Source organism: Musa acuminata, chromosome BXJ1-9, assembly GCF_036884655.1.
Source record: "Musa acuminata AAA Group cultivar baxijiao chromosome BXJ1-9, Cavendish_Baxijiao_AAA, whole genome shotgun sequence".
Classification (NCBI taxonomy): domain Eukaryota; kingdom Viridiplantae; phylum Streptophyta; class Magnoliopsida; order Zingiberales; family Musaceae; genus Musa; species Musa acuminata.
This window is the reverse complement of record NC_088335.1, coordinates 46,707,766-46,768,713: the sequence shown is the minus strand read 5'-3', so window position 1 is coordinate 46,768,713 and position 60,948 is coordinate 46,707,766. Positions and strand designations below refer to the sequence as shown.

Below are 60,948 nucleotides of genomic sequence, written 5' to 3'. Positions count from 1 at the left end.
ACATGGCTCACTAATTTCAATTGAGACAAGTTGTTTGTTCTTTTCGCTAGTAAATGCAATGGACTAATTAAAAGGTCGGCTACACATCCATGTCACCGACGGACCACATTAACATTGATCATATTTTATGCAAACTAAGTGTAGTCGAGTTTGAATTATATTTAAAATTTACTCGGTCTCAAATCGAGTTTGAGCCCCAATCGAATTTGGGATTAATTATAGATTAGCTCATGTAATTTGTTATCTTTAAATCTTTATATTTTTAAAATTTATATTTAGAAAAATAAAATATTTAATTATGTTTCTTCTTACGTTATGGATTCTGTTGGCGAAAATATCACACGTAAAATAATTTTATAGTACTATTCTCACCATCCAAAAGATAAAAATTAAGAAAAAATTATTTTATTGAAAAAAAAGTGAGATAGTGCTATTCAATTATCTGAAGCACGAGATAGAAAGTATCTTCCTCTTGTGGTCCTATCTCCTCATAGGTCGATTGATACAGAATTATTGGTTTCTCGTTTGTTACTTTCATAAAAATTATAAAAGGAAAAATTAATTTTGATGAGAATGATACTATAAAATTATTTTTTAACCTTATTTTAGTATTATTTTTCGTTTATGAGTATTTTTATTAGTAGAAAAAAAATTAAAATATTTTATTTTTATAAGCATAAGAATTTTAATGTAATTTTAAAATATAAAATAACTATGAATACTTATTGAAAATAAAAAAAAAAATCCTATTTCGAGGGCAATCATATTTATTATTTAATTATATTAATAAAGACTTATTCCTCTGTTTTTATTATTTTGTCGGGAATACGTCGTCGCATGTATTAAGCGGTGGTTTGGTCGTTTCCCCTATGCCCTTTGAGCGTGTCGATTGATCGACGCACAGTCACCATATCTAACCACCTGTAGGAGAGGAAGGGGAAAGAGAGGTAGCTGTAGGAGAGTGATGGCCGGAGCGGTGAAGGCGGGGAGCCGGCCGCCGTGGGTGGGGCTGGCGGCGGCGGTGTGGGTTCAGGTGGCCGCGGGCACCGCTTACACCTTCCCGCTTTACTCCCACTCCCTCAAGTCGGCGCTGGGCTACAACCAGCAGCAACTCACCATGCTCGGCGTCGCCAACGACACCGGCGAGAACTTCGGCCTCGTCGCCGGCGTGCTCTGCAACCGCCTCCCTCCCTGGTTCGTTCTCCTCGTCGGCGCCGCCTGCTGCTTCCTTGGCTTCGGCACCCTCTGGCTCGCAGTCAGCCTCACCGTTCCCGGCCTCCCCTACTGGCTGGTAATCTCCCCTTTTCCTCTCCTCTCCTTCTCTGCCGAAGCTTTGATCGCATCTCCGTCAATTGGATCTGGAATTTGCTGGATTTGGAGTTATTGGACCGAGGCAGATGATCGTCTTGGATGGGTAGTCGCCTGCATCTGCCGATTCAAGACGGCGACAAAAACAAGATAAAGAAAACAAAACAAGAAAGAAAGCTGCTCATGATTCTAATTCGTTGCCATAGAAAACCAGTTCTCTGATGCCGTTAGCCCCAGTCTTGCTTAAGCCTCTTCCAATCGGATTGTGCCTTTCCCTTTTCGATAGAGATCCAATTTCTGGCTCCATATAGATTAAGTTCCCACCTATTTCATGTAAATAGGAGACTGTCGAGGATTGACGTTGGTCACCACCGAGTGTATACATGTTAGGCTTCATGTCGATAGGAATAATTGAAACAATTTGTCTAAGTAGCATTTAATTTTTATTTTCTCTACATTCTTGAAAATAGAACAGGAAATTTGAGTATATTTCCTTTGTCAAATGTTCAGATCTTTAAAACAATGAGGAAAGAATGGGGTACTTTGTAGGAAATTAACTACTACTGGGAGGACGGCCAAAATAAGGTCCCCAGGTACATGATGTTGTGTAGCTTGCAGTGGGCTACACCCTTTCATACTGGTAGTTTTGTCTGTCCGAGGATCTGGAATTGGGCTATGAACAAGTTGGGGTTCATAATATAACTCATGTTTAGTTCATGGAACAATCAATGTTCTTACACAACAATGATGAATAATTTCAATTTCAGCAAGACTATATAACTAGTGGAACGATAGTCTATCTGGTAGTGTGTCATGACAAGGAAAAAGTGGTTACATGTATATATGTGCAAGCTTGCTCTTCTAAAGCTATTAAGAATTTTCCATTTCAATTCAGACTACATTTAGATCCGACAAGAGGAGGCAGTGCGCACCCAAATTACTGGAAGGCTAGAACTTCTTAATAATCTTCCTGAACCTGCAGCATGGCAGGTAATGTAAGTGACTACTAAATGGTCATTTAAATATATGGGAAGGGCATTGTATACTAGCTAGTGACCATGTATGAGCAGATTTCTGTTTGATATTCTTTCTATTAGGATGGTTATGAAACTTCTGTTTGATCTGGTTTGACATATGCTTTGATGCGACATTCTTGGTGGCCTTCGATATTCTGTCTGCAATTTTGTGTACTTGAACTTCAAGTGATGAGGGGAGATCCATATTTCTAGTGGAGAACCTGTCATCTTTTTGAATCTCATCTTTTATTTCTTATAAAGCTTTGTTATTTTGCTATTTTCTTTTGATGCAACAGTAGATTGTTGTAGGAAAATCAAGAGGTGCCATATAGCATCTAGGACACATCTGAGTTAGATCCACTGTTCTGCGTGCAATATACTGTTTTGTTATAGTGCACAACAGTAAATGGTTGCAGTATTTGATTTTTCAGCGGGTGCAAAGGCTGATATCAGAGTGTTATATATTTATAGAGACTGAAAGAAGCTACTGCTGTCTTGTTTTCAGAAGAAAGAAATAGTGGAATTTAAAGAAGAGAAGAAGGAAAGAAATAAGAAAAGAGTCATAGATGGAAAGCTAGGTGTTAAAGGAGAGGCCAGGGCACCTACAGAAAAGTTACTGTACCTTTCTTTATTGTTCCAAGATACTTAATCAGTGGAATGGCTGGCCTAGAGAAAATGAAGTTTATGCAAATTTTTACTTCATTAAAGATACTTGATCAGAAGTAGGGCTGATAACACCTGTTAAGGATTTAAAAATAAAGAAAACTAAATACCAGAATGATATCCTAATGCCCATTGTGTAGAAAGAAATTGGTCTAGCTGATCTTCCTCTCTCTCTCTCTCTCTGTCTCTCTCTCTCTTGAATTGCTCTCTGCCAACATTCATCGTCCAAGTTTCCTTTTGGTGGATGATGTTTGTTTGGAAGGATGCCGAGGCATAAGATGTGCAGTTGAGTGTGTGGAAGTGTGGTTCATCTAGATTTGATAGATTATGTCTGTAATCTAAATTTTTAAACAATTCCATCAGAAAACTTTTTATTTGCAGTTATATATGTATAATCGAGGAAAAAAGTTTGCAGTATTTCATAAACTATAACATTGGAATCTTAAATTTGACAGCTTAACTGAATGATAAATGTATATTTATGTGTTTAATCCATAAGGTAACACTGGGAACAATACATTTGAATCTTTAAAATGAGTGTTTCCACGATTTAAATAATCTGTGATGGCAAACTTGGAGCTCTATTCTTCTCAGGCAACATGTGATAAGATTGCCAATTTGCTATTATTAACTTAGCTAGTTGACTCTATTAACTTAGTTGTGGCCATTGTGTTTCATCTCATTTATTTTGAACAACTGTCTCTACAAATTTGTTTCTCACTTCCTCTAAATCTTATCACGTTATTCTTTCAGTTATGGATAGCACTATGCATTGCTACTAATAGCAGCGCCTGGTTCGGGACGGGTGTGCTAGTCACCAACATGAGAAATTTCCCTCTTAGTAGAGGTACTGTTGCTGGCATTCTCAAGGGTTATGTTGGGCTTAGTGCTGCAGTATACACTGGATTATATACGGGTGTACTCCATAGCTCATCGACAAAGTTATTGCTGTTTCTCACTCTTGGGTTGCCTGTCATAAGCCTTGCAATGATGTACTTTGTTAGGCCTTGCACACCATCTTTGGAAGAAGATTCATTGGAACATGGCCACTTTATGTTCACCCAAATTTCCAGTGTATTTCTGGGTCTCTATCTTCTTGCTTCTACGATCTTGGATGATGTTCTCTCACTAAGTGATGCTATTATCTATTTGTTGTTCAGCATGATGATTCTCTTTCTCCTGGCTCCCCTTGCCATCCCACTTAAGATGACACTCTTTCCAGCTACTCATAAGAAAAATGTTGCCAGCAACACATGTAGTACTTCACGACTACCTGCGGAGGATTTAGACCATAAAGAACCATTATTAGCTACATCATCAACAAATACTTTGGAGAACCCCCAGGAGATTGATGATGCTTCTGATGTGGATATGCTTTTAGCTGAGGGTGAAGGTGCAGTAAAAAAGAAGAGAAGACCCAAGAGGGGAGATGATTTCGAATTTCGGGAAGCATTGATCAAAGCTGACTTTTGGCTTCTATTTATGGCATACTTTCTTGGTGTTGGATCAGGTGTCACAGTGCTTAATAATCTAGCCCAAATTGGTGTTGCATTAGGACTCGATGATACAACTATCTTGCTATGCCTCTTCAGCTTTTGCAATTTTGTTGGCCGTATTGGTGGAGGTTCAGTATCTGAGTACTTTGTCAGGTTGTGTCAGTTTCCTTATTTTTATGTTATTGGATTATCATTCTGAAAAAGTATTTAGGACAGGAAAATACCAAGAACTGACCGTAATTGCATTTTTTTCACAGATCGAGAATGCTTCCTCGACCAATATGGATGGCATGCACGCAAGTAGTCATGATTGTGGCATACCTTCTCTATGCTTCAGCTCTCAATGGTACCCTTTATGCATCAACTGCTTTGCTTGGTATCTGTTATGGGGTTCAATTTTCTGTCATGGTGCCAACTGTTTCTGAGCTCTTTGGGTTAAAGCACTTTGGAATTTTCTACAACTTTATGTTGTTAGGAAATCCTCTTGGGGCATTCTTCTTCTCAGGTCTTCTTGCTGGATATGTTTATGACAAAGAAGCTGCAAATCAACACCCTGTTTCTAGCACTTGCTTGGGGCCTAGCTGCTTTAGGCTGACATTCTTGGTTCTTGCTGGGATGTGTAGTTTGGGAACAGTGTTGAGCATAATTTTGTCGGTGAGAATCAGACCAGTATACCAGATGCTTTATGCCGGTGGATCCTTTAGAATGCCTCGAAGTTCACTGCATTGATAATGGATCAACATGGTCAGCATCAGCGTGTACTCTGTTTTAGAAAATATATTGTTATGTCTTAGTTATGTCTTAGTGATGTTGTTCGTACACTCTATGCTGTATGCAGCTATGAAGAGCTTATCTGCAACTTGTCTTTCTTGGGTCTTGGCTGCTTGTTTAATAAATTATATGCCAATAGTAGGCTAAAATGCTATTATACTTTTTAGAAATATTACTTGTACTGATTTGAGGATCTTGAATTTTAGATGTAAAGGATTATAGAAAGATTAGAGAAAAAAGATTTTGCGACATCCATGAGCGCCTATAATTTTAGTATTTTCACCATGTAGAGAAACGCATTAATGAGTTTAAGCTCTTGGCTTAGCAGTCCTATGCCAGCTCAATTCTCTGCGACAACTCAATTGAAGTGCTGCTGCCGTGAGCAGTGTCGTTGAAGATAATTTGTACTTCATTTGGTAAATCATGGTGTGCAGAACTAGCAATTCTGATGTGTAAGGTCCTTTGCAGAGTTTGATCATGTTTTAGAATTTGCTTTTTCCCTCTTTTCCAGAGTTGTTTGTTGACAATGTTCTGTCTGTGACTAGTCTTCCAAGTGGTAGCCAGATATGTATCATCCATGCCCGGTTGGTGCAAGTGACTCCAGGGAAGTGACAGATTTTTAATTACAAAATAGATTAATTATATGATTTTGAAGAGCACCAAAGTTAATTTTTCACATTTCTACGAGACTGTAACTGTGTGATCATTTCTTGTGGTTGATCTCTGCTTATTAGTCTTGACATGCATGGCTTTTGAAGTTCCAGGTGAAGTCTTCTGTGGAGATGGCATTGGTGGCTTCTACATGTATGATTTTGCTTGGTTTTCTCATTTGACAGATCCACAAACTTGTGTTCTTTTCCAAGTCTTCTAACGAAAAGATGGTGTACTTTGAATTCATTGATTCTTGTTGGTTTCATATGATGTTATTCGTCGATGGCTTTTCGATCAACATCATGATCCTTCATGATTTCACTCAGCACCTCAACTGCACAAGAAAGATGAAACGACAGAATCATCAGCCACCAAATTTCTCAGTGTGGGCAGTAGCCTGAAGACCAAGTCAGTGTACAGCAAAGGCAAGGATCATCTGTAGATCGGCATGGTGAGAGTGCCGCTACCCCTTGTGATGGGTTAGTCTTAATGGCAATTATTGAATGCAAGTCATAATATATCAGATTAAATGCAATGGTTGAGAGTGCTGCTACCCCTTTTGATGGGTTTGTCTTAATGGCAATTATTAAATGCAAGTCATAATTTATCAGATTATATGCAATGGGTACCAAATGCATGCCTTTTCATGTGGGCAGGCAGGCAGGCACATGGAACCTTTTAACTCAGAGGTAAAAACGACAGCCCAGTGTGGGGTTCTGATCATCGACAGGCCAACAACATCACAGTACAGTCCTCCTGTGTAGCTTCTTGGAATGTTGAATGGCCAGAAGACTGGGAAATTTGCCAGGCTGAAATTAGTGGCCTGCTGTTCCATCAAATGCAGAATCTGTTCACAAGGTGTAGATTTTTTCTTTACTATTTTCATTCCATGTATTTTTTTATGTTTGATGGTTTATAATCTAGGAGAACCTTCGGTCTTAAATTTTGAGATGTTGACAGTATCAAGCCAACTCAATGCATTAATTATTGAATGCAGCCATGAAAGCTTTTCTTCCCAAAAAAACAATTGCATCTTGAGGTAGGTGATTTCAGCAAGCTTGGAAGAGCTTATATTTATGAAAATAGATTAAAATTTTCATATATACATGCATTGCATAGCTAGCCTCCAATCATTTCCTTCTCTCCAAGAGGAAGTAAAAAATGAAAAATCTCTACTAGTTTTCATTTCAGCTTTAGCCTTTTCCTTTCCTATTTACACCATAATTCCAACAGCAGCCACGGAGAAGAAGAACAGACTGTTGAACCACTACCACCTCCCCACATGAATAGCTAATGACACATGAAAGCCTTCTGCAACATGGGAATCAAGTGGGCTTCAGGTCCTGAAACATGGAGTCCCACCTGATCTCCTCAGCGCCCTCCTTGTACCTGTCGATCATTGGACTCGCGCTACGTGATACCCTCACCGGAGAAGACACCTTTACGCCACCGTCAGTTAGCAGCAGTTCTCTTTGCTTGCTTTTTACCAGCTTCTTGTTCCTCTTCAACATGTTCCCCCTGGGCGCCGCTCCGCCGTTGTACGAAGGCCTGGGGACGACGACGATCGCGGAACTGTTCCGCCGAACGAGGGAGCGGACGTACTTGGCTATGTAGCTCCTGGTCATGCTGATGGCAGCGAGGAGCCTCGCCACCGAGCGCGGCGACCTGTACATGCCCTTCTTGGCTAGCTTGAGTATCTCAAGCCGGTGCTTGCCGATGGAGACGCCCATGCTCAGCAAAAACTCGTGATTGAAGTGGGCGATGTCATCCTCAACGAGCTCGTTGTTGGAGAAGAGAAGAGCGTACTCGGAGACGAGTCCCGGATCGAGGCTAGATTCGGACAGCCAGGAGTACCAGTCCATGGCTTCAGCCTTGGATGAGATCTGTGATGGTTGGTGTCGTATATGAACGGAGGCGAGAGGTGCTTGGAAGAGGAAAGGTGGTTCATCGAAGTTGGTGGCTTCAATATAGCTTCTTTGGTTTGTGGTCTTTGCGGCAATGAAGGACGCAGTTGTTGAGGGGAGGCAAGATGAGGTGGGTGGTGCCCATACGGATTGCTGCACTCAACGCTCTCTCTGCTTCTTCTTCATCACGAACTTTCGTAGAGATGTTTGTGGTCATATATGGGGTAGATTTGGATGCTCACTTGCAAAGCAATCATTGCCCTTTTGATCTTTTACACAGACCTACTACACCTCTGTTTTGAAGAGTAAACCATACATCTTCACTGTGAATGACTGCATCATGGTTTAGAAAGCAGAGACATCAATAGAAATTATTATCACACTTCCACTACTGAAGTTGATAACCCACTTACCATTGAGCTTTTTTATCTTGAAGCAATGGGCAGCACCAAGACAACAGTAGCATCCAGTATGTGTTACCAGAGGAAGGACAAAGTAAGAGGTGCAGTTTAACATCAAGGCACTATGACAAGTAAAGCCTGTCCTGTCACTGGGAAGAATGGAATCCTCCTTCCTCCTCCCATGGAGATGGATGACTGAGACTGTGACTGGGTCTTTCTTACAACAGAATTTAGAGGACAATATGTTCAGAATTGTCTTAGCTGTAGGAAAAGGCAGATTCAGGATTGCTGCTGTCAATAGTTGATGGAGAAGAAGATCCATTAGTCTTTGGTTAGATCTTCCAAGTGAAAAGACCCATTAGCCTCCTTATATTTCAGCTTTAAGAATATATTCATCTTACTATAAACTTACTGAAAACAAAATTTGTAAGAAATTATCATGATCATAAATATTGTAGATACAGAAACATTTCATTAATTACATAAGTGATGATGACTGCACATGTCAGAAAAATTCATGGTGGATTTACTCCACAAAATGAAAGGTCAAAAATTCTTTTGAGTGCAGATTAAGTCTGTCAAGATGGTGGATGTCACTCATAGGTAAATAACATCTAACACTACAGTTAATTGGGTTAGTATAGGTTATCATTACAAATTAAATATGAACTAAGTCAGATGGTGAGACCATAACATATATTTGCATATTATCTCACTTGTTTCTGAGGCTAAAAGCAGCAAGGAAACAGCATGAAATGTCATCTAATACAATGTTCTTGTAAGTTTCTTAATTGCAGTTCTAAATAAATATACATAAGACTGTCTAATAACTTGATATATCACATACCGGACTTTTTGAAGAATCAGATCGATCACTGATCATAAAATTCTAAAGAAAAATGTATAACACCTTTAGAATAAAAAATAAAATAAGATAGATTAGAAAAGGCAGGAGAGGATAACAATCTTCCATTGGGTGATTCTTACAGGCAATGGGGAGGAACAGTGCATCTTCATTTGTTGATATTATGAGTAAAATCTGCTATTTACATAGACTACATTAATCCTACAAGTCTTTAAGGACTATTCGATCGACCTAAAGAGCTTATCCAAATGGCTCATTTGTTGCATCTGAATGAGGCATTATTATTTGTTTTAGTAGGTTCTTTGATATGCTTTTTAATGCAGCTATTGAGGCACCTAATATTTGTCTCTTTGGTTGAGTCATGCTCATGCTCATGTCATCCACCACCAACTCCTACCAAATGTAGCCATCTTAACTTAATTTTGTACAGAAAATAATTAATTAGAAATAAACAACAGTAATCATCATAATGTCAGATCGATTGAGGTCCAAAAAATTGGTCAGCTGCCGAGGGAAGGAAGGATCTGATTCAGGTACTACTAAGCATTTCTTTTGCACCCAAAAATTCTTGGTTGTTGTGTTTAGTGATCCTTGACAATGATAGAACCCATACTTCAAACAATTGATCCATCATGTTGAATATTAGTTCGAAAGTCGGAAACCTCTGCTTACTAATATATGTTTAGGTTGCAACTGCTGTTGGAAGACCTTTGATGAACCTACTTTGAGAATTATAAGGTTCATTGGAAATATGACCTCCAATCTCACATAGGACAAACTTAATCATCATATATGTGCAACATATATGCATTTACAGCACAATGTTAACAACTTTTATATATGTTTTCAGATGCAGATAATGAAACTCCCATTCAATAACTATCTGTTAAATTATGTGGCTATATTTAATTTAATAAAATATATTATGTATATAATTAGGTTCTTATTATATTTATCGATTAATAAAAAGAAAGTTCAATTATGATAAATTTTTTTAAGAGATGATCTTAATGGAAAGGATCATTCTAATTACTATTATAGACCCTTAAGGGATGAAATAATCCGTCATTGAGATATTATAGCTCCTCTCATCTCCATTTTATCTTTCATCCGTCGCTCATAGTAATCCTGTAAATGATAAAAAGAGATAAGAACGTGAGTTTAGTTTTTCTTATACATCACTATTGCTGTAGCTTTTGGATTTGACAATAAAATAATTATAGATCGAATAAAGACTTTCTAAGTAATATCGAAAGACATATATTGTATATTCGATCTATTGTCATTTGATTTTAGATTTTGGTATTAAAGTTTTTCATAAAATAGTAGTATAATCATAATTTTTATGCTTATAATTTGATTCAAAATAATATTTTAAAATTAAGTACTTTAGATCATAAAAATATTTCAGATCTATTTTGAATTTAGATATGTTTGTTAATATCGTTCGCTTGCGAAAAGGTCTTATTATATTTAGATTTTATATTTATGATGCTTTAGATCTGCTTTATTATCTCATCCATCCTATTGCCTTGTGAGTGATACAAGGTTTCTCGTGTTTGATCGATGGACTATTATCGATAGCTTATTATCCGCGATAGTATTATTTAGGATGATGACATTCGATATTGCTAACCCAACTGCGGGTAACGACTGTGTACACAATGAAAGCATCGTAGGGTGCGAGATAGTTATATGCATGGCTACTTGTGTGCAATAGTCTTATAGTGGTCGGATTGCCTTGGTTGCAAGCGACAACATTAGCACTATTGCCTATGGTGACCACAGTAACACTGCTACCTACAACAGCTACGACATCTACATCAATATCGTTGTAACGCTACGACATCTACATCAATATCGTTGTAACGTTTACTGGCTGTGATCAATATCAACTGGATGTCGAAGGTCGTGGTCCCTAGCAGTTGCATAGTGGACATGTGGGTACAATCGTGCAATCGTGGCAATCGTGGGATTGTCGATCGACACATGTGCACGACTGCACAATGGGACGATCCGTCGGTGATGCTAAGTCAATGGCACATCATGGAGGTGTTCCACTAGTGAGGAACATGATAATATGATACACAGGTCAGCCATGTGAGAAGAGGCATGCCATCGTGGGTGGTGCACAAGCGACGAACGATCGTCGCATCGTTGACTCGCGTGCATCATCACCGTGAAATATAGTGACAACTATGAGGGTAGCTATGAGTGTTTGAGTTTCGTTTATGTAAATTATAGTTTTATCTTTAATTTCAATTTATGTGCTTTTGATAGTTCTACCCATTACAATATATATTTTTTTGTTATATATCTCCAACAATATTATATTTTGTCATTCAAAAATTAAAATCTTTTGACTTGTATATACCAATTCTGGATAGGACCTCTTAGGGATGAAATAATCTATCATTAAGAGATTATATATCTTCTCTCATCTTCACTTTATTCCTAATCCATCACTCATAATAGTTTTCTAAAAAAAAAGAAAAGAGGATAAAATGATCAAATAAAGGTCTTTTAAGTAGCATCAAAATGTATGTATCTTATATTTAATTAATGATATTCAAATTTTCTACCTAACAATAATGATTTTTATATTTTTATGCTATCCTACTACTATTTTCTTCACCATTGTTACTAATAATATCCTCATCATTAACCATTATTTTTCATCACAATCACTACAATATCACCATAATTATTATCATATTTGCTATTATTATTACTTCTATATCATGATAGTTATCATTATTACCATTGCCTCCAATATCACCAAAAATACATTCATCATGTTATCATTGACCATACCTTTTTTATCCCCATCATCATCACTTCTATTATTAGCTATCATATATCATCTCCATCTATGATATCTCCTTAAATATTAAAAAGTAAAACTACATACATTGATCAAGAGCCTTATCCACTAGATATACTCTTTTTCACAAAGATTATCCCTTTTAATGTTTAAAGGTAAGGTTGTATACATTAATCCTTCTCAAACTTAATATTGGTGGAAGGCTTATGTACTAGATAAGTCTTTTTAGAGGATGAGCTTTTTGGATGATGATAAGATTGCTCCCTTACCATATGAAAAATCAAGATTCGAATCATATAAATAACCTCTCTAAATATTTAAATATAACACTATACATATTGATCCCCCCTAAATATTTAAATAACCTTATGCACTGGATATATATTTTTTTAATATCATCGTATCGACTCTCTTCTTACCTCCACCATTATTATTATTATAAATGGTTAGGAAAGATATGATAAATAATAAATAAACGAAGGCAACATGGACTCCCCTCTTTAAAATAGTTTTGGGAGCATACCAATATTCAATCATAAGAACAGTCCAAAATCTATTTTCATGATGTTATTTAAAACAGTTGAATGAAAACACAGCCCAACAAGATTTCTCTAGTATTGATATTTATGTGCTCTTATTAATAGTACTGCTCTTATCAATAGTATTGATCTCCAAAGGACTACAACAAGTTTTATCAAGAACTAAATTACCAAGAAATTAAATTTAAATGTTCATATTTCGATAACCGATCAAATACTCTAATTTCATCCCATGTAGACTTATATCGTTATATAAAAGGTTGATGAATGTACTAATATTAATTTAAATTTAAATTTTTTGAGTTAATATTTTATATTTCACTAAATTAGTAAGTCAAATGTTTCGCGTATCATGATAATTGGTATCAAAGCTTAGCTTAATTTTATTTATAAACATCATATGACATATAGATTTAATGGATATTTGAAAATGTTTTCATCGTTTTTCCAACCAGAAAAAATAAAGATTTTCATGATCATCTTGTAATTTGATTTAATATAATTCAAAAAATTTCAAGGATAATTGAACAATTGTTTACTTTCTCCCATAATAAAAGATAAGAACATCAAATTGCCTTCCTTTCTCCCACAACAAAAGATAAGAGACCAAAACATTGTCACCAAGTAGAATAAAGCTTGTCTATATGGAAAGAGACAGTTTGGCATTCCCCGACCGAGTCCTCTCTCTAAGAATAGTTGTTGGCCTTCGGAAAGCCAGCTTAGCCGTCCCTTCTCGCTCGTCTCCTCTCTCTTCGACTTCCCATTCGCAACCGTTGATCCAAACGTATGCCGTTCTATAAATAGCACCCTCCCTTTGGTGTTTTCCCGCCTCCGTCCACGTATCCGGCAACCCAAGCTCGCGGTGGCGGTGGCGGCGGAGCTCTCCGATCGTTGTCCTACCCTTCTTCCGCACCACCACCACCCGACATAGGCGGCGGTGCGGGAAGCCATGGCGGCGCCGGTGGTGTCGCCGAGAAAGTCGATACGGGAGGTGGTGATGCAGACCGTGCTGGCCCATCACAGTCAGCAGCTGCTGACGCGGAAGAGGAAGAGACTCTCGTCCGGCGCCTCGGCGCAGGGCGTCGGGGACGACGACGACATCGGGTTCTGGGAGGAGGAGGAAGGCACCATGGAGATGACCCAGATCGGGGCTGAGCGGACCAAGAACGTGCTCATCCTGATGAGCGACACCGGCGGCGGGCATCGGGCCTCCGCTGAGGCGATTCGTGATGCCTTCCGCATTGAATTCGGCGACGAGTATAAGGTGGGTCTATCGCTCGTTCTCGTGCCCCCTTTCCTCTGTTTGGTGCAGGTTTTCGCCCAAGATCTCGCTTTTAGCCTATTAAGAATCTGTGGCAAAGTATGGCTTCTTGGATGATTAATTGTGTCATTTTCTGCAATCGAAAGGTCTAATTTTTTCGACATTTCTTGCTAATCATCCCTCATCGATTGCTTTTTCCTCTTTATTTTGTTTCATTTCTTATCTTTAATGCTTTTTTGGATCGAAACATATAGGAAAGGATCAAGAATTCACAAAATAGACTATCCCGATTCATGTATTCTGCATGTTTCTTCTCTTCACGTACAGGTGTTTGTGAAGGATTTGTTCATGGAACACGCGGGTTGGCCGCTGAACGACATGGAGAGGTCCTACAAATTCATGGTGAAGCATGTGCAGCTGTGGAGAGTCGCATTTCATGGCACCTCTCCTCGCTGGATCCACAACGTCTATCTTGCCGCCATTGCAGCCTTCTATGCCAAGTACGGATCGTTTCTGTATCCTCCCCCATTTCCCTTCTTGAATGAAGCAACCACGGACACTCGAGAACATGTCTACCTTCGGTTCATCGATTAGGGGTGTCAGTTTCAGGAACAGGATTTCCGTGTTCTTTTGTACTAATCCTTCTAAATCATGCATTATTGATGACTGAAGGAAGGTGGAGGCTGGTCTGAAGAAGTATAAGCCAGATATCATCATCAGTGTTCATCCCCTCATGCAGCACATTCCTCTGTGGGTGCTGAAATGGCAGAACCTTCAGAAGAGGGTTGTTTTCGTCACTGTCATCACGGACCTCAACACCTGCCACCCTACATGGTGCATGCGACTCCTCTTGCCATCTTCTTTCTGTGCCGCCATGACTTTGAATTGACGGAACCACTCCCATCTGCTTCAGGTTCCACACTGATGTCAGCAGATGCTACTGCCCCTCTGAGGAAGTAGCACAGAGGGCTTCGTTGGATGGACTCGAGCCTTCGCAGATCCGTGTGTTTGGTTTGCCCATCAGGCCTTCCTTCTGTCGTGCAGTTCTCGTCAAGGTTTTAATGCATGGAAATTTAGATGGTAATTTCTTCTGTACATGGAAATTTAGATGCATTTGTTACCACCCAACAGGCTGAGCTGAGAAAAGAGCTTGAGATGGATCCTGAGCTCCCTGCGGTGCTACTCATGGGAGGAGGTGAGGGGATGGGTCCAGTGAAGAAGACTGCCAAGGCCCTTGGTGAGTCACTGTTTGACAAGGAGCTCGGCAAACCCATCGGCCAACTTGTGGTCATCTGTGGCCGTAATCGAACCCTAAGCTCTGCGCTACAGGATGTTCAGTGGAAGATCCCTGTGAAGGTACTGAAACTTGAAACCTCTGCTCTGTAATCTTTGTTTCCTGGGACGTCTGCTTAGAACCAACCGATCGGTGATGACAGATAAGGGGGTTCGAAACTCAAATGGAGAAATGGATGGGAGCTTGTGATTGCATCATAACAAAGGTGTAATGTTCTTCTTAGGCTGTCTTACTCGATTTCTTCTGGTAATCATGCTTTATGTGGTGCTGATTCTTTCTCTCATCAGGCTGGACCTGGTACGATTGCCGAGGCTCTGATAAGGGGGCTTCCCATCATCCTAAATGACTTCATTCCTGGACAGGTTTGTTCGCACATCCCACTGATGGCACGCACAAACACCATCTCATTTTTCGACTGATGCAATCGCAAGAACAAGCACTCATGCATTCAATCTTTGTCCTCATGATCGGTAGAGGAGGGAGAGACGTAGTTTTGGGATTTAAGAGACCATATCTTCCTTGTTTCAACTGTCAAAGGGTGCACTAGAAGTGCTCTTACGTGTGTTGCAGGAGGTGGGCAATGTGCCATACGTTGTCGACAACGGAGCCGGAGTGTTCTCCAAGAGCTCAAAGCAGACGGCCAGCCTTGTTGCTCGCTGGTTCGGCCCTGAACCAGAAGTGCTGAAGAAGATGTCCCAGAATGCGCTGAAACTGGCACAGCCAGATGCAGTTTTCGACATCGTCAAGGACATACATCAGCTGACGGAACAACAAGGGCCTCTATCGCAAATCTCCGATTCCCTGACTTCCTCCTTCTCCCTGACCTCCTTCTCACGACCGGTATAACAGCCGATCCATGAACAGCTACCGCTGAAGAAAAGCGGTTCCAGTTGCCCAGTGCAAACCCTGTTTAAAGAGAATGGTGGCAAAGTGCGATGGGGGTTTTTGTTCCCAGTCTCCTCAGTGTGATTCGTTTCTTCTTCTCACATTTCCCAACTCTTCTCCTTTTCATGCAAAAATTGTACTCCTTTTGTGTCTCTGTCTGTGTTTGTCCGACTACTCAAGTTTAAGTCTTTAACCTCAAGTTATCAGGTAGACAGACGACAAGTGAGCTGGGTTTGTTTCCAGGGCTGTGTGAAGGAATTTGTTGGTCCTGTATCATTCATTGTACCATAGGGTTGTTCTCTCTTTTCCTGGTGGAACTGGTCCAGATTCTGAGTTATGCTCAATTGTAAGCATTGTCTGTAAGTTTAGTATTCTGGAAAAATAGCCATAGTTTTCCATCATCACCTCACACACAAGCAGAACATCTAAGCAAGTTTTCGGAGGACACTGACAAAGGCTGATGAGCATGAGAGGTAATCAAAAAATTTCTCAACTAGGATTTTCTTTCCTTGATAACAGATCGGATTTATTCGGGTACTCAGGCATACCTGTCTTTGAGCTGTATCGAATTTCTAATTGCTCTTTCACAAAATTTGCTCAAAAATGAGATTCAAGAAAAACTGAATAATGATGAAAAAGGAGAATCAGGTCATGTTTCAATTACAAGAAACTGGTGTCATCAATCTCTGTTGTTGCACACAGCAGATGTTGTCATGTTATCCCAGCAGAGAATGGATCAGTATTTTAAAGTAGCTCCTCATCTTGGACATCCTTACTGCTTTCCTTGATTAAAATCAGAATAGCAACAAGAACAGGCAGTGATATCATCAAAAGAGCTTGCACTATGTTAGGCCGTGTTATATCCGGGAAAAGAACGCTTCCATACTTGACGGCAGAAGCACCACCAATGGAGCCAGCAGCCAATTTCCATAGGTAATTGAAATCATCCTGTTGTTGCAATTAGGAGCGGAACCATAAGTAATCAAGAGAACAAGACCATGACAGATGAGAAGAAATGAGACTGTAAATAAAACAGAGATAGTATATTCCTGGAAAAATATTTCTTCTATGGTAAATTTATTTCTCCATATTGCACACTGATGTACCCACTATATGTCACTTTCAGTCAATAATGTAGTCAAACTTCACATATCTCCATCAAGAAAAATAGAGAAAGCATTCATTCTGAGAATAGAAAGATGTGATCAATGATATCCAGAATTTTTTGCAGCATATTTTGGTCACAAGAGCCCCAACATTTTCTAAACTGCAATACACATTTTCTGGACAGCAATATGCATCGTCTAAAGCAACTATATTCTATAAGAAAGTAACTGTCAAAGAATAACCTACATGCCGTTGATTGTTTAGTCAGCTATACAGCAGTCAAGAATATTCAGCCACTACAACCGGTGCTAGTGGCGATCGCAACCAATGTCGATGGAAGTAGAAAACGTTACCTTTATGACTACCGCCAACTTCAGTGGGGGAATGCCACAGCAGCTGTACTTGTCATTGTGCCTCATGAGTCAAGTGGAAGCAACAACAACTATTAGTATTATTGAAAGATAAAAGAAAGAAAAAGTGTTAGAAGTGGAACCTATCAAATCTAGGGGGGGAAAAAACACCTTTGACTTACAAGTGACTACGGTGCATCACACTTATTTGATTATTTCTATCAATTTATCCTTACTGAGAGAAATCTTCTAAAGCCTTTTTAATTTCCCCCAAGGAAAGAGCTCCAAATCACAAAATACAACTAGGTCACACACAAATATTGTATAGAATAGATTACTAGTCCTTGAACTTTGGGGTGAATCTCAGTTATAACCCTAATTTCAGTTTATGTAAACTGACTCAACCTTTGTTAACATTTCAGTCAAGTCCTACCATTAGCTACCCCTAAAGTTTGATAAAGATAGACTTGCTTCCACCATAGGAGTAACTTACGAACCTAGAAAAGTTGTGCATCAGCTCATACTATTTAGTGTCATTTAAAGTTTCTCACACTATTTTATGCCATGTTGGCAAACTGAGTCCTTGTAATAATCATGTCAGCTTTCTGTTATGGATTACAGAGGAAAGCTAGAGAAACATTATAAAAATTTTAGGAGGTCTTTTTTTTTTTTTTTTCTGTTTTAAGGTTATGGACCCAATTGAAATTTACACCAAGGTTCCAAAACTTATTGATGCAAAAATTAGATTAGTACTGAACTTCTTTCACAAAGTGTAGAAACCAAACTCCTTATCACCAATTGATCTATCCAATATTTGAGATAAGCACTTGATGGCTATGATCAATAGACATGGTAAGGGGAATCTTGTATTAGTTCTTTCCGCCCTCTAAAATATGTTATCATTCTATCACTAAGCAAATTGTGAAGTCAGAATTTCTTATACATTTCATAGTCCATCACTTGATTTGCTAAGGAAATCCAAGAACATCAGGCATCTCAATAGACTCCCATAAAAGTAAATCATAATCCTTATTACACGTGCAAGGCTTATAGACTTTTTGTGATAGCTCCTATCCAACTCACGGGCTATGAAGAGGATTAGAACACAGGCTACCATCATAGATTTTCCATTTTGTGATAACAGCCTTCACTTTTCCTACGCTTCCAAGTTGCTAGCCTGCCATTGAATTATCAAACTTATCAATCATTTCTTCTCTTCTAATTCTCATATCAAACACTTCACTCCCTCCTCTGTTGTAGCAGTTAGAAAACCCCCTTCTAGCTATTCTGCACCACTACTACAACTTCTTTTTCGCTAAAAGGCCCTAGTAGCATCGATAACTTCAATATGCATATTAATGTCAATAAACTTCCTCTGTTCAGAATCCTGTCTACCCTCACCTGCACATTATTTTAAGTAGAGTTCTGCCGACTTCCAACTTCCCATTCATTCTTTAGCTTCATCTGACATTCATAATAAGAATGACCAATTTCTCTTACATCCATGGGATCTTATAAGAAGTAACATGTACAAGATTTCTGCTCATACATTTAAGCTATTTCCACACACACAGCTCAAGCATATCAGAGTCAGAACCTCTCCATGCATACAATGCAACTGTTAGAAAAAGATAGGAGCACCCACTTTGCTGGGACCTTTGAAGTTTTTTTATTCATCCTGATTTACCATATATCATATTTAGGAGTCTAATTGATCACCAAAGGTCTTCTTTAAATATTTGATGCAAGCACAATTCTGATACCAAACTGATGAAAATACTTAATTGACATGATGCGAACAATAAAGTGGTTCGTCTGATACCATTTCAGACGAACCACTATTAATCAGAAGGCACAAAATAAGCATCTCGACCATATTCACATTTTTCGATAGAGCATGTGGCACATAAAGAATTCTGCATTATCTAGAACAATAAATCAAACATTTAACTAAACTAGAGAATCGCCAGGTTATTGACCATCCATAACCACGGTCATGGATCGATTGGCTTACTTGGGTCTTCGTCACATAGAATCTGTCACCAACACTGCAATCGAAACAGTAGTGATGGATTCCCCAAATAGCCCTAAAAAAAATCAAGTGGACCGAAAGAAAGCAGCTTGAGAAAAGAAGAGAAGAGAAGAGAAGCATGGGAGGACCGACCGACAAGAGTCGCGACGTATCAATAGAACTCATGCTTCCTTCTTCTTCTTCTTCCTCCTTCCCTCCTCTTCCTCCTCCTCCAGGTCGTGGAGAGACGCGGACAACGGTGGTAGTGTCGGCGGCGGCGGTTCTGGTGGAGATCCAGAAGGGAAGATGGCGTCGGGTTGGGCTTGGTTGGAGATGAGGAGGCAGCGGCCGCAGAATCGCCTGGCCCCAAGCCGCCGCCGTCAATGCCATTTCCCGTTTCCTGCGCAGGATACTTCAAGCTTGCACTGTTCATCGACCGCCCTCGATTTATCACCCGAAAGAAATTATACGGCAACGCTTAGGCAGAGGGAAGCCAAAAGAAAACCGTGTACGTGTACGTGTACGTGTACGTGTACGTACATACGCACGCACGCACGCACGCGTGGCTTCGTTACGGTATCCCAATAAACTATGTGAAATTGATATCAAACACTGCAAACCGACATCAGAATGTTACCACAGATTGCCTTTAGAGGAATGAGATACAGATAAATGAGACAAAGATATATCGATCGAAAAGTAAATTAAATAGAAGGAACTTATCCACTAAGTGAAGGTAATATGATAACTAAGTATCAAGCAGATGAGGATGAGATAATGATAATCAATTAATAATAAATTATAATATTCTATACTTAGTTAATTATTATGAAGTTTGACTTTTAAATTCATATATATATTCAATGCGTCTATTTAATAGCAAATGTTATTTAGTTTTGTTTCTTTGACAAATTTGACTTTTAAAATTGACTTACTCACAAAGTAGCAAAGTATCAAATCAAGATTGACTAGAAAAGTGATGACATGTACACATACTTATATGCTTTCGATGTTCCGAAATATTTTATTCGTCGTTACAATTTTTTCAATTCATAGACTAATTATTTTTATTTATGTTTTTCTTCTCTCTTCTTTACTTCATTAAGTTTTCACATCTCTTTCTTCTCCCCTCTCATTGGAAGTCACTTTGGCCTTGAAAATACACAGATACTTTAGATAGAACATCAAAAAGTGAAAGAAATATGAAGATGACTTGGAGGTAACAAGATATTAAAAGAGGGTGACACATACAATGAAGTCACACAATTATATATATATATGTGAAATTTTGGAATGATATGTAATACTGAATATTTATTGCTCAATTTGAAGATGAGAGAATTTATGTTTCATAAAATATATGAAACAAGTAGGAGTTTTGGAAGAAAAAAAAAAGCAACCTAAAATATCAATTTGAAGAGAAAAAGTAATAAATTGTATCAAATTCACCATAATATATAAAAAAAAAACAAGTTCCAACAAATTGGGAATGTATATGTAAATGTATGGATGAGCACATATATCCAAGGCAATAGTTGGCAACATTGCCATTTACAGTGTTCGTGATCTGCTAAGTTTACCAGCAATCATAGATAAGACTACACATAAGAATTGTGTCGTAATGTAATCTCAATCTTCAAAATCCTCTTTATATAAACACGCAATGATTTCTCGGCATTGAAATCGGTAGATATCAACCTCAATTCCAAAACCTCAAGAGAGGTTCTCAATGTCATGAACTATATTAGTTCATCACTCTGTCCATAATGCCATGGATCTACACACTCTCATCACAGACAAATGATCGAGACAATGAAATCAACTCGAATCAGGAAGAACATCGTTTACCATTGTTTGGAGATACATCTCTTGCGACACTCACTCAGTTTTTCCAGCCTCTGCATGTATTCCCACAGATTTCCTGAACCGTCTTCTGCTCGCCCTCAGCAGTACCCAACAGTTCAAGAAAGCTGTGGAAAGAAATGAAGAGGCTCGTTGGTTTCTCCAATTCGAGTAGTGGAGAGAGAGAGAAAGAGAGCGATCAGGTTCGAGTTTTCCCTTCTTGTCATCTGCTTTTATAGTCATCGAAGAGTTAACCCTCGATGAAGGTTAACTTCATACATAATTCTGCTCCGATCTCTTCTTCCTCGCTGTAAGCATTTTGTTGAATGGTGTCGTCGGCATCATCGACCTTTTCCCGCACCAAACAGAAAGGACTACTAATTCCAAGAATTAATGCTGCTGCTTTTGGCTACAATGCCATAGCAAAATGTGGTTTCACCTCATGCTCATCATTTACGTACGACGAACACGTTATATGAGTTGGTCATATTACCAGAGACATTAATTCTCGCATCTACTTGGAGTTGAATGCAAAGGAGAGAAGCTGATTTGTTTCGTAACCTGCTATGATCTAGAAATGGCGATAATAATGGAGGCAAAGAGCAGTGCCATCCACCATACGGCAGGCATATGTGCAGGCGAAGAAGAGCAGTCTCGTGTGTACAGCACCCGTGAATACAACCCGGATATCTTCCGGTAATCACTGGAGTCTTCCCCTTCCTTCTTTTACTCGGATCAAAGTGGAGGAAGAAACAGTGATGGAGCTACATGACAGGCTGGTTGTGGTGGTACCACCGGCGAGTGAGGCCGGCCCGGAGACATCTCTGCGCTGGCCGGCTCCACCCCGTCACATGGTGGCTAGCCGATCCATCGTCGTAGCCTTTTGCATGCTTCCATATCATGTGTCTCCATATGACCTCTTGCCTTTATTGCTCTCCTTTCGGCTGGCGTTCGGAAGGCGTAGTGGTGGCGGTGGGATGACTGTCGCTTCTGCGTCGTCGCCATGCGAAGCGGCGTCATCGTTGCGCAGAGATCACCGGGCGTGACGCGCGTGATTCGCACGCGTCCAGCTGAGCTGGGTGCCCATCAAAAGCAATGGTTTCTGCGGAGATGATGGAAGAGATAAGATATTTTGGCATTCGATCGCAATATTTATTATCTATGAGTTTTTGTATTTTTAACAATAATATATTATTATATTATATTATATTATATTTAATCCATCGATTCAACTAAGATTAAAATGAGTTACGCAACCAAAGCATATGATGCAGGAGCTATATAATTTATTTTATTAATAAAATAAATTTCATAAATTTAATGATATTTTGCATAATTTTCAGATATAAATATCTATTGAAAAGTACGATTATCTCTATTTTAAAATTTTTAAATATTATCTCTATTTTTAAATATTTTTTATTTATATTATTATTATTATTATTATTATTATTATTATTATTATTATTATTATTATTATTATTATTATTATTATTATTATAACCTGTGAAAAAAAGGTTAGAACATCACAGGTTGGGAGATTAAATTTGCACAAGTGTGAGGTTTCATTCCGAGGGTATTCTCGATAAAAAGAGGAAAAAAAAAGCTAATGAAATGTCAAAGATGAGAGGCGATGAATGACATCTAATCAGGATAATTAAATACTTTTATTAAAAGCAAATGGAATGACGATTACAGACAAAAGGGTATTTTAGGTGTTATTGATCAAAGGTTATCTAATTAAAGAACTAGACGGGCCAAATTAAAGTCCAATTCCTACTTTTCCCGATCCGATGGATCGGTTCAGTCCACGTGTAATAATCGGTTTAGTAAGTCTATCCTACGTTAATAAACTTTTTGGCTAGGTGCCAGTAATTTGCATCTTCGTATTGATATCTGCGAGCCTCTAGTGTGACTTACCTAATAAGAAATTTTACCAAAGTATTGTTATAGTTATAGTCATCGTTCACGGGGCTTCGATCGCTGGCTCTCCGTCATCATGTGGTTGTTAAATTATGTAGTTCTATAAAATATGTTATAGAATTAATTGGATTTTGATTATGATTATTGACTATAATAAAAAAAAATCAATTATGATAGATTCCTTATGAGGATGAGATGGGCTCTCATAATTATTTATCTTAAACTCTCTACTTTCGTCTATAAATAGATAGGACCTTTGGAAACTCTATACAAGATGAGACGTATATAATATGACATGATACTATTGAGATATTACGTATATTCTCTCATCTCCCCTTAGTCTCACATTACGTTAGTGATATTATTAATATTATAGATCTATTTTCAATCTCCCTTAGTTCATAATCCATCACTCATAATAGTTTTATAAAAACTAGAAAAAGAAGAGAATATAAGTCTAGTTGCTACAACTTTTTGATTGGCAATGGTGCACCTACAAATCAGGCTTTCTAAATGACATAGAAAAATATGCATTATAAATTTGATCTATTATTATTTAATTTCAACTTTTAGCATTAAAGGTTTTTGCAGTAGCATAATTATGATTTTTATAGTATCAAAACCATATTTTGAAATTAAATAATTTATATCTATTTATTAGCATCATTTGCTTGTGAATATGTTATTTGAGTTTGATTTATGATGTTTAAATAATTTGTCTATGTTATTGATATACTTTTCTATCTAGTCCATTGCCTACTTATGAGCAATGCAAGATTCCTCATGTGTGATCGATGGACTATGATCGACAACTTATTGTCGGTGATAGTATTGTTGAGGGCAATGGCCTCTAATGGTCGTCAGTCCAATTATGGGTAGTGATTGCCTATACACAACGGAAGCATTGTAGGGTACAATAGCTAATGATGATCGCAATAGCCTTATGGTGGTTGACATGCCTTGATCGTAAGCGATTGTAATAGCGTCACTACATACAACAACTATGGTGCTTACAACAACATATTTATTTTCAATCTCTCTTAGTCCTTAATCCATCACTTATAACGGTCTTACGAAGGATTGAAAGAGAGAAAAAGTTAAGTCTAGCTTTTCTTGTGGATCAACATCGCTATAGTATTCAAATTCGATGATGGTATACTTATAGATCAGATAAAGACTTTTTAAATGACATCGAAAGATACATATCATTAATTTGATTTTAGTTTCTTACACTAAAATTTTTCGCATAATAATATCATAATTACGATCTTTATGCTTACACATGTCACTAACTTCTTCGACCTTTCGACACAAGACAAACGCCAGCACCCATACATGGTCTTACAACTTTGTGAAAACTTGTGTTTTTTGGTAAACAGTTGCTTAGTCCCGATCACTAGGATCCCCTTTGTGATGAGACACCCTTTCTCTAGAAGTTACAAGGCTATTTTGTTAAGATCCCTAGAGAGAGTTGTCTTACACCAAAGGTATTCTCTATCTATCCACCTATGTCGATTTTGGATACATATACCCTTTTGTTAAATGTTGTTTGAGCTTTTATTGGGAGTATGACATGGGTTACTTCCATGTCGTGGTGCTTGGTACTTGCGCAATGGCTTGAGACATTTTCTTTATCCCTTCTTACCTTGATAAAGCAAGGTTACATTGCATCCTTGAACTTATAAAGCAAGGTTACATTATATCTTTCGACTAATCTAGCCTCCTCCATCTCTCGTAGGACCGACAAGAGATAGGTAGTATAAGAATATTCGTAGACAAACCTCGAATGATCTATACTAGATATGACCAACTATCCATCCTATCTCTTCTAGGCTCTAGTTCTCTTACCAATTACTAAGAAAAAGTGAGTCAGCTAATTGTTTATTCACGTCTTTAATTACATATATCTAATATAAATGGTTTCTTTTTTTTGGCATCAACAATCCACTTACAAGTATTTTTCTTCATCTTTGCAAATTATGTTTTTTTGTGTTGAGATTATAAATCTCGTAAAATCATGTTATTTTGTATTCGGATTTTAGATCTTGTAAACTTATGAAAAGGTCTGTCATGCCGAACGACACGATGCTATTACAATGTACCAACATATAGGTAACCCAAGTTCTCGATTGGCATGGCTTGGAAGTGTGTATCCATGTCATATAATTCCTACTTAATATATTGCATTTGTCAAAATTGGAAGTGTATCGATTGCTATTGATGAGAAAGTCGATGTGCTCCTCTCGTTGGGCCTTTCAATTGTCACGTCGTTTGAAATGCCTCTTATAGATGAACTTAAAGATCAGCTTTGATTTGTGACTCAACAAGGTTGTGGATTTGAACAAACTATGCGAGGTTTAATGGATCGTTATATTGATAGACAAAAAGCTGAAAGATAAGTCGATTGAAAGATAGCATTTTGGTCGGTACTCGGAAATACTTTGGGAATATGAACATGACATGCATGTGGAATATTGCATTTGATCATATAAATTATCGATCGGGATAGGTTAACTTATATGGAAGAGAATTAATATTCAATAATCAATACGTAATTTACTAAAAATTTATATTACCAAATTTACTATAATCTTAAAATGATATGTTACATCTTATTGAATATAGTAGAAATCTAATTATTCACGATGAGTGCTTCTTCATGTCTGATTTTTAATTGACGGGCTGAGTTTAACCTTTGAATTGTTATTAGAGTGTCAATATAATTGCTAGAAATGATTTTTAATAATGTCTCCTATTATTTGGAAGAATAAGATCTTAATTATTATTAGCATACTATCTTATATTCGCCACAATCGTATGAAATTTCTTTTGGAATCAAAAGACCTTCAGAATTAGGCACACAATATAATTATTCTTTTCCTATTTTAAGCCTTTAAGAATTCTTTCTTTTGCCTGCCATTATTGATAAAAATATAAACGAAGATATTATGACGTGTCATGTAGTCGACAACGTTAGGGCATATGAATTCCTCGTGGTGACACGTGATCGATACTTGACTAACAATTGAGTCGTTACAACAAAATCGATCGAGTTAGTGAGATATTACCATATTTTGGATTCAATATGATTCGATCGTGATTGAGCTTCGGAGAAATACGCAATCATTCTTCGTAATCAACATCGATTATGAGAGTAACAAAATCGAGAGCTCTCTATAAGAAGAAGGATCTTCTTATGTACAATCTCAAATACTTATTTAATATTAACTTAAGCATCAAATAGATACTATCAAAAATGCTCTCGACCTAATTTTATCAAGTTAAGCATCTTCAAAGTCGAACGACAAAAAAAACCTCGATTAGTTTAGTTTCGAGAGAATCAATTTCTAACATAACACCACTAAAACCACCATAAACATCAGTTCATGATGTAAAATGGAAAACAACCCAAAATTGAATCAAATCATAGTAACCATTGACCATTTTGATGAAAAATGGTGCTCATATAGTCTCGAAAATATTCTCAACATTAACATTTGGTTGTTCCGTTGGATTAAAAAATTGAACTCCACGAAGAACCCCACATGAAGCATTTGGTTCATATTTCGGCCACTTAAGCCACATTTGGGACAAGATTTGACCATCCATCACATCATTAGAGGAGCATTTCCTCAATAACATAAGATACATTCATGGTTAACGGTCACCATCTTTCTTCGATACCTTTGTTATATTTATATGATAAGTGATCCCAAATAAAGATGTGTCCAAATTAAACAATAGGGTGGCAAATCACAACCAAATCTCCCACCACTTGCTCAAGCATTTTTAATGGAGGATTGTTTGCGACTCAACCGAAACGAGGGATGTTTCTTCATCGATACACTCCATAATCTTCTATTGGATCCTCATATTAGTTTTCTAGCAGCAATGTTATCATGCGGATTGTACTAAGAAATATCGATGTTGTACCAATCAATATTTATTGGTCTTAATTTTATTGTCAAAGAGAAAATAAATTTTAGATTGTAATATGTATTCTCATAAATGAGAAAAAATATTATTGATGTCTGTCTTGATCGACGTGGTCTAGACCCAAACGGGCAGGATTATCCGATATACCTCTGAGATGGAAACATCGAGCTCTCAAGGTACCACATGTATGTATGAAGATCGAGATCGAAAAATATTTTATGACATGATCCTTCTAACACCCAAGTTAGTAACCTGAGATATATAAAAAAAAAAGATAGGTACATACCCTTCTCGACGTGTTTTTATATCTGATTGTAATAAGATTGTATATTTCGTGGGAGATTTTTCGGGGATACAACCTCTAACCCGCCCCCCCTCTCTTATCTAAGTGAACTTAATTGTAGAGTAAATAATATATTAAAATGACTTAAATAATCCAAAATTTTTAAATAGATCTACCGATAAATTAAGAGTAAAAAATATCTTAGTCTTTGTAGGAGTCATTTAGTCTAATTAAAAAGCTCTTAGTTTTCATTCCGACTGCTCGATTTAATTCAGATTTTATAATCCTCGAAGAACCCTAAATTATTGAAACAATAAGTTAATTATAGTCCAACTATTTGGGGTTAAGTATTGTCAAAATTAAATTTATTCCTTGGATTAAAGATTAAACCCCACATGCGACAACAATCACATCCTTCTTGGATACCTTTCTTTTCTTGATATGATTGATAAGAAATCCCAAATAAAGATTGTGTGGAAATTAAACTATGGGGGTGCAAATCACAACCATATCTTCCACCACTTGTCCAAACCTTTCTTCTTTCTGAGGAATTATTTGTGGCTCGACCAAAACGTGGGATGGTTATTTAATGATACATAACGTGATCTTGGATCATGGTATCCATATTGTCACGCATATTATATTGTATCAAGAAATATCGATATTATCTCAATTAATATATATATATATATATATATATGAATTAGCAATGATAATTTATAATCCTTGTGATTTCCCATGAGATTATTACAACTGTTGGCAGATGGACGTTAAAGCATCACGGAGCATCGTAGAAATCTCTTATGATTTGTATTCATGAAGATTTCTATTTGCAATCCATTTGTATTATTTAAAAATTTTATTTTAAATTTTTTAATATTTCAAAAATATCCGTTTATAAATGAACATAAATATTTTTTTTTCCTCTTTCTTATATTCGAAGCGAAGCGACGAACAATGAGTGACAAGTGATATCCATGATCTTCTTATTAGTGTTTTTCTCTTTGTCTAGCGACGAACAACATCACAAGATAAATTTTGGCATCGAACGATGAAGTGGCATAGAGCAACATGGATGTAATTAAGATTTTGATAAACAATATAAGATATTATTAGAATAAAGATATGATTGATAATTATGATATTATAAATAATACAATTATATTTTATTATTATACAAAGAATTGTCAAGAGATTACCAAAAAATAAGTTTCTTGTACCCACATAATTGACTCTATGAGGAGTCATCGAGGGCTTTCTGCATGTTTTGAGTACCAAAATGCATACATGAAATCGCCATGAAGGCTGTCAAACTTCCAAACCTTGTGCTTACAGCCTGCACGAAGTATGCCGTGTGGTGTGCGTCAAACAATTGTTGCCAACTCGTCACGCACGGCAACCGAGACGTCGACACCAGAGCTGCAGCTGTTACCTGGCATTCATCGTCCACAAGAAGCCCACCGAAAGAGAGAGAGAGAGAGAGAGAGAGAGAGAGAGAGAGTGAGAGGGCGGCCTCTGTCTCTCCAACCGAAGCCATGACTCCCTGGGATTCCCCTCGGGACCCTACGCTGTCTGCTAAACAAACCCACGGCCATGTCGTTTTATCCTCGACCTCACGCGGGCCGTGTCGGAACGCTGTTCCGCCTCCCAAATCCCCATGCACATCCACTGTACTGGGACGCTGTTCTACGACGTCCATGCACGGAGGGAATGGACTCACTCCGGGACTCTCCCCTCCGGCTGACGTCAAAAGGACAGCTGGTACGTATCGCTGCCTGCTGGCTCGGCGGTCTCCGAGGACGGCGCCGGTGTGTGCATGTACGTGGAGGAGACAAGCCGGGCGTCATTCGATACACGTTGTTACGTGCGCGGAGAGCCGGCGGTATAGTTATTGTGGTCGCAAAGGCTGCACATTGGCATATTTTGAGCGAAGAGAATACGTATATCTATCTATCTATCTATCTATCTATATATAAATGAATTCGGAAGGAGAGTGCATCCTGGGATTGTGCAGTGCAGCGTGCAGGCTTTCGGGGTCGGTGGGAACATATTTTAAACTCGATTTAGTAACATTATCGTATTATGTTGATGCTTATATAGCTTTAGCATCTGTAGCTTTGCTCTTAAATAATAACAAAGTTCGATGCTCATTTTTCGAATGTTATCTTGTCGGATTATTCCTTTGTGTCTCGTTCATTTTATGAAGCAAAGATAAAACTATATCGAAGACGATTCTTCTTATGCTTAAATTAGTAAATAGCTCGTAAAACTACGTTTATAGAGTTTAGATAGATATAGTATATCCGATATCTTCGATGTCATGCTAATTATTGAGTTCTTATAGTTCACTATGCTACATGTGTTAGGAATCATGATTCGATTAAATTATCTAATAATATAAGTTGAATTAGTTTTACTAAACTCGAACTCATCTCTAAGCCTTTTTCTTATTATACATCAGTTAGGGTGGTCGGATTTGAGAACCTCAAATGTCTGTCCGGTTGGGTTAGGGTTTACGTTTCCTCAACCTAACCGACCCGTGATTTGAGCGAAGGAAGCATGATCAAGTTGGTAAGCACACCAAAATGATGGCCGAACTTGAACGCAGTATGATAGATTTTGCATCCGAGTCTAAGTAGATATGTTTGGTCAAAAAGCAAACGTAACCTTTGTGATTTCCATCACATGTATTCAGTGACACAACATGGACGACACCGCAATCCAAGACAAAGCACACTTGCCATTCTGAAATCAAGCAGTGTCTGACGGCCATAAAAGCAACATTGTCAATTCCATTGTGGTGTCCATTCCAAGTTTTCCATTGTGATGATACATCTGCTTGCAGTATCTGTTTGATGTGTTGTGCTGATGGGATGCGAAACATACCAACCATTCCAAAGGAGACGGAAGAGAGTGGAAGAGACAGCTTGGCCAGGAAGTCATGGACACACCGGCAACCACCATGGAAAATTAAGCTGGCGGAATTGATTCGTGGGTTGGCCCATCTTGACCCCAGGGAGAAAGAAATGGGCGGAGGAGAAGAGAGAAGCCACCACTTGCTGCCCTCTTCGGCACTCCTCGACCGCTTAAAGAAAGGACAGGGATCAACAATGGAAGGGGACCGTGTCGGGAGAGGGCACAAAAGTTGGCAGCTGCAGGGAGACATGATAACCGCGGCTGGGTCCCCTCCGAACCCAGCACACTGTTCCCCTTCCTCATAAATCTCTCCCTCCTGTAGATCCTGATGCATGTACATATACGAGCTGACCATAGCCCAGCTGGGTCCTTTCCAGTGCTCCATCAGCTCAGCCAAGGCGAAGAAGACACCGAGTTGCGGCGGAGATGGAGTTGGAGCTCGGCCTGGCACTCCCCGGCGGTGACCTGATAGCGGAGCTGGGTCTTGCCAGCGAGAAGAGAACCAGCACGTGCAGGAAGAGAGGCTTCGATGATATGTTCTACGGGGCAACTTCGCCGCCTCTCTTCGTGCACAAGGACGGCGACGATGATGATGGCGATGACGACGACAGCCGCTTCAACCATTTGCAGGAGCTTAACCTGTAAGTTCGTTTAGTTCTTTTGGCCAAGAATCTTCCGTAAAGTTGTTGGCTAATGGTGTCGGAACTGCATGCAAAATATGTTGCAGCGGAAGCAGAGTTCTGGTTGGGTGGCCGCCGGTGAGAGTGTCGCGAAGGAAGGGCGAGGAGGGCGGAAAGAGGCGGGTGAACTGCGTGAAGGTGAACATGGAAGGCGTAGCCATAGGGAGGAAGGTGGATCTCTCCCTCCATGACTCTTATCAGGCCCTCTTCCTCACGCTAAGCCAGATGTTTCCCAAGAAGCAACACGGTATATTCCATATCTAAATCCTCTTGTCATAGAATTCCTTGACATCTACCGCTCAAGAAAGCTAAGACGAGCAAGCTGGCCATGTTGCAGACGGAGAGGAATCTGATGCTGCTTTTTACAAGGTCACTTACGAAGACGAGGATGGGGACTGGATGCTGGTTGGAGATGTGCCATGGGAGTAAGTATCCTGCCCTCTCCATTAATTTCCTCCTTATTGCTGCAAGTTAAGACCCCCAAAAATATGAACCCAGATTGCTTTGTTCTTCATGAAGAGCTTTCATCCTCTGATGCTTGTTACAGAGCTTTCATCCAGTCCGTAAAGCGTCTCAAGATACTCAACTGAGAAGGCAGAGAAGGAAAGGGAAATCACTGTCCCATTTGCCAGTGGCTTAGTAGCATGTAATGTTTCTTTCTGCTTATGTAATGTTTGTTTAAGTTGCTGCAGTATGTAGCAGACCACCATCATGACTCTATAGAATGTGTGTATGTTTGTGTACATGGGGTGATTAATTTCCTGGTCCTGCAATCGAGGTCTTTGGTTGATGTAGTGGATTAGATGACTTTTATTGCAAGATGATATGCCACAATAATTTGGGATGATGTTCACATGTTATTGTCTCTGGAGTGTCTTGGTAGGCCAGAAAAGAAGCAGATCATGTCTGACTTCTCCAACATATTTTTTGTTGTTTATGAAAGGCTTGATTACAGGATTGTTTGTCAACCATCATACAATGAGCATTATCACAGATTGTTCATGTCATACCATCTTTTCCATAAGAATTCTCATGTGATCCCATTTCTTAGCTCAATCAGCTTAATCTCTTGTTTTTATTCTTTATCTTTGGTTCCATGATTTTTTGGGAATTAAATCGTATAAATATGTATTGCAACAAGTAAATTGGAATTTGCAAGTGAGAGTATCCTCCACTGCTCTTCAGCTTCCCACTGTATCTTCAAGAACATCTTCCTATAAATTTTCATGAACTCTTGTCTGCATCAAAGGTTTCAATCTGAACATAAAACTTTGAAATCTTTTCTTGCTTGTTGTGGATTGCAATTCTGATGAACCATGATCACAGCTAAAGCATTTACTTTATCCGTTTTACAAGATTCTGAGGGCTTTGATAACAAAAGCACTCTGAAGACTCGTCTGCTTCTTCATGTCAGCTGTCCAGTTCTTTCTGCACTTGATCAATTGGTAGATCATCTGCTCTGTTTCAGGAAGTGAGGGAGGCTTTGTTTGTGAATCATGCTGTCGCCTCTTCTGCGTTAATGCCTCCTGTTACAGTTTCACAGCAACGTAAGAGAAAACAGAGGAGGAGGAGGAGGAGGAGGTATAATTCAAGGTTCTCTGCTCAATTATTGGCAGGAAAAATCTGTGGTCATGTTCGTTAGATCAAATTCGAGTTCATACTGCAGAGAAATGCTCTCGAAAAGAAGCCCAAGTTTTGGAGCAGCTCATCTTGCAATCAAAATGATCTAATACACGACTGCTTGGATAAGCATAACATCATCCTATTTATACAATATCAACATCAAAGAGTTCATCATAGACGAACAAACGACTGCTTTACTAGGGATTACATCCGCAGAAAACATGCACAAAAGATCAAGCCATGGAGAAACGGCACAAAAGTGGCCTCTCTGCCTTCCTGTGCTCTTGCTCAGTTGAGTATCTTGAGACGCCTCACGGACTGGATGAAAGCTCTGTAACAAGCATCAGTGGAGACCAGATCAGAACTCCTAAAATTGCAACTTAATGGCACACTACTTAGCTTTCTTGTGTTGGTGTTTGAGCACACTTAACTCCCATGGCACATCTCCAACCAGCATCCAGTCTCCATCTTCATCCTCATAGGTAACCTTATAATAAGCAGCATCAGATTCCTCTCCGTCTGCAACATTGCCAGCTCTCTCATCTTAGCTTTCTCGAACAGTAGTTGTCAAGGAATTCCATGACAAAAGGATTTAGATATGGTGTATACCATGTTGTTTCTTGGGAAACATCTGGCCTAGCGTGAGGAAGAGGGCCTGATAGGAGTCATGGAGGCAGAGATCCACCTTCCTCCCTATGGCTACCCCTTCCATGTTCACCTTCACGCAATTCGCCCTCCTCCTGCCGCAGTCATCGCTCTTCCTTCTCCACATTTTCACCGGTGGCCACCCAACCAGAACTCTGCTTCCACTACTGTTGCACACGCATTTCAAACCCATTAGAAGGAACAATTCTGATCGATGAAACTAAAACATCAACACAAGTGCATGGAACTTACAAATTAAGCTCCTGCAAATGCTTAGATTGCCTGCTATCGTCATCGCCATCCTCGTCGTTGTCCTTCTGGATGAACAGAGGCAAAGTAGCCTTGGCTAACATCTCGTCGACGCCTCTCTTCCTGCACAAGCTGGCCCTCTTCTCACCGTGGACACCCAGCTCCGGTGTCCGATCACTGCCAGGGAGTGCAAGGCCGAGCTCCAACTCCATCTCCAACTGAACTCGATCCCCGGTTTGCTGCGGCTTAGCTGAGGGGGGAAATGGAATGCATGCAGCTTGGGATATCCTGAGCTCGTAAATATATATAGATTTATCAGATGCTGCAAGGAGACAAGGGAGGGAGTTATGGGGGAACAGTGTGCTGTGCCTTTGGGGAACCCAGCCGCGGGTGACCTGTCTTCCTGCAGCTGCCACCTTTACTGCTCTTCCCCGACACGGTCCCTCTCCATTGTTGATCTCTGTCCTTTCTTTAAGCGGCCGATGAGTTTTATATAGTGTAAAAGAGGGCAGCAGCGGTGGCTGCTCTCTTCGACGCGGCCATTTCTTTTTCCTTGGCGTCACATGTGCCACCTAAAATTCCATGGTGGTTTCTGCTCTGTCCATGACTTCCAGGCAAAGTTTGTCTCCATTGGAATGGTTGGTTATGTTTCATATCCCATCAGTCGAACACATCAAAACGATACTGTGATACGTACTTTCTTCCCTCTTGACGTCAGTTGGATGGGAGAGACCCGAAGGGAACCCGAACCCGTTCCCGTTCCCGTTCCCGTTCCCGTTCTGCAACAGTGTCCTGTGGCAAGCGGACGTGCATGGGGATCCGTGAGGTGGAACAGCATTGCGACACGGCGGGCATGAAGGCCAAGGAAGAGAGAACACCGCCATGGGCTTGTTTACGCTGCGCTGCGGACACTGAAGGGGGCCGAGGGGAATCCCTGCAGGGAGTGATGGCTTCGGTTGGAGAGACAGTGTCCGGCCTCGCGCTTTCTCTGGGCTTGTTGTGGACGAGTACTGGCAGCAGCAGCAGCAGCTGTGGACAACTCGGTTGTCGCAGTGTGTGAAGAGTTGGAAATCATTGTTTGACGCACCACCACGGACAGGTCGCAGGTGCAGGTCCTAAGCACAAGGCATGGAGATTTGAGATGCATGTGGCTCATGTGACACTTGTCCTTGTGGTGATTTCATGCTTTTATGGTTTTGGGCAGATATAAATAATTGGATAAAATCTGAAAATTAGATTTATATAATTCGTATATGTAAAAATAAAATTTTAAATTATTTAGTGTATAGTAATTGTTAAATATAATATGTAAGGCTCTCTATTCAGTTAAGCTATTTAAAATTGATATCCTCTCATATAAATTTATTTTATAAAAAATCTCTGTCTTTTTAGTTCTACTAAAAAGAATCCCACAAACTCCAAAAATAATTATTAAACCTAAAAAATGGTTCATATTGCATCCTCATTTTGAAGGCTATAAAATAAGTTAATTATTCTGAAGTAAAAAAATGTGAAGTAGAAAATTGGATATTATGATAACTAGTAGAAAAGTAGTATGGAGATCAAATAGGAGATCATGGTATGCAACAATCAATAATCATGCCTCACTCTAGTTGAAGATACGCATGATTTTTCAAACATGTTTAAACAGAAGAGGGAAGATTAGGTTGAGATTCTTCCATTATAGTTTAATTTCAACATATATTTAGTTAGGACCATTTAATATGCAAAGGAAACAGTAATAATAATCATAATCATAATAAAAGAAACATGGTGAGTGTGTTTGATGCACAGATAGTATCCTCATCCCAGAGATGTGCTTCCCGACATTTTTAATTGCCATCCGAAACACATCTGAGGTGATGGACAACATGCTCTAATGATGTGATGGAGGCTCAAATCTTGTCCCAGATGGAGCATAAAATGGCCAACATATGAACCAAATGCTGCATGTGGGAATCTGGCAAGTCTATACATTAATCAGATGTTGGCCACATGGATGCTACATATTCACATGGGACTTGTAGCTCGAATATTCCACCAAAGAAATTAATCATGAGAATGGTTTTAGGTGCATAAAGTGGCACCATTTGCTACCTTCTTCAAGTCCATGTAGACTACCAAAGTAGAACCCATGTTGGGATCTAACTTTTGAGTTGATTTCTGTTTACATTTGGAAGCAATTTTGGTGCTGGAAGATTCATCAGAATTCCTTTATTGCTTAAATTGATACTGATCACACTAACCTTCATAGTTCATGATGGCTGTGTTTTACTGTGAACCATCTTAAACTGAATAGGAACTTCATTCAAGATGGTTCCTACAATAAGTCCACAGTAATCAGTGAGGGTGAACCAAGTTAAATTCAAGGACTAGGAACTGGATCCTACAGTGAGGGTGAAAGGAAGACAAAGTTTGGAGGACCACAGCATTAGGTAGTGAGTGGTTCAAGCATATCAACTCAGTCATGTTACAATACTGAGAGATACATTATACTGGACAAATGATTCAAGCTTATCAAGCTAATTAATTAATTGTCCTATCTAATTGAATTAACACATGCTAACTTATTTAAGAAAAAAAAAGTTTTAATAATATGAATATCAGTGATCACATCACTTTTATTTCTGGGCAAAGCCAACATAGGGTTATTTATGTTTTAAAGCATATGCTAGAGCTTATTAGAAACACAGGTTTAAGAGATAATCACAAGTCAAACAAGTTCATCAGCTTAAAACATCCATCCTAGTTTTCCACACAAACAAACTATAAGGTCAAGAAGCAAAGGGATAAATGTATTCTGAAGAACAACTTTATACTAAAATCACGAGCACACACCTTAAGGCAGTCCGAGGTAGACAGGATGGAGGCACCAAAGGTGGGAATCAGTCATTAGATGTCGAAACAAGAGGATCTTACAAGTGTTTTAAAGCCCTTATTCCAGCTGAACAAGCATGGCATGAATGATCTGTTATTGTATCAGAACTTAAGTCTCACTTTATGGCAACATTGCTCGATCACCTGCCATGGATAAAAGAAAATTGCTTACAGACCCAGAAAAATCAAAAAAATATATTGAGTGATTCGGCCACCACTATGAACCCAAAATTACAAATATGTATCTGAGCTGACCATGGTCCAGCTCAGTAAGGCATTGCTAAGTAGCACATTCAACTGCTTATTATTAGGCAAACAGACAAAGTGCAAGGACGTTCATAACGAGCACTGTATGTAAATTGCTGGTGTAGCAGCTCAAATTCTTTGAAAGCATGGAAAACACAAAGAAAGAGGCCTAGCCTTCCAGTATTGGCAATACAATTTTGGAAAAACCTTAAATGAAATTCCTAATATCCAATGATTTCACGTTAATCATCTTCTCGTCCTTGAATTCCTCCCTGCACATATAAATTATGAGCAGTTAGCAAATAAATTAAAAAAAGATATCCAGCCAAAAGAGATTCGCCTACCAAAAAAAAAAAAGATGATTTCATTGAATGCTGAATACACCATATTTTATTGTAAGAAAAAGTAAAAGGTACTCACTGGACCCTAGCTCTATTGTTCGTCAGATTGACAATTAAAAGCAAACATAACTGGATATGCATAGAAGAGTTGGACTTGTAGTTTAAACTATGAGAATAGCTTCAACTTTCAAGAATAATTTGAGCTGAGGCTTTTGATATACAAATTGAATGATGCATGAATCGCTAAGGAATAACACCTCAAAGCACGTAAGATGAATTACTTTGACACTTCAAATGCTAGTAGCATTTTTTACTTTAACAGTTTAACCTCTAATAAGGAGATGATACAGACCTCTTAAGGTGGGTTTCCATTGCTTCCAAAACATCCTTCTTCAGACCCTGCAAATCCTCTTTAGCAATTTTAAGTTCCAACTCTTCTTCATACTTAGGAAGATCTTCCTTTCGAATGCCCAGCCTAGTATGAAATTTAAACATCATAAAGAAAACGTAGACATCCTAATTTTATCTAGAAAATTAGCAGGGAGATTATGCACTCTAAGAATACACAAGATGGTATTGGTCTCATGCAGAAATAAAATTCATGTTAAATCCATAGAGAAATCCATAATTGTCGAATAGCAAGTAACATCTATGCTAATTTAACTGATGCATAAAGCCAAAATCCTCAGACTTTATTTGGATAATGACTTACAAAAGAAGATGGATAGAAGAGAAGCCAACTTTCTCTCACTCTGCTTAGATGGGAGAAGAGACGAAACGAAATACAATCTTCTCTCTCTTTGGTCTTGGTAAATAATGACGAGAAGCTCGAATAAGTAGATAAAAAATTTATCTATAGTTGTTTCATGTTCTTCTTTCTAAATATTTTATTTGTCCTGCAAGGGGAATAAGGAAAAAAAAAAATTTTAAAGACTGGATCTATCCACTTCAATCCAAATGTTTCCATGATTATAGAGAAACTAAAAGAGCGCTGGGAGAAAAAATGGATTCTTCTGGATTTTCTCCACGTCTCTCTTCTTGAATAAATGCGGGCACATCAGTTAAATTTTTAACTACTATGAACAACTTTGAGAGGCTAGCATAGACAAGCAACAGTTCATTAGATAAGAGACAAACCACCCATGCAGAAATAAAATGGCATCGACTGATACAGTACAGGGATTGAAATCTCTCAACCTACTTCTGGTTAATCTTGTCAAACTCGGCTAACAGAAGAGCCATGTTCTTCTTGTCTGACCTCAGCCGTGGCTTTTTTATCTCTTTCTCGACCTTCTCCAAAGCTTCCATCATCATTGTCTCAGCACCAAGATCATCTGTAAGGCCACTCCTGGAGTAAATTGTACAATCCTCATCAATAAAATAGTCAGATGTAATTCAGAAACATTAAGTGATAATTATACAAATGTAAGTTCTCCAAGCAAGAAACAGAGAGACAATTAGATTGGATAATCAAAGAATAATCAACAATGAACCATATTCTATATGACAAATATTAGTTAGGATGTAACATGTTTTCTTTAGGTGATCCTGAAAGAGAAAGTCAGCTAATGAATACAACTAAAACCCAAGCCTACGTAAGTCCAGTAACTGAGCATAAAGTAGAGCAATTAACTTTCAGCCTGACCTAAAGCTACAAAGTTCTGTAGTAACAGATCACAACAAAATGAAAATGATGTTCCAACATATTATCAACATATTTCATTTTTCTTTTATATTATAAAGTTCTTAATTTTCATATTTTGATCACTCTAACTTTAAGGCTTGAGGAAAAGCTTCCAAAGGTACTCCAGATGCCAAGAGGAATTTGAACTAACATTCCGAACTTGATGACCTTTTCCATCCAGGATTCCCAGTTCCCTCCATGCAACACGTGTTTCATGCCTTCTTCATGGCATATAGGTAGTAAGTTTGCCAAGGCAATGCAAGCAGCATGAACCAACTAATCATGTAGGCAACTAAGCAGGTGCCTAGAGAACAAAACAATAAGCACTATCATTTCCTAATGCACTAATATGATTCATGAACAAAAAATAAAAATATCATTTACAATATGTTGAAATGCATTATAAATATGATGCATGAACAAAAAGTAGAGAGATCATTTACACTGTTTGATATCATTGAATCCATTGCTCAGGCACAAGAGTAAAGCAACCAAATCTCTAGCAGATCAAGAATGAAGTAGTAGACAAGCAAGAAGTGTTAAAGTTTCTTCCATCCCTTTTGGGAAACAAATGAACAAAGGAGATGAGAGAAAAAGGAATGATTCCCTTGGTCAACCAGCATTCAAGCGTCTGGACAATTCTCTAGCAATTTTCATTTTGGACTTTCATTTTTGTATGTGAATCTTGGGTATTTGATTATCTTTAAAATTTGATGTCTTACATCAACAAATCATCTCCCTAAACATACAAGGAGACTGTATTTTTTGTTGCAGAAAAATAAAAGTTGAATCATTAAACTGCAAGAACATCATTTTCTTCTCATACAAGGAGACTGTTTTTTTTGTTGCAACTCTAGTATTTTTCTCAAAGTAACTAAAATCCATCACCTCATTGATACCTGGCCCATACTAGAATGCAGTATCCTAACAAAACACAAAGTAAACATACTTCATGCCATGATTCAACCATCTTCTGACTAACTTACTGATTGTTTAGGCTACTACTTATTTTGACAGACCTAATATGTGTTACTTTGATCTTGATGATTTACTTGCCTGACATCAATGAAGTTCTTGATAGGGCATGCCTAGCCTTCTTGACTCTGCTTCCTACTAATTGTAATTTATGTTTTACACCTACGTGATGCTTCCCTAACTTCCAGGAAGCATATTAAAGAAAAAAATAAATATTATTGATGGAACAAAAACTCAATGATGCCCAGGTAATGCCCCAAAAAGGCCTGGAAGGTTTTATTTATCGTCTACTATCGCCCAATTGCTAGTCACAATAGATTGATATGAAAACAGTTACACTTACCATACTACTGTTATTGCTCTCTACTTCCCTTAGGCTAACACAAATATAGGGCCCACTTAAATATTTGATAATCCTCTGAGGTGGAGCAAATAGAGAAATCAGAATTCATTTCTTCAATGTTGGTCAAGAACTAGTAATTTCTGTTCTGAATGCCAGCCACGGTTAACATTGTTGAAGTGGGATGCAGTGATTTAAAAAGCGCTAGGCGCCAAAAGGCGGCAAGGTCCAGAAACGCCCGAGGCGCTAGGCGCTCGCCCGAGCGAAGCAAGGCGCTAAAATATAAAAATATATAATATAATTAATAAATATAATTATTTAACATTTTAAATAAAAATATGCTATTAAATTAAGAAAATCTAAGATACAAAATCACAATGTCACATTAACAAAAAGTTTTAAAATTCAAAATAATAAAATTTTACATCAAAATAAAAATTAACAACATTAAAATTAAAATAATATATTATTAATCTATTAATAGTATTGAAAATTAATCATTTCAAAATTCAAATAAACTTAATATTAAGAGTATACTGTATACTATACTGAGCCTGACGGAGAAACGAGGAAGCAGCGACGAGCGACGGCAGCGGTAGCGGGAAAGGGAAAGGGAGCGGGAGGCACGAGCAGCGGGAGGGCTCGTGGGAGTCGCGAGCAGGGGGAAGGCTCGCGGGAGGCGCGAGCAACTGGAGGGCTCGCGGGAGGCGCGATCAACGGCAGCGGGAGCAGGAGCGACGAGCAGCAAGATCGGGAGCGGCAGCGGGTTAAGGTTGGGTAAGGGTTTATCGGTTTAGTTGGTTCGATTGAACCAACTAACAACCGAACCAGGACCGAACCAGACCTAAAATCCTGGTTCGGTCTCACTTGGTTTACCCAGGCGCTCGCCCGAAGCGCCCAGCGCCTGGGCTCGGGCGAGCGCCTAGGCGGCGCCTGTTTGAAGCGCGCCGCCTGGGACATTAGCGAGGCGCTCGGGCCTCGCCTCGCCTCGCTCGAGCGCCTAGGCGAGCGCCCGAGCGCCTCTTTCAATCACTGGTGGGATGCTAAACTCTTCCCCCCAAACAGGTCCAAGCCAGGGCCAAAACCCCTTCTCCAATTGCTAACATATGGCTCCAAAATATGATTAGCACCAACAGTTGCCCATATTACCATCACTTTCATTACAAGAAATGCCTATCTAGCTGTCAACACTAACAATGCCTCATTCTTGCACAAAACAGTCTTTTTCGGTTACATGCAACAACTATGGCACACAATCAAGATAGCAGTTATAATGCATCTTCAAGTTCAGTCATTTATAAGAACTTAATGTGTTATTATATAGTATCAATATTTCATTGCATTTAGATTTGCATGTTAAGCTTAATTAATCAACATCACAATCAATTCATTAAAGAAAAAAAAAAACTAATTGCAATAAGCAAAACTTGGAAAATATAAGTTTCTCTCTAGTCATTTAAAAAATTGTTACCATCCTTAAAAAAGTAAGCATAATGTTTGTTTCACCACATCACCCTAGATATATGGTTGTACATCATTTCAGATCAAAAGTGCAAGAACTACAGAGTATTATTATAAAAAAATAAACAAAGAAGAAAGATTACTTCTAGTATTCAAGTTACCAAATATAGTACAAAAAAATATAATAAAGCCATAAGTTGTATATACTTGATCCGTATCTCTTGTAACATCAACAAGTATGTCCTAGCATCAGGAATGCCTTGTGTTTGTTGTTCAATTGTGTATTTAATCCGCTGAGATTCTGAGAATAGATCCGCCCTGCAAATGACAAATTTTATGAGATATGAACCAAAAGTCATCCATCAATAGATATATGGTGCAGATATAAAATGATAATATACAAAAATCTTGATTAGAGGGACCTGCAACAGCATCACATAAGTGGAAGATTGGTTGAGCCACATGCTGTAGATTGCATGTTTTAAAATGTCATACAAAATGTTGTAGATTGCAGTTTGAACAAAATATTTCAGATTGCATATCAATATTGAATTGTCAAAAATAAGGACACATAGCATGCTTTGATTTCAAAGACAAGTTCAATTTTTTTATTTTGAAATTTTTTTGTTCCAAATCAAACTAGTCAATCTCAAAGCTGGCATCTTCTTATCAACTTCATCTCCTTCCTAATTCATTCGCTATTCATTCTGTCTTTCAGTCTTGTGTACTTTTGTTTGCTAGAATTTCTCTTGTTTCATATTCCTCTATTTTTAACACCAAAGAAACTTGCATTTTGATACTTTCATTTATAGTTTGCTGCAGTAAATCTCTTTGAACTCAATTGATAATATTATCATAATCTAAAGTTCTTAACTGCCCCTCTAAATTTCTTATTAGGATGAAAAATAAAATATAAAAATATGATATTTTATTGAATATGGTGCAACACATTTGATGCTTACTCATGTTCACGGCCCCTTAAGAGAATATGGATGCATTCCTCATCATTGAGAACTTAAAAAAAAATCCAAAATGAAAGTAAAATACGCTGGCAACTCAAGTAATTAATATGAGAGAAAAAAAAAAGAAACATTCCCAGCAAGACTAATCAAATCAACGAAGTGTTCAGCTAATAGCAAGAAAAAATATTTCTATCGTCAGTTAAAGAAGTATGCAACAAAAAAATTAAAATCAAAATTATTGGGAGTGTACAGATCCAAATTAATTAGATTCTATAAATCCAAAAGTATATTCATGTTGTATAAGTGGTTGTTAGATCTAGGCTGTACTTGCTAGATTAAATTAGTTAGATGTTATACATCCAAAAAGACAGCCATGTGCATTTTATGAAGAGGTGATTAGGTTCAAGACACAATTTCAATGTGATCCGACATGTTAGAATTTTATTAAATAGAGATTTCTTATATTGTCAATATAATGCTCAAGTATAACACATTATAAACAGGAGCTCAATCTTGAATCTTGTAGTATAAAATAGTTAATTTTTGGAATAATGAAAATATTGTTTTGTAAAGGTCGTGTAGTCTAGCTTGTCGCTCATCTTGATTACTTTGTCCTGCCTCTTAAGTTCCATCTTTCTTACCAAAGTCTTCTACCTCTTCCATCAATCTGGAAGGTCATCATTATGTTCACTCATCTTCTAAAGAGATTTTTCCTACCATGATCATCTATCTAATTTGTCCTCTTCACTCTCTTTACAATAATCATCAAACTCATGCTTACATTAGTTGGTATCAGAGACATGCATGCATGAGTTGGATATCAGAGCTACCATGCTTACATCAAATATTTATCACAAATTTATTTCTTTTTATTATTCTGCAAAGAATTGCTTGTAATGATGTATTTGAAGTCATTACAGGCCATGGTTCTTGCCCGACACTATAAAAAGACAAATTGATATCGTAAACTGAAAGCACATAATATTAACAAATAAAATTGAATACATCATTTGTTGTACACTTGTACGACCTGTAATAAATTTTCTTCCTTTCCAAATAATTGTACCACCATTAAAATGTATGTTTCGAACATCACTTAGTATGGAGATAACGTAGTTCAATATAAAAAAAATTCAATGTCTCACACTGCAAATTACTAGACAATTATCATGGAGAATGTGTCGAGCCTAAAAACTAGAAAGAACTTCAAACATCTTACTAGATTAAATTTATAATTTCTTAAAACTTAGTTTCAAAACAAGTCCCATGAAACATAAAATGGCCATCAAGAAACAAAATCACAATAGCAACCAGTTTCATTTAAAAAATCCCAAAAAATTTGAAACCTAATAATTTTTATTTCTAGGGCTAAATATTTGCTAGTCATAGGTGCCCAGCAAGCCAATCACGTGAGTGATGGCACGTGTGACTTGATACAGAATCTTTTTGCTTATTATATTTTGACGTATATCACTTTATAACTATTGCATAAATGCATATATATATTGTGATGTCCTTGGATTTGTGCAATGGGAATCAGATCGTGATGAGATCACGATAATGAGATCGATTCACCTTTAAACACATATCCTAAATAATCCCGGTCATAGGTTACTCGAGAAGGACATCGTGATAACCGGATAGACTGGTGTGCTGTATACCCGTCCATATGGTGGATGCAGCTGGTCTCATAATTGCTCGTGTAGGGACACTAGGGATACAGTACAGGTGCTCATTGGAGAATGAGTTCACTGATTGATCCGCTTACGGAATGCTGGATGGTTGATGATGCCTTATTGTCAGACAGCGATTCCGTAGTCCTAGTGGTGTATCTGGTCCTTAGACTTGAGACACCAAGGATGTCCTGCATGAGTGCTCCACTCTTTGATACGAGACTTATCGGTTTGGCTGTCCCAGATCTAGTACAGCTGGTCATTGGGAGTGGTAGTCGACCTTACGAGGGCTATTGAGTGTCGATAGAGGATCATCTACTCTCGGCGTCATGAGAGGAATATCCCATGTGTTTTTGCTCAGACAAATCCCTGGCCAGGGTCATTCGGGTTGAGAGAGAAAAAGTTCTCCGGGAGAATCCGATTAGAGCAAGACTCGAGTAGAAACCGTATGGGTCTGACAACACCATGCTCGATATACGATCTCTGGGATATTAGATGGATGAGGGACTATAGGTACATGGTAACTGAGGACAGACAGGTCCAATGGATTGGATTCCCCTGTATCGTCTGGGGACTACGGCGTAGTGGCCTAGTACGTCCGTAGTCGATGAGTCGAGTGAATTATTACAGAGATAATAATTCACTAAGTTAGAAGGAGTTCTGATAGGTATGACTCACGGCCAGCTCGATATTGGGCCTAGAGGGTCACACACATATGGTAGGCATTGCTATGAGTAGAGGTTCGGATATGAGATATCCGACGGAGCCCTTGTCTTATTGGATGCAGATCCAATACCCACTAGGGAATGACCCATTAGGGTTTGACACGGGATCTCTATAAATAGGAGGGATTCACAGCCTCATAGGCTAGAGTCTTTGCTTGCCTTTCCTATTCTCCTCTCCCTCTCCACCTCAGAGGCCTGGAGTTTTGAGGAGGGTCGTCGCAACCCTGCTGTGTGGATCACCGCTAGAGAGGAGGACGCTTGACCTCCTTCACCCTCTCCTAAGGATCTGCAAGGAAACAGGGATATACGATCTCCCTAGGTAACACAATCTCTATACGCAATTTTGTGTTTTGCGGATTTTTACGCACCAATCTTCGTACGACGACGAACATCTTTTTGGGAATCGGAGATTTTTGTTTTCTTGTTCTTCCGCTGCGCATATGATGTCGCCCCCCATGATTTCCCAACAATATTAAGCTATTCCCAGACTTCTGCATTAAAGAAAGCACGAAAGCATGAAAACTTAAAAGTCAATAGAAAAAATTAATACAAGAAGAGGAACATAAAATTCCATCTTCTTCACAGTTCACATTACAGTTTCACAAAAGAAAATTAAAACCTTACTTTTCTCTTATTGTCTTGATAACTTTTGCATACTCTGAAACAGCTGCAGGATCATCAGGATCAATAGTGATCTTTTCCTTCCGAAGTACACCAAAAGCAATATCAAATTTGTTCTTGACCTCATAAAAGATGCTCTTCAACATTTCTTCCAGCAAGAAGTATTTCATACCATGAGCAATAAACTATAAAAGTGTAAAGTAGCTAGAAACAAGTTGAGAACACTCACTACCAATTTTGTAGCAACATTTATTTGCTTTGGCACATTTTTCATATAAACAGATACACATATGTGCATTTATATATACAAATACATGTAGGGTTTATATAATGATGTATGTGCATATACCCAGCATGAGTCACCAAAATCAAAATAAAAACTAGTGCCGAATTATCACGGACTTAGCTGGTTTTGCATAAGTCGTGCGGCACCCTTGCGTGTCCGTCCGCAAAGGTCAGCCTCCCCGAAGTCTCCCATGGTCCCTTAGGACCCACAAAAGAGAGAACATGATAGAGAAAACACCTCACTCGGGATCCATAAGCAAACATCTCCGAAAACACTTCATAGACAATGCAAATTACAAACAAACTTTACAAACTCTGAACAGTTGCACAACAAAGGGTAAAATGGTCAATTACAGACCGAAAATCTCTCACACGTGTCCACATGACATAATCTTTATTTACAAGCCTAAAGCGACCACCAACCTAACTATAATGGGACTATTAAGCCTTCGGCCATCCCTCTACATGCTATGCAGAGCATGAATATACCAAAAAACACGGACATACATAAGCATTACATCAAACATCTTGTTTAAAAGTTTGTCCGTGACATTCTCCCCCACTTATTCCTTCGACGTCTTCGTCGAAACCTTTGCCAACACTGCAACTCCTTGCCTTTGCTGAGTCTTCAATCTTCTGCTTTAGCTGCAATGCGCCTCTTGGCTCTCAGCTGCTCTTCGTTGCTGTTTTTGAGTAGTCGAACCTTTGATCCGTCATGCTGTTTCAACTCGCCAACGACTCTAACTCTAGTGTGGGGTTGGCTGAGTTGTGTTGATCCCTGTTACTTCCTGCGGATCCTCCAGATGAAGGAAAAGACCATCCTTACTGCGCCAGTCTCTCAAATGCCTCATGCTGCTTGAACTGGGTGGATGCTTGTTGGAGCTTTAACGAGCATCGTCTCGTAAACTTATGAAGTTTTGGGTCCTTCCTCCACAACATTTGCTCATTGATTCTTCTTTCGCTTAGTTGTCACATCCAAGTAGGTTCGCATCACTTCCGCTTTCAATTGGCATTTCGTTGGGAAATGAAGCGGACAATCTACTCTCAGCAACACTGATCACCGTTGGTGAGGATTTGACAACTATTGTCTTCCATTATCTTCGAAGGGTCTTTGAACATATACATAGCTCCTCTGCTGGATAGATAAGAGAATTGGGGTACTCGGTTTCGCCCATTCTCTTAAGAGTTGAGAAGGCAAAGGTAAGGTTACTTGACTTCGCCCACCTCCTCGAGGTTGTACTTCATGCATCGAGCTGGTTACTGGCCTTCGCCTGCTCTTTGCTTACACTTCTGAAGCACTTGAAGTGTTTGCACTCCTTGCGTTGAGTTAGTTACTGTGATTCACCTTCTCAATGCCATCGAACTTCTGGAATGCAGGAAGTTTTCACCTCAACTTGGAGTAATTCTCTAATAGATTTGGTCGCCTCTAGGATTGTACCGTCTTCTCCATCAACCCTACCGCCTACTCCCCTGAGTAGCGAAGGTACAGCACCGCGTACTGCCTGCTTCGTTCCTTGGTCGTGCACTCTTGCATGACCCGAAGTCCTTTACTTTCGGCTATCTTGATGAGAAACTCATTGACACCGGTCTTACGAAGTTCGATGGCCTCTGCCCTTCAGCCTTGTCTCGGTACTTGGAGTTTGCCTCTGCCTGTTTCACCTCCTCGGCCCCTTTCACGACAAAGACATGGTCGTACATAAGCATTACATCAAACATCTTATTTAGAAGTTTGTCCGTGACAGAAAGGTACCTTAAGACAACAATTGTTGTCTCATCTCTATTCATCCTACCATCAACCCATTACAACATAATAGTTAGCTTTTATTTGTTATCTATTTTTTTCTTTTCTATAAATATTCTACTCAAGGTTCGCTGTACCATACTGTACCGACGTTTCGACCCGGACTCAGTATGGTACGGTACCGGTGTACCGGGCAGTACATCAGGGCGTATCGCTCGGTACGCCCTGGTGTACCGAATATTTTTTTATTTTTTTTGCACTATAGCGGTACCGGGCGGTCCGCGTACTGATAACCTATCGGACCGGTATGCACCGCCCGGTACGGGCGGTACGCTTCGGTATGACAGACCTTGATTCTACTACAATCCTAACCAACTCTCTTTGCAATTTACCAAAGGGTAAAAGATTTCACAACCAGTACACTACTACTTGTCCCTCTAATCCAATTATTCACACACAAGTCTTGTTCAGTCGAGTCACTAAATGTTGTTTCATGATCATCATGGATAGTTAAAAACATGGGGATAGACACCCTTGAGACCACATAAAACTTCATCTTTGATTAGAACAAACCCAATTTACCCTCATCTTTGCAAATTTTTCTTTTTCTTGATAAGATTGTCATTACTAAAATATAATTTGGGTTATACTAAACATGTAAGATTACTTGAACAAATCAAATTTTAAAAAGGATGGCAAACAAAAAAGTCAATAGATGAACATTTTGCTTGCTACAACATATCTTAACAAGCACTTGACCTTTTGGGGTCAACATATCTATCAAGTGAGGAAAGTCAATAAAAGCTGGTGAATATGAATGGTTAACTAAAAAGTCATCAGGAATCCAAAAAAGAAAGTAATTGAAATACTGAGGTTAAGAAGACAAAAAGTCCAAAATATGATTTTTTTTTTTTTTTTTGCCTTTCCAAGAACTGATGATAGAAGTCCAACAATTTTAAAAACCCAATGAGAAACCAGGATTCTGGTAATGGATTTGATAGATTTAGAAATCTAAAGATTTGATAGATAAATCCTCAGAGGAGAAGAACATAATCATCAAATGATTTTGATTATGAAAATTCCTTTCCTTGTCATGTTTATTGATAAGTAACATGAATTCTTTAACAAGTTAGTAATATTATCATCCTCGCCTTAAAATAAACATTAGTTACACAAACTATGTCATAAGAACTATATTTTATTTGTGAATAACATTGAGCCTTGACTGATTCACAAAGGCAAGATCTGTAATATATGTATTTTTGCAAAAGCCAGTCCCATAAAGTTTGGTAAGCATGGTGATAGTCTATCAATCAAAAACTGAGAGCTCAATATCATAGCAAGTAAAATCGCTATAAGACTGCAATAATGTGGAACTTAGTAACCAAAAAATAACCAAAGTTACAAGATTGATAATGGTAATCCTGAAATGAATGATAAACCAAGAAATATGACAAGATTAGTATGCTACCATCTCCTTTGAGGGGTGGTAAACCAGAAGGTGCAGCTTCTTTCGCGTAGGATCGAACTGGCATTGCATGATCATGTTGCACAACTATCTGACCAATGATCTGACGAGCATATAACTGCAAGATCAAACACACACATACTTACTACTATCGACAAAGACCCAGGAACCTAATATACTGTTATGCTACATAAAAATTCGAGAAACTAACACTAGACTAGAGTGGATTACTTGTAGGATGGGAGAAGTTGGATTCTCACCATGTGGATGGATGAACCCAAAAAAACTGCCAGATATTAGGCAATTAATTTGACAAGCTATTTATCAACTCATAAGTCACGTGGTGCAAAAAGCAAAAAACAGCAGCATAAACACGGTCCTTGACCATAAATAAAGTACATGTTATAACAGTTAACAGGTCTTGTTTTACTTGCTGGTGAGGCTCACACATAATATGCAAAATTTCTATGGAAAGACATGAGCCATATCCGGGAGAAAGATGCTCCATGCCATAATCTTTTTTCAGGAAAAATGCCATAATTATAATACAAAATAAGCACCACATTCATATTAGTATCACTCTTAAGATGAAGAGAAAAATCAAAACCATTTTGAACATTACTACAAGTTCATCCAAGACTAACATTTCAGACTTTGTATTGCACATAATCAGTTTCTCTGACAGCATCATTCACTATGGATCCAGACGTCAATCTGCAATTCAAATGATACAAAATCATAATTCCATCACCAATTTCCGCAACATCTGCCTCATTTCGACGAGTACAGAGAACATTATTACTACATGCAGATCTACAATCTCCGAAAATCGAATTCAGAAACAACAGAGGAAAATCGCAAAACCGATCCATCGGCTCCCTAACTGCTGCCGACAGAAGTCCGAAAACGAAGCGGCAACAACGGAAGGAGTAAACCACGGCATAGGATCAGGGTTCCACGATGCTAGAGGATCAAACCTGAAACATAAAACCTAGAAAGAAAAAGAAATTTGGTCAAAGAACGAATCAGAAACGACGCCATCTACTAAATTCATCGGAGAGACGAATATATCGCCGAGAGTTAGGGAAGATCTGTTCGTCACATCGCATCCGAACACCATTTCGAATAGCAGAAATCAGTTATCAGTCAATATCGAGAAGAGGCGAAGGGTGAATTCACCTGTCTGGATCGGGAGAGGAGTCGAGAAGCCAACGCCATGGAGGCCGCCGCTTGGAGCCTTCCTCGCTTTCCGATGCTGCGTGTTCACCTTCCGCTGCGCAAAAATGCAACGTTTCAGCGTCTCAGAATCAACGTGTCGATATTTATCACCGTCGGATGCTGCGAGAAGATTAATTATAATTAATATGATTCGATTATAATCCGCTTTATAATTGTTAAAATTATTTTTTAAAATGAGGAAGACAAAATTCAAAATTTCATCGCATGTTATTATTTTATATAAGTAAAATGGAAGATTTCGTTATCGTACAGCCACGACAATGTACTTACGAATTATCCAAAAATATAAATCCACAAATTATTAAATCTAATTAATAATATGAGTCATAATAATTATACATCATTAATGTCATGCTTTCTATCATAATATTATTAGTATTTCTTAATATAATCTAAAATGAGGTTGTAATCCTATCATCATATTCAATCATAATATATATATATATACATAAGTATGATTATAATAATAATAATATATTTATTATAAATACATAAATATGAATCATAATCATATAAATAAAATTTACTTGTTTCTTCAATTATGTTTATTATTTTTTAATTGAATCAATTATTTTTTAAAAAATAATTTAATTTATATTTATCGATTATGATTATACATAATCGTTATATAACCGTTTAGTCATTATTCTACTCTTCTACATAAAAGAAAATTTTATCACTGGGTGCTATTATTGTTTTAATAGGAAACAATATTCTTCTCTTTATTTTTAATATAATGTTTTTTTTTATTTTGCTGCTCATTTTTGTGCTCGTGATGAATGTATTTAATCTCCTCAGGGGCTTGTGATACTACTAAATCCATCTTCTTCTTAGGAAATGTATTCAACCACACAAAGAAGAATTCTTGATCTTGTCCGTGATGAATGTATTTAATCACAAGCCTTCGTGAAGGTTGAAATTATTAGGAATGCATTCAATCAACGGGTGGAATTATTTATTCCTTAGTATAACTCGGTGATTTCTAATCTTTATTGTTTGTCATTTTATTGATTTATTTATTGTTTGTCGGTTTATTGATTAAATGGGATCTAATTTTTGTTATCGAATTTTTACCCCTTCCCGCCAAATCTCCCCGTTTTCTTCGTGTTCTCCTTCTTTCTTTACCCACAGCAAACTCTGGTTGGGATCCCTCTTAGTTGCTCCAGAAGAAGGAGAAGGAGAAGGCGCGTTCAAATCCGATGGTGAGTCCTTCGAACCATTCCGGTTTCTGGTGATTAGACATCGTCACCCTCTCCCTTTTGTTTTCGTTTCACAGTTTTCTTTCCCCAAGGATAATTCGGATACCCCACCATCGACCTCCGGATCCCCGACCTCGCCGGGGTTCGATGTGGATCGGCTGCCTCATAACACGAGCCGCATAACCGATTCCTCCTCTGACGATGACGAGGCCGCCGTCGACCCTCGTGTCTTTGTGGACGACGACGGTGCCGACGGCGATCGTAACAAGGAGGAAGAGGAAGGCGAGGATCTGTTCGATGACAACTACATGGAGTGAGCATCGCAGATGATCTTTGTGTAACTTTTGATGTTCGTTTTCTCCTTGACGATGTTAGTGCTGGTGGGGAACAGAGATTACCGTCGGATGGATGATCAAGACCGGTACGAGACGGTGGGGATGGACGACTCCACGGAGGATGAGAGGGATCTGGACCAAATCATGGCCGACAGAAGGGCGGCAGAGGTGGAACTTGATGCGAGGGATGGCCGCAATGGCGACATCCTTGACCGGAAATTGCCCCAGATGCTTTATGATCAAGGTATCGATCCTTTGGACCAATGCACATTTGGTGGGCATACGTTCACAACTTTCTCCCTCGTGCCAAGAAAAAATCGATGATGAATTATTTGTCTTTTCACTAATGCAATACACTTTATCATACCCTTTTAAATTGAAGTTGTTTTCCGACATGGGAGTGGTCAGCTAGCGAATGCTTATGTGACGGGAATCAGCCACTGAGGGGTATGTTTAGAGCTACTTTTCCGAGAGAATTTGCAAATGGAACTGATGATGTCAATAGGTGGTCATTAACTTCAAATGGAAATGTTAATTCTGGACAGCATAAGCTTCATAACATCCAATATTACTTTCGGTGGACTTTGACAGTGGGTTTTCGTAGTGAGGGGTAAATATGATCAAAATTGCTATATTATCCATGATTTTGGTGATTGCAATATGTTATGTCTTGTTATAATCCACTGTATTAGGTGATTGAGCTTATTTTGCATGACATGCTAGTGAAGAGCAACTAAAGAATCTGAGAAGAGTTATATCTTTCTTGAAAATCTTTGGATTTGAATGTCTTCAGCAAATCATCCTTGGCCATGCATCTAAACATGAGAATTCATCTGTTCCAAGGATTTCCATCCTCAGATATCTGCTAGTGTACTTCCTAGCAGAGCAAATTGTACTTCCTGATTCTGTTCTTGTCTTGTACTTCCAAACTAACGCTTTAGTGATGCATGATTGTGCAAAACTAAATCTTGCAAACACTTGAATTGCATCATACATTTGGCAAATCTCAAGTGCGGCCTACATCGTACAATTATTTCCTGATCTACCAGAAATGCATAAGCCTAAATTTTGTACAAAAGTAGGTTAGTCTAAATTAAAATTTCCATACATATTTTGATTGTCTTGTGACTCACCTTTGCTTGCAAGTATCAAGATGCAACCTTTTGCTTCCTGAGACTGCCTGCATTGTTTACTGCCACCAGGCGCAGTAGGATTCTGCCAATGCCTTGGTTGCCAAACGACATATTATTATTTGAATTTGGTCTCATTTCATTGAACAGATAATTCCTGTAAGATAAAAAGGTTTCTACATGATGTCCATGATGTTATTTTATCTTGCACCTACATAGCCAGATGCATCATCTGGATTGGTGGAAATGAGTTCAGGTTTTAAAACATCATGTTTCTGTTGCAGACATGGATGAATATATCAACTTTAGACCTCCGAAAAGATTCAGGGCTGATTTTAGGCCACCGACTGGTGGACGAAGTGAAGATGACACCGAGGGTTCAACACAAAGCTCACCAGGAATGTTCCAACAAGGAAACTCAAGAGATGATGTGCCAGTCACTTATCAAACGGATGATGACCAATACGAGGTACTATGATGTCCTTCTATGTTAATTTACCTATAGTTTAAAGACATTCATGCTATCTACAGGTTACCTTTGTACTGCAATGACTGAATGCATTGCCTGTGATAGGATGAGTATGATGGTGAAGATGAGATGACTATATATCATGTCCAAGGAACTCTAAGGGAATGGGTTGCAAGAGATAAAGTTCGTTGGTTTATAGCAAAGAAATTTAAAGATTTTCTTCTTACTTATGTGAACCCTAAGAATGAAAATGGAGACATTGAATATGTTCGACTGATTAATGAGATGGTTTTAGGTAATTACTTAGCCTATTGTTAATAATCTAGTTTTTCAGAACTAATTGGAACACAGTACAGTCGTTTGTTGGGTTATCATGCCTCTCTAAAATAATATTTCCTAGTATGTATTCTCATATTTTTATTGCAGCGAACAAGTGCAGTCTGGAGATAAACTACATGCAATTCATGTACATTCACTCAAATATTGTTACATGGTTGTCTGATGCACCACAGTCAGTGCTTGAAGTTATGGAAGAAGTTGCCAAGAATGTTGTCTTTCATCTACACAAGAATTACAAAAACATCCATCAGAAAATTTTTGTCCGTATAACTAATCTTCCAGTATATGATCAGATACGTAACATAAGGTAGGTTTTGAATTCAGTGTGGAATAGCAATCGAGTCTATTGTTTTTTATTCACTAGAGGTTCTATTCTATGATGCATATACAATTTGGTGCACACCAGGCAGATACATTTGAACAAAATGATTCGTATAGGAGGTGTTGTTACTCGGCGATCTGGAGTTTTTCCTCAGTTACAGCAGGTAAAGTATGATTGCAACAAATGTGGGGCTATTCTTGGCCCTTTCCTTCAGAACTCATATTCAGAAGTTAAAGTGGGATCATGTCCTGAATGCCAATCAAAAGGACCATTCACTACCAATGTTGAAAAGGTGATTCCTATTTGAATTTTCTTCTGCTATCTCTATGCACAATAATCAATTTAAACCTTTTGATACTAGTTAGTCTAATGAGTTGGCAAGTTCTTGCAGCATAGTTTGATAATTTGAACCCTCAACTTAGTTGGCTAACTTTTTTTTTTTATCTCAGACAATATACAGGAATTATCAGAAACTTACCCTTCAGGAAAGTCCTGGAGTTGTGCCTGCTGGTAGACTTCCAAGATACAAAGAAGTGATACTTTTAAATGATTTGATTGACTGTGCTTGTCCTGGAGAAGAAATTGTAATTTTTATTTGCTTTAATGTATTGTTAGATTTTAACTGTTAAAACAATGACTAGTTGCTGATTATCACATATAATTGTTTCAGGAGGTTACAGGCATATATACAAACAATTCTGGCTTATCTTTGAATACTAAGAATGGGTTTCCTGTATTTGCCACCGTGGTTGAAGCAAACTATGTTACCAAAAAGCAAGACCATTTCTCTGCCTACAAATTTACAGATCAGGACAAAGCAGAGATTGAGAAGCTGGCCAAGGACCCAAGGATCGGAGAAAGGGTTTGTTATACAGTTCTTCATTTGTGTTTTCTGTCCTCACAATACATTTTCTTTTAACAAATGCAACTGAATTTGTAGATTGTCAAATCTATTGCACCATCGATTTATGGTCATGAAGACATTAAGATGGCTATTGCACTTGCGATGTTTGGAGGACAAGAAAAGATTGTCCAAGGAAAACATCGGTTGAGGGGGGACATAAATGTACTCCTATTGGGTGATCCAGGAACTGCAAAATCCCAATTCCTTAAGTAAGACTTTTCCTTGAAACTCTTCTACCTGTCTTTCGTTGCTATGCTTATTTCAATATTTAAATATATATTGTACAGGTATGTTGAAAAGACAGGCCATAGAGCTGTTTACACAACAGGTAAAGGAGCTTCTGCAGTTGGACTTACTGCAGCAGTTCACAAAGACCCAGTAACAAGGGTATGGACCCTTGAAGGAGGTGCTCTTGTCCTGGCTGATAGAGGAGTTTGCTTAATAGATGAGTTTGACAAAATGAATGATCAGGACAGGTTAGCAATATTCTTTTGCTTGGATTCAATCACATATTCTTCAACCTCTTGTTTTTTTTTGTTGATCGGGGATCAACTGAATTGCAGAGTGAGTATTCATGAGGCAATGGAACAACAGAGCATTAGTATAGCAAAGGCTGGAATTGTTACATCACTCCAGGCCAGGTGCAGCGTCATCGCTGCAGCAAATCCAATAGGAGGAAGGTAATAGTGACTCATCATGGGATATGACTTATATATTTTTAGCTGAGTGCTAACTGATTTGCATGTTCAGATATGACTCATCAAAGACTCTTACCCAAAATGTAGAGCTGACTGATGCTATCATATCACGATTTGATATCCTTTGCGTTGTTAAGGTCACTATTCCATCTCCAATTTTATACTCAAGTAAGATCATTGGTTAATCCATGTTGCTAGCTTTAGCTAAAAGGAAATATGCCTGTAGGATATTGTTGATCCTGTCACTGATGAAATGCTTGCAAGATTTGTCGTGGACAGCCATGCCAAATCACAGCCTGCAAGCAATTCTCAAGATCAACTTGCCTCTTCCAGACCAGTTGACCCGGAGGTATCATTTCTTATTCCTTTTTGGAATCTGGAACTTTTGGAATTCAATATCGTCTGAGAAAATGCTTCACAACCAGATTCTTTCTCAAGACATTCTCAAGAAGTACATAACATATGCTAAACTCAATGTCTTCCCTAAAATACGTGATGCTGATTTTGACAAATCCAGACATGTCTATCCTGAAATACGTCGAGAATCATCTGTAAGACTTCTGGGCAACCTAGTAATTTAAATTGTACTCTACAAGTGCTACATTCCATTAAGTGTAATATGTTCATATTTGATGAGTCTTTTCATGAGTGATGCAGCATGGTCAAGGAATTCGAATAGCAGTGAGGCACATTGAGTCGATGATTCGAATGTCAGAAGCACATGCGAGAATGCACTTGCGGAACTATGTTTCCCAAGAAGATGAGGACATGGCAATACGCGTCCTGCTTGATTCTTTTATCTCCACCCAGAAATTTGGTGTGCAAAATGCTTTACAAAAGGTATGACAAAAATTCTCAACTTTCTCAGCTTCCAGGTGAAAACCTAAATAGTACTACCAAATGTGTACCTGCAGTGCTTTCTCCATGACACTGAGCCTGCATTTGTGCCTGTAGTATTAAATGGAAGTGGCTGACCTCTAAAGATAGTCCTTCTGAATTTGGACTTCTGACAAATCTTTTTCTGCCTCATGTATGCCGGTCCACAATATCTTGTGTTTAACAATGTCCTAGCTCCTACTTTTAAGGTTTATTTTGGATTGGAATGAATTATGGTTATTTCTATTATGCAAGGGAAAAACACATTGCTTAGGCTTCTCCTTTGGTTGTTCTTTTATTTGCATGACTATATTCTTACTAGCTTGTGTAGATCATTTGGTTTTTTTCCTTGTTCTTAATAAGTTTTTCAAGGCTGGAGAACCCCAGAGGTTATTGAGATTTTTATTCTCTTAGATATTGTTGAACAAAACATCTATCTACTTTTTAACGTCCTACTATTATAGAAAATATATTCCAGCACCAACCAAGCAAAATTTGGCTTTTCTTCCCTTTTCTTTTTTTAGGGATGTGGGAACTTCCAGATTCTTTTAGCTGGTGGTACAGTTATCAGATGTTCTAGTAGCTGCAAAAAAGTTGTTCCTAATAATATTATCTATACTAACTTAAGTGTTAGTGTTGTATTATTTTTAGCATGTAATGTCTTTTCTCCTTCGAAACAAGTTCAACTTGGTGCCTGAATTTAGTGGTGCTTTCTTCAATGGATGAATAACATTCGAGGAGAGGTTGAGTAAGTTTTGTGCTATTTGCTGCAGAGTTTCAGGAAGTACATGACATTCAAGAAGGATTTCAATGAATTAGTTTTGCATCTTCTGTGTGTTCTTGTGAAGGATGCACTGCAGTTTGAAGAAATTGTATCAGGGACAACCGCTCATCTCACACACATCGAGGTGAAGGTGGAAGAGCTAAGAAACAAGGTAAATATTGAACAAAATTCATTCCGGTTTTCCTCTAACACCCACTAGGTCGATTGATCAATTGAATTCAATGTTCTCTAAGCTGAGTTTTGGTTGCGGCAGGCCAGGGAATATGAAATCTATGATTTGAAGCCATTCTTCTCCGGTTCACATTTCACAAGTAGCAATTTCATTTTGGACGAAACACGTGGGGTGATCAGGCATCCATTGGCAAGATGAAGCATGAAAGTCTTTGGTATGTAGTTGAGTGTAGCATGCAACTTCTTCTCCTGGAAATTTCAAGAGCAACCTACTGGATGGTTTCTTCTCACTGCAGCTTCCAGACCACTGCTAGTAGTGCTTGAAAGCTGCAAGGGCAGGTCACACAGCACCATGTTCGACAGCTGTGCATACTCATGGCTACTAAACTCGGGCTATTTATCACTAAGATTTCTGACCAAATCTGCTTGCAGAAGGATAATTAATTCCACTTGCTTGTTTTTTTTCTTTAAGTTTGAATTGCAATCTCTAGACAATGACCCAATGACCTTTATGACATGCTTCTTGTTTCCGGTAAAAACTGTTTTGCGAAATTTTAAAGCTTTAAACTACTTGTATTGTTCTTTGCATTTGAAGCAGTACTGTAAAACAGCAAAGTCTTAATAGATTTTATCTTGAAAGGATAGTTTTGTTTTTTTAGTTTTTACATATTTTTAAGTTAATATTAAGAGCTATATGTTAACTCGGATTTTAGTTATATGATGCAATGGGGATTTATATCCGATTTAAATCTTCTTTGATGCTTAAGTTAGTATGAATTTGAAAATAGAAAGGTATAATATCTTTAACCTTTTTTTAGTAAATTAGGATAACTATTAAATCAAAGTAGAAATTAGCTTGCCAGATGATCATGCAAAATAGTTTGTGGTTATAGTGCAATAGCTTGTTTTAACATTAAGAACACGTAGTTGGCATGTTCATTTGAATAAGTAGTCACGCTAGCGCTGAGTCAAAGTCATTGCAGGATAACTACTTGACTAACATGTTTGGATGATGAGGAAGGATTCCAAAAAGACATTATGTATCATTCGGTTATCCACATATTAGAACTCAATTATGTATATACATGTATAATATACTTTGATTAGAAGGAAAGGCAAACTGTTTGGGAGGGAGAGAAAGAAAAAGTAAAAATTAAAAGAGAAATCCATCGAAGATCAAAAAATAAATAATACAAAGCCAACGTACTGTCGTGGTCTTAGCTGGAATTGCCTAAGACGTGAAGCACCCTTGCGGCAAAGACGCGAACTTAGCTTGCGTTGCTTAAGTCGTGAGACACCCTTAAGGTAAAGACGCGAACTTAGCTTGCGTTGCCTAAGTTGCACTTCGCCCTTGCGATTTGCGTCCGCAAAGATCAGCCCACTTACAACCTCTCGCAAGTCCCGAAAGACTTGTAAAAAAAGAAAGTTGATTAGTTCAAAGAACGAGCAATGGACAAGTACTGACGTCTCGCGAAAAGGGGAAGCTTTATAAGCAATTCAGCGAGCACCTTGCGTGCGCAATAGAAAGAGGGAGAGAGGAAAAACAAGGATTTTAGAAGGTTAAACGAACACCTACAAGTCTACAAACAATTGCTCACCGAGTGCCGAGCGTGACAATAAGTTCCCGTCAAGGTAACGTGCGAACTTACGAAAGGTTGTTCAACGCCCGACACTATACCGAAGCCCTATCCAGCCTTGTGCCACCCTGGTGGTTCCAAGGGATTGAGATGGCTGATGTTTTGTGAGCGGAAGCGGACTACAGAAAATAGCCCGTGGCATATGAAAACGAAACTGTTTTAGGTTATTTTGGGATTGTTTTGCTCGGTTCGGTGAGCGATCGCTTTGTAGCGCTGTAACTTGTTCGAATTTACATTTTTACAAGCAAAATGACTCAAAACCAAGATAAAATATGCTGCCAAACAATTGTACATGTAGATGAGAACAACGAACGATTCGTTGAACGGAGTTATTACGGGTGCGCGATGATCGTTCGTGACATTTAAGTCATTTAAGTCATTCAAGTTAATCTCATTCAAGTACGATTCCCCGTGTGCACAATCTCACATAAATCAGAAGAAATTTTCTATTAATTAATAGAAACTTTGAAACTTTGAAACTTAATATGCACTATTCAAGTTAATCTCTTTCTTTCGAAGCTTTGAAACTTAATATGCATTTATAGGAATAAATATTAATTCATTAATAAATATTAATTTAATTAGAACCCTCTCAACTAATTTGAATGCAATTAAAACTCTTAAAAATACTTACTAACCATAACAACCTCCATCTTGGTGGGTGTTTTTCCACTTTGTGCCTCTTCCAAAAATTGAACAATTGGTTTTAATAATTCATTATAGTTATATAAATCGAATTAGTTTATGCTCTAACACGTTATTCTAATACGCCCACCAATGTATCATAAGAAACCAAACTAATGACACTACTTGATTTATGACTTTGATCTCACCATATTATCACTAGTAGTATTTTTTCTCTAATAATCATATGTATCTTAAAAATAATGGATATTACCTTTTGTTTTTCCAAAAGAAGCTCATTGCATTAAATTTGAGGTCTTTATTGCATTTTCTTTTAAACGATACAACCTTTGATATAATCTTTTTTAATTAGGACCATGCAATCCTAAGTAACTTTTAGAACTTCACTTCTAATCTTAAGCCATAATTCTAGAAATTTAAAAGGCTCAATAAAATTAGATTCTTCTATATGTTTAGAATACAAGTCATATCCTCCAAAGTATGCACAACTATATCAATCATTTTGATTTTCACTTTATAAGTTTCTATCATTGAATCATCATCCAAATTCAACTTACTAGTCATCTCATCATTCAATAAATCAAAATAATATTTTGAGTACAAACATAATTAAATTTTAAAAATTACTTCTTCTGAAAGGATATATTATTATCTTAGGAGATTGTGAGGATATCTTCGTCACCGTCCATTATAATAGAGCACTCAATGGTCTCTTCTTGTTGTTTTTTTTTCTTTGAATAATTTTGCTAGATATGTATGTGCTTTTTGCATCTATAACATTAAACATTAGCTAAAGACATGACTCTTGATCTCGACTTCTATGCTGACTCTATCCTTACTAAAAAAATCATCTTGGTCAACATCCATCCTAAGTAGCAAATATTTCACTATCCTTTGAAGATTTTTCTTTTTCATAGTGCTAAAACTTCTTTAACTTATTTAAGAGTTACTATATGAATTATCTTTACAAAGGTGTCATAAGGGTTGACGAGTGATATATGAAGCAATAATACTTTATTTTCTTTACCAATTTTCATATCAACTTTTGTGATTCCTTTGAATCTATCTAGAATTACCAATTCTCTGTCTTCCTCCATCGTTAATCTATATAACTTTCACTATAGATATAACTTATTAGTTAAGCTTTTTGCAAGATAAATCTTTTTACTTATCCCAGATAATATTATTGATAATATTATCGATAATACAATGACAAATAATCTCATGCTTTGCCTCAAGCTCCTCCCAATCTTCATCACTCATCTTTTTGGGTTTGTTTGCTCATCCCTTTAATGTTTTTATTTCGACTTGTTGGATATTATCTTTTTCATTAAATTTTTCTATAGTAAAACCACTAC

At 38.1% G+C, this 60,948-nt stretch overlaps 7 protein-coding genes and 1 non-coding gene across 14 annotated transcripts; 4 read left to right on the top strand and 4 right to left on the bottom strand.

The window, feature by feature from the left end:
- Positions 1–853: 853 nt before the first annotated feature.
- On the top strand, positions 854–5,505 carry LOC103999156 (protein NUCLEAR FUSION DEFECTIVE 4). Its single transcript, XM_009420818.3, has 3 exons — positions 854–1,291; positions 3,741–4,636; positions 4,741–5,505. The coding sequence occupies exons 1-3, from the start codon at positions 965–967 to the stop codon at positions 5,210–5,212; spliced, it is 1,695 nt and encodes a 564-aa protein (XP_009419093.2). The 5' UTR covers positions 854–964; the 3' UTR covers positions 5,213–5,505.
- Positions 5,506–6,952: 1,447 nt separating this feature from the next.
- On the bottom strand, positions 6,953–7,981 carry LOC135593863 (uncharacterized). The gene has a single exon (XM_065084177.1). The coding sequence runs from the start codon at positions 7,765–7,767 to the stop codon at positions 7,231–7,233; it is 537 nt and encodes a 178-aa protein (XP_064940249.1). The 5' UTR covers positions 7,768–7,981; the 3' UTR covers positions 6,953–7,230.
- A 5,130-nt stretch (positions 7,982–13,111) lies between these two features.
- LOC135593862 (probable monogalactosyldiacylglycerol synthase 3, chloroplastic) lies at positions 13,112–16,252 on the top strand. Its single transcript, XM_065084176.1, has 8 exons — positions 13,112–13,702; positions 14,027–14,199; positions 14,372–14,533; positions 14,613–14,754; positions 14,831–15,055; positions 15,136–15,198; positions 15,281–15,355; positions 15,564–16,252. The coding sequence occupies exons 1-8, from the start codon at positions 13,388–13,390 to the stop codon at positions 15,837–15,839; spliced, it is 1,431 nt and encodes a 476-aa protein (XP_064940248.1). The 5' UTR covers positions 13,112–13,387; the 3' UTR covers positions 15,840–16,252.
- Positions 16,253–16,482: 230 nt separating this feature from the next.
- On the bottom strand, positions 16,483–21,256 carry LOC103999152 (uncharacterized). The gene is made up of 3 exons (XR_010479856.1): positions 21,195–21,256; positions 19,500–19,958; positions 16,483–16,826 (listed from the first exon to the last, which is right to left on the bottom strand). It is a non-coding gene; the product is annotated as an uncharacterized LOC103999152 (transcript).
- A 9,332-nt stretch (positions 21,257–30,588) lies between these two features.
- On the top strand, positions 30,589–31,773 carry LOC103999151 (auxin-responsive protein IAA9). Of its 3 annotated transcripts, none has more exons than XM_009420813.3 (4): positions 30,589–30,887; positions 30,974–31,173; positions 31,264–31,351; positions 31,425–31,773. In XM_009420813.3, the coding sequence occupies exons 1-4, from the start codon at positions 30,673–30,675 to the stop codon at positions 31,441–31,443; spliced, it is 522 nt and encodes a 173-aa protein (XP_009419088.2). In that variant the 5' UTR covers positions 30,589–30,672; the 3' UTR covers positions 31,444–31,773. The 3 variants fall into 3 exon arrangements, with proteins under 3 accessions (XP_009419088.2, XP_009419087.2, XP_009419089.2); XM_009420812.3 differs by having other exon boundaries at positions 30,605–30,887; positions 31,474–31,773; XM_009420814.3 differs by having other exon boundaries at positions 30,605–30,887; positions 31,446–31,773.
- Positions 31,774–32,585: 812 nt separating this feature from the next.
- Positions 32,586–33,706, bottom strand: LOC103999150 (auxin-responsive protein IAA9). 2 transcript variants are annotated; one of them, XM_009420811.3, is made up of 4 exons: positions 33,447–33,706; positions 33,159–33,358; positions 32,981–33,068; positions 32,586–32,880 (listed from the first exon to the last, which is right to left on the bottom strand). In XM_009420811.3, the coding sequence occupies exons 1-4, from the start codon at positions 33,653–33,655 to the stop codon at positions 32,838–32,840; spliced, it is 540 nt and encodes a 179-aa protein (XP_009419086.3). In that variant the 5' UTR covers positions 33,656–33,706; the 3' UTR covers positions 32,586–32,837. The 2 variants fall into 2 exon arrangements, with proteins under 2 accessions (XP_009419086.3, XP_009419085.3); XM_009420810.3 differs by having other exon boundaries at positions 32,590–32,880; positions 33,159–33,361.
- Positions 33,707–36,505: 2,799 nt separating this feature from the next.
- LOC103999149 (probable ATP synthase 24 kDa subunit, mitochondrial) lies at positions 36,506–50,120 on the bottom strand. Of its 4 annotated transcripts, none has more exons than XM_065084175.1 (8): positions 49,727–49,795; positions 49,487–49,556; positions 48,846–48,960; positions 45,352–45,496; positions 41,575–41,685; positions 38,109–38,255; positions 37,260–37,382; positions 36,506–36,838 (listed from the first exon to the last, which is right to left on the bottom strand). In XM_065084175.1, the coding sequence occupies exons 3-8, from the start codon at positions 48,907–48,909 to the stop codon at positions 36,775–36,777; spliced, it is 654 nt and encodes a 217-aa protein (XP_064940247.1). In that variant the 5' UTR covers positions 48,910–48,960; positions 49,487–49,556; positions 49,727–49,795; the 3' UTR covers positions 36,506–36,774. The 4 variants fall into 4 exon arrangements, with proteins under 4 accessions (XP_064940247.1, XP_064940246.1, XP_064940244.1 ...); XM_065084174.1 differs by having other exon boundaries at positions 49,707–49,776; XM_065084172.1 differs by lacking the exons at positions 49,487–49,556; positions 49,727–49,795 and adding an exon at positions 50,022–50,120.
- A 1,258-nt stretch (positions 50,121–51,378) lies between these two features.
- On the top strand, positions 51,379–57,728 carry LOC103999419 (DNA replication licensing factor MCM2-like). The gene is made up of 17 exons (XM_065084784.1): positions 51,379–51,593; positions 51,672–51,859; positions 53,030–53,214; positions 53,320–53,509; positions 53,641–53,860; positions 53,960–54,167; positions 54,325–54,459; positions 54,546–54,737; positions 54,816–54,988; positions 55,067–55,255; positions 55,343–55,459; positions 55,530–55,614; positions 55,704–55,826; positions 55,903–56,028; positions 56,135–56,317; positions 57,127–57,288; positions 57,391–57,728. The coding sequence occupies exons 1-17, from the start codon at positions 51,589–51,591 to the stop codon at positions 57,505–57,507; spliced, it is 2,598 nt and encodes an 865-aa protein (XP_064940856.1). The 5' UTR covers positions 51,379–51,588; the 3' UTR covers positions 57,508–57,728.
- Positions 57,729–60,948: the final 3,220 nt, after the last annotated feature.

Coding starts and splice junctions, on each gene's coding strand:
- LOC103999151 (XM_009420812.3), top strand. CDS start 30,673: ATGGAGTTGGAGCTCGGCCTGGCACTCCCCGGCGGTGACCTGATAGCG. Junction 30,888..30,973: donor CATTTGCAGGAGCTTAACCT/GTAAGTTCGTTT, acceptor AATATGTTGCAG/CGGAAGCAGAGTTCTGGTTG. Junction 31,352..31,473: donor GTTGGAGATGTGCCATGGGA/GTAAGTATCCTG, acceptor TGCTTGTTACAG/AGCTTTCATCCAGTCCGTAA.
- LOC103999150 (XM_009420810.3), bottom strand. CDS start 33,655: ATGGAGTTGGAGCTCGGCCTTGCACTCCCTGGCAGTGATCGGACACCG. Junction 33,362..33,446: donor CATTTGCAGGAGCTTAATTT/GTAAGTTCCATG, acceptor CGTGTGCAACAG/TAGTGGAAGCAGAGTTCTGG. Junction 32,881..32,980: donor GTTGGAGATGTGCCATGGGA/GTTAAGTGTGCT, acceptor TGCTTGTTACAG/AGCTTTCATCCAGTCCGTGA.
- LOC103999156 (XM_009420818.3), top strand. CDS start 965: ATGGCCGGAGCGGTGAAGGCGGGGAGCCGGCCGCCGTGGGTGGGGCTG. Junction 1,292..3,740: donor CCGGCCTCCCCTACTGGCTG/GTAATCTCCCCT, acceptor TTATTCTTTCAG/TTATGGATAGCACTATGCAT. Junction 4,637..4,740: donor GTATCTGAGTACTTTGTCAG/GTTGTGTCAGTT, acceptor TTTTTTTCACAG/ATCGAGAATGCTTCCTCGAC.
- LOC135593862 (XM_065084176.1), top strand. CDS start 13,388: ATGGCGGCGCCGGTGGTGTCGCCGAGAAAGTCGATACGGGAGGTGGTG. Junction 14,534..14,612: donor AACACCTGCCACCCTACATG/GTGCATGCGACT, acceptor CATCTGCTTCAG/GTTCCACACTGATGTCAGCA. Junction 15,056..15,135: donor AGTGGAAGATCCCTGTGAAG/GTACTGAAACTT, acceptor CGGTGATGACAG/ATAAGGGGGTTCGAAACTCA.
- LOC103999419 (XM_065084784.1), top strand. Junction 53,215..53,319: donor CGGATGATGACCAATACGAG/GTACTATGATGT, acceptor TGCCTGTGATAG/GATGAGTATGATGGTGAAGA. Junction 55,256..55,342: donor AAAATGAATGATCAGGACAG/GTTAGCAATATT, acceptor ACTGAATTGCAG/AGTGAGTATTCATGAGGCAA.
- LOC135593863 (XM_065084177.1), bottom strand. CDS start 7,767: ATGGACTGGTACTCCTGGCTGTCCGAATCTAGCCTCGATCCGGGACTC.
- LOC103999149 (XM_065084172.1), bottom strand. CDS start 50,060: ATGGCGTTGGCTTCTCGACTCCTCTCCCGATCCAGACAG. Junction 48,961..50,021: donor TCCTCTCCCGATCCAGACAG/GTGAATTCACCC, acceptor TTGATCTTGCAG/TTATATGCTCGTCAGATCAT. Junction 41,686..45,351: donor ATCAAGACAATAAGAGAAAA/GTAAGGTTTTAA, acceptor TGTCATTTGCAG/GGCGGATCTATTCTCAGAAT.